Source organism: Dermacentor silvarum, chromosome 3 (genome assembly GCF_013339745.2).
Source record: "Dermacentor silvarum isolate Dsil-2018 chromosome 3, BIME_Dsil_1.4, whole genome shotgun sequence".
In the NCBI taxonomy this organism is placed as follows: domain Eukaryota; kingdom Metazoa; phylum Arthropoda; class Arachnida; order Ixodida; family Ixodidae; genus Dermacentor; species Dermacentor silvarum.
Genome location: NC_051156.1, coordinates 127646465 through 127718553, shown reverse-complemented (window position 1 = coordinate 127718553; position 72089 = coordinate 127646465). Strand labels below are relative to the sequence as shown.

General features: G+C 48.9%; 1 protein-coding gene across 1 annotated transcript; it reads right to left on the bottom strand.

Moving 5' to 3' along the window:
- Positions 1-31652: 31652 nt before the first annotated feature.
- LOC119444768 (uncharacterized) lies at positions 31653-68914 on the bottom strand. The gene is made up of 7 exons (XM_037709117.1): positions 68802-68914; positions 62133-62359; positions 51748-51908; positions 51585-51671; positions 48781-48951; positions 45910-46344; positions 31653-31940 (listed from the first exon to the last, which is right to left on the bottom strand). Exons 1-7 carry the CDS (start codon positions 68912-68914, stop codon positions 31653-31655), a joined length of 1482 nt encoding a protein of 493 aa, XP_037565045.1.
- Between the last annotated feature and the right edge of the window lie 3175 nt (positions 68915-72089).

The window sequence follows — 72089 nt, the reverse complement described above, 5'->3', positions numbered from 1 at the left end:
CACGCTGGCGGCCTCTAGGTTGGCCAAACAACTCCCGAAGTTGAGTCTTACATAAGCACCAGATCGTGATGACCTCTTCGTTGTTATCAAAAGATAAAATAAGACGTTCGCCAGCATCAAGGTCGGGTCCCACCTGTAATGTGTGCTGAAGCATTCATAGAGGCGAATACACTCGTTTACGTCCTCGCCATCAGTGCCAGAAAAGGTTCCAGGGTCACGGGGTGGAGCCAGGATGACGGCTGGCATGGCAGCTGCCGGTGACGCAGTTTCACCGCCAGTAGACATGCCGAGTGGGGCGACTTGGCGGCTGCTGCGGAGCTCCGTCTTGCGTTGCACCCAGCACATCCACCAAGATGTTACAGGGAGGCAGACACAACAGTAAAACGTACTTACAATATATTTACAAGGCGATGAAGTGCTGAACCGTATGGGCGAGAGCGCGCCAGATCAAAAACGTCTTCTTCATCGACGCTCCTCTTGAGGAATAGTTCCGTGACATTATGAACGGAGCGTGCCAAACAGCACGAGACCTCGAGGTACGTGAAGCGAGCCGTAATCGAGGTAGAAACGGCACTGTTCGAGCATTATCGGCGTGGCTCTGGGCCGGGAAGGTCGCATCGTCAGCTACGCTCTGGCGACGGGAGACTTGGAGGTTTGGCCAAGTCCTTGCCGCAGGCAGTCCGAGGTGCAGCCGTCGACCTCGGAGACGTTCGAGCGAGGCTACTTGGGCCAGCTGCAGCATCACACAGCAGGGCTGGAAACTCCAGAGAGGATCCTCCTTCATCGGCAGACCAGCGCGTTCGATAATCCCCGGAACGCCACGTTGACACTTGAGAAAGGATCGGTACGGAAGCAACGGCCGAGAAAGTCGTTAGGCCTAGTCGGTCGGGCGTCTCTTCCACGTGAGCAACAGCGACCGGGTTAAACAGGCTTCGAAGACGATCGAGTTGATGGACCGACTTCAAGGCAGCAATGATTATGCGAGGGTCGGCGAAAACAACGACAGTGAGAAAGGTCCATCGGGATCCCCGCCGGAAAAATACGTGCAAGAACATTGAACTCAGCTAAGAACGTTCCATTCTAGTAGCGTCACAACAGTAGGCTAGAGTTGCCTCACTTTCGTGGAGGAAACGCCCAGAACTATCGTAGACAGAATTAAGGGCATGTTTATTGATTCATTAGGTTGTATTTTCGTTAACATTTATTTATTCATTGCGTTTTAGTTCAGTGTCTGCTATTTTAGTGAGTTCTTATTTTGAGTTTGAGTGCTACTAAAATCTGCTTACTGTGTTGCCATGCGTCTTTCAATCTCATCTCCTTTAACACCCGCACGCCCCCGAGATCAGTCCCCGAGGATAATCCATGGATCAGGAGGTGTTGACAGGATGTATCGTAATCTTTTGGAGTCATATCTCGAAATAAAAAAACGCCCGCGTGCTTGCGTTGTAGTGCATGTTAAAGAACCCCAGGTGGTCGAAATTATTCCGGATCCCTCCACTATGGCGTGCCTCATAATCAGAACTGGTTTTGGCACGTAATACCCTAGAAGGAATGGAGTAAATCTACTTGATGGTGATAGGTACGCACCCACAACAGTGACGGTAGGTGTTTTCTTCTTTACTGTTAAGCATACGTATTGGTCATCGTCAAGAGGCGGCACAGGCTGATGAATGGAAGTGAAGTCACGGCAAATAAACACCATAACCTTGCTTTTTCACCACTAGTTGATGACATAAATGATTCATAGCCGGATAGCCTGATTGAGTTCGATAAGTTCGGCTCGCAGATGATTATGATGGGAAACCTTTTGGCGTACACGAACCATCGGAAATCAGCGATGCGCGATCGGAGTCCCCGGACATTCCATTGGAAAATAGCTGCTTTTCGGACCTCCTGCCTAAAAGACATCAAAGGTGCTGGCCGCCCTTCAGTAAATCATGGCTCACCAGTGGTTGGAGCTTTGAAGGTATTACTGGACAGCGACATATTGAGTAAATCAAAAAACAGTGGCGTAGTTATAATTCAGGGAGCAATTTTCAACGGTTTATTTTACTTGCAGCTTATGCTAATGCAACGGAAGGCCGCCGTGTAGGGTAGCGTAAACCATATGTACTTGTTACATGCCTTTCTTTAATTGTGCCAGCTACCGTGTCCATTTCGCTTCGAAGCTATATAGTTGATGGCGCTACAGAACGAACCTTTGATGTTCATAAGCTTCCATGTTTTGTTGCCGTCGTTGCCGCTTTACCTTCTCCTAACAAATATTTAACACAAATAAAGTAGTAGGCTGATATTCATGGCGCCATTGTGTGCGATGCAGCCAAGCATGGACTAAGCGGTTCCTGGTCAAATGACGGGCACTGCATCTGAACTTGTTCCGCAGCTTTCTTTCGCGGCAAGCGTTCTAAAATCTGCATTGGTGTTATTTTCCTAGAAAATGTGCTTTCCACAATAAATGATTCTTGCATTACTTTTCCTGGAAACGATGCGGTAGCTGATATGTTTTCCTAGTGGCGCGCCGGCCTTGCGAGAGCACGCGCTGACGCCTTTAAACTGAGCGGCGGCGATTTCGCACGTCAGTCGTGCGGTGCGCCGGCACAACTGACGTTCACTTTGACATTAAACCCATCAATTTGGAAACCTCTCGCGCCGCCAGCTTCCTACGTTTCACTACTTTGCGGCAACGTCATGTTTGCCGCTCGCCAGGATGTGCAGCCTGCATGAGTTAGCAGTAGAATAACGTCTGCGTGATTAAGGCGTTTTCCCCCGTTACATGACTACATATTTCTATTCGCAGAAATATTTTGCACCGTCTTAGCAGCGTCTCCACAATACACAGGTGACTACCGTAGCTGCTTTGGTGTAAACACAGCCGAGAAACTTTGACCTTTGCGTTCGTTATTGGCTATCCATTCATTCATTTGGCGAGGGGGCGCTTTATACATTATTGTGGGCTTTATTTATTCTTCTCCCTCGTTGTTATTGCACAGAACACAATTTTATTTAATGATGTATTTTGGGGATCAATTATTTAACCCTCTCCGGGTTTCTTTTCTGATAAAATCAGACTTTGCTAGAATTTGCAGTTATCATTCTCGGATAATTGATGCTCCCATGCCCGGTCATTGACACATCTTCCCGTTTGGCCCACGTAAGGCTTCCCAAATTTCAGCGGTCTCTCAAATATAACGCCAGTCACACATTTCACGTAAAGCCTGGTGTGGTTTATATGGCATCCTAACTTTTTGTCAACGCGGCTGATACGCGGACACAGTCCAGCCAAATCACGTGGCGCCGAGAAGACAACAGGAACACCAACCTATTTGCGACTTTCTTCAAATTATGAGAAATTTGTGGACATATGGCCCCGCTGCGGACATGCATCTTTTTTGGTTAGGGTAGGCATATTCTTTTTGCCCTTCATCTTTCGGGTAGCTCGGGTAGCCGGCTCTCTGTAGCCTCACCAATTCGTTGTCAAAGCTAGCCTGCACCGCGTGTGGGCACGACTTCATGAGAGCAGACTCAAGGCAAAGAGTGGCTTTTGCTCTTTTAACTAACTTTGAATGTGCTGAATCGTACGGCACGAATTTTTTCTGTGCGAGCAGGCTATACTGCCAACAGACGTGGTTTTTGTAAGAAACTAAAGTCAGATCTAAAAACTGTAGATTACCATGGGAAGAGATTTCATGTGTAAATAGCACGCCTTTCGCATGCAGCCTAAAATCGCCTAAGACCTCGTTAATGCACTGGTCAATGGTAAAATCATGGTTACTTTTTAAACAAATATAAAAATCATCAACGTATCTAAAAACCATAAGGTAGCACATATCTTCAAGGAACAGTACAGGTCGCGCTCAATTGACGGCAGGAAAATGTCAGAGGAACAAATACACAATACTTTCCATTGAACATACAAGTCGTCGTTAAATTAAATAAAAGTAGACTTTAAATACAATTACAACAAAGTCATAAAATTGTCAGTAGACATGCCCACTGGATTCTGAAAAGCTACTGCGCCGTTACGGTCAATGCAATCTCAAACAGAGGCACACATTTCCTTTTGAGGCAATGAGTAAAACAAATCAACTACGTCTACAGAAAAAAAAACGTATGCAATCGAGGCATTTCATCTCAGGAATTGAATTACATCTCTATGTCTTCTAGTCGTGAAAAGATCATCCACTTGCAATGATTTCAAAAAATTTGAAAGAAGCTGGCTAACTGCTGCCAAGCACCTTTCTCGCTTACGACAGCAGGGAACGAAATTCCTTCCTTGTGCGATTTGGCTGTAAAAAACGCTCTTAATGAAACACCTTTACAATCAGTTAAATGGAAAATGAAACATCAACCCATGGTAGCCATTCCTACAAAGGAAACCCATACGGGTTCCACTAAAGAAAACCCTCGCAGCTAAATAAAAATTGTTCTGGTCCGGCAGTCAAACCCCGGACCACCGCCTTTCCAGGGCAGCCGCTCTACCATCTTAGCTAACCAGACGGCGAGCAGACGGAAGTCGAATTTATCAACAACCCGAAGCAATGGCGAGTTTTTCACGTAGTAGTTCAGCGGAAACCAGCTCGGTGGACGCAAGTAATTACAATCACTCATTGGCTTGACTAACTTCAAAAGGTGAAGTGCTTTGCAAAGTGCTATTGCTTGTTTCTTGACTCTTGTTCCCTTTTCTTTGACTTGGACAAAGTTCTTTGCTACCGCTTGTTGTGCATTGCCCTTAAACACACCTACTGAGAAAACCACAAAGCGTCCTTCTTTGTCAGACTGAATAACTTGAAGGTCATTTTCTTTTAGAAAGGTTACGACGGCCCTTGTAGGGTCTCCGGACTCGCCGGTCTTGCCGTTCCCCAACTTGTTCGCAGCCCTACCAAGGGCATCAACTCCTAAAATGCATCTGGCTCTCTTTGACAGACGCCTATTTAAGGCCAAAAGTCAATAGGCTGGTATACTTCGCTCTTGGCTATACTTCGGCCCTTTGTCTAGGACATGGGTGACGCTTTCGGGGATTGCGATATGGTCTTCAGAAAGTCAGGATCGCCGAAAAACCACACCAGATCTTACGTGAAATGTGCTACTGGCGTTATATATGACATACCGCTGAAACGTGGAAACTCATACGTGGGCCAAACGGGGAGATGTGTCAATGACCGGACATGGGAGCATCAATTGTCCATCATAAAAAACCTAATGCGCAATTAACTGCGCACTGCATGGTTTGCTTGGCCGGCAGATGTGAGCCACTACTGCGTTACATTAAGGTAATTGACAGGAGTGGTGATACGTTATCATGATAATTTTATAGCGATAACAATTATATGGACACTGAAAGAGGATTTCTTCCGTTGGCGTCGCCGTCGCCGTGAGGTTCCGTATGACGTCAACGGCGATGAAATCGTCGCCGTTCGTCGGATGCTGTATGTGCGAGTGAAAGGGCGCGAGGGACGCGCGCTTTCACGGGGATCGAACGCACGACGGAGAACAAACGCGCGGTCTGCGCCGTGCTCCCTGAAAGGCTGCAGAATTTCCTCCTCTACAATCACTATATATAGAGAGCAAACGTGACTTCTTCCGTCGCGTGAAAGGCCGTGGGGGGAGGGGAAGAGAGGGGAGGCGACGTTTAGCTGTGGCACCAAATGTGTATTTATATAAAAAACACCGCATATCCACAAAGTGAATGATGATGAGTGGGCGAAGTACCGGGGGATCATTCGGGTAACCGTGAATCCCCCGTATATCGCCCACTCGAACATGAAAATGAGTGACAACATATGTGTACAGTATATACAATGTTGTTTTATTGATCGTATATGGTATTGAGGTGCGGACTTCGTTTTCCCTTCATTAAGACTGCCTTGTGATCAGTGCAGCAGCACGGCGACGCCGGCAAGCGGACCCAGAGGCGGCGAGAGCGCGGGAAGCGGCGGCAAAACGCCGGAAGCGTTCTCTACCTGAGGTTGGTGGCGCCGATGCTCGGTTCAAGCGCGACGCCGGCAAGCGCACCCAGAGGCGGCGAGAGCGCGGGAAGCAGCGGCAAAACGCCGGAAGCGTTCTCTACCTGAGGTTGGTAGCGACGATGCTCGGTTCAAGCGCGAACTTCGCGAGCCCTCGGCTCCGTGTCCGCTTGCCGGCGTTGCCGTACTGCTGCAGCTCTGCGAGCCCTCAGGTCCGGGTCCGCATGCCGGCGTTGTCGTGCTGCTGCAGCTTCGCGAGCCCTAAGCTCCGGGTCCGCTTGCCTGCGTTGCCGTTTTGCTGCAGCTTCCCGCGCCCTAGACTGCGGGTCCACTTCTTGTCTGCATCGCGGTGCTGCAGCAGCTTTGCGAGCCCTCGACGCCGCTTGCAGTTGAGCCGCCACTCTCGCCTTTTCATCCGTAACCGGAGCGCCGTTATCAGAAGCGACCGTTATAATCCATGGCTGAATTAAGAAAGAGAGCGCGCGTCGGGAACGAACGCCCCTGTGCACCGCAGCGCCTCTCGCGGACTCCATGCAAACCAGAGCTATGGACGACGGCCGACGACGAGGGAGGGACAGGGGCTCAGCCCTAAGGTGCTTCGCCCCTAAAACGTTGCGAGGTGAGACGGTGGTAAAGACTTCCGTTGCTGTTCGACGAGTTTCCCGTTCTGATCTCGTCGAAAAGCTCCGAGCCACCCCCAGAGGCCCTGGCAACAGTCACCAACGCCACGCGCGTTCGGTGCGAACGCGGGCAGAACGGCGACTGCGTCGACAACAGTTCTGCGCGTTGCTGGTGCTGCTGCATGTCCAAGTTTATACAGCTGATAAAACTATCCTTACTCCGTATAGCTCTCTACTAAGTTGCTATCACAATTGATGCTTCGCCTTCGGGTGAAACTGCGACATTATTGGGAGGCTTATCACATAAAAGAGAGAGGCACGAGTTTTATTAGTGATACATCTGTTTATCTGTTTGACAATGAGATTCAGTGCTTAAAAACGTCACTGTAATCGATTTAGGCAACACTGATACACGGATGCGCATTTGTTGATGATCCCTCCTGATCTGCTGTAAGAATAAAGCAGTTGAAGTTCAGAGCCCGACCTATCGTTTCCTACTTTTCTAAGTCTTTGTATGCCTGTTAGCGCAACCATGTATTCCCCAGTTCTCAACCAACTCGCCCAGCAACAAGTTCACTGCCTGAATTAGCTGAAATAGAGCAAAATCAACACCACTGCACTTCCTCTAATGAGCTGCAATGGTTCTACAGCACTTATTCCAACTAGCTCCAATAGAGTAAAAGCAGGTGTACTCCAGCTACTCCCAGGAGTTTCGACGAATGAAGGCGATCCCGCGTTCGATGGATGGCTTCGCCAAGGAGTTCCAAGCATGAGGCAATCCTACTCAGCACCTCCACCAGTGTCACGACCTAGTAGGAGACTTGAAAGCCGGCGTACAGCACGTATAAAAGCACTTTATGATGATGATGATAAAGTGCTTTTATACGTGCTGTACGCCGGCTTTATATGAACAGCCAACGCAACGTCGTTCTCGTCTCTACCCGCGTTTCTCTACCCGCTCGCTACTTCAGCGTAGTTTTCATGGCCGGGCACATACCCGCGACGATATAGGATGTGGCAAAATGTTACATGCAACTACACCGATAAATAGCCCTTAGAACTTCTTGACCCCTTTTCGTTTTAGAGTGTGGTTTCAGAGCGCAGGCGCCTGCTTTTAACGATGCGGAATTTGTGACAATATATGGTAAACGCTTGCACCCTGACATTGGTATTATGTCGTCTTGTGCATGCGGAGATCGTACAGCGGAACACGGCAGATACACCCCCTGTTTCTCCCACTGAGTACTCAATACTTGGCGGGAGGCGATGGGCGCGCGCCGTGCCTGCTTATGGTTAGGCTAAGCGGTCGTGTCGGCGTGGCGCTTCAGAAAAGTGGTCGGTGTGCCGAATATAATCGGTCCACCTACTTGAAATGGGTGTCCTGGTGATCCCTGGAACTTCCCTTTTCTTCTCGATAAACGATCCTGCAGAGTAGAGCTAAAAGATGCCACGGCTACTATCCTGTCGAGAAATGCCATAGTACACCTTCTCTAACCGTGGTAGAGTACATTTACTCTAGTAAAAGCGCATATGTGACATGCTACTACACCGATAGAGTAGCCCTTAGAACTTCTTGACTCCTTTTCGTTTCGGAGTGTGGTTTCAGAGTGCCGGTGCCTGCTTTTAACGATGCGGCACTTGTGACAATAGACGGCAAACCCGTGTACCCTGCCATTGATGTTTTCGTAATGTGCATGCGGTGATCGCATGCCGGAAGACGGAAGATACACCCCGGTTTCTCCCATTGAGTACTGTATAAAAGCACTCTGTTTCTCAAACCCTCAAAACGGATATGACATCATCTTCAAATGGCGTGCGGGGCTTCGACCTTGCTGATGATGCCGCCCCGTCATCCCATAATAAAGCCCTGGTCATTCCTATACCATTATTAAGGACAGACGCTGCGCGGGGTCTTCGTTTATTTGCTCGAACCAAGACTGAAACGTCACGGAACACCCCGATTTTCTCGAACGGCCGAGACCACCGACTGGATCCTACACTGAAGCTGCACATTGCATCGAACTTCTCCCGCCATAATGCAATTTTACTTTGCCGCCTCAGGTTAGAGGTGGGTTTTACGAAAGCCTACTCATTCCTTATTGGAATGTCCGACACACCGATGTGGGATTCATGCAACTGTGAAGAGGCGATCGAGCATGTGTTGTGTTTTTGTAACTTTTATGACATCGAACGCGACGTTCTTCGGAGTGTGTTGGGCTGATTGGACAGCAGACCATTCTCAGCGACAAAGATTCTTGGATCGTCGCCCACGCGTCGCAGGCTAACAAAGCGACGTGGGCATTGCTGCGATTCATGAACAGGACTGGTCCCAGTGACCAATTGTGAAGTGTTCGACAACCGCACGTATGCACACTAAGAATGCCTTCTTCCCTCTCTCTCCTTCTGTCTTTTCACCCCTTTAAACGCCTTCCCCCGTGTAGGGTAGCAAACCGGACGTGCGTCTGGTTGACCTCCCCGCCTTTTCTTCCTTCTTTTTCCTCCTGCTCCTGCTTCACACTATAAGTGCACGCATACTTCAGTGGTTTCTGGTACTCTTGGCCACCACCTGCGATTTCTGTTGCGTACCTCAGTGAACTTCAGCTCTCGTTCCGATGTCGCGTGCCATTTTGTGCGTGTTTTGAATGAATGACAATATATAGTTTTGAGATTATTTTTGGGGCTCTCGAGGAATAGACTCCTGATATCGTAACTATAGAATCCACAGCTATTTATTCAAAATATATACATAGGCAAAAACTTTATTCCTGTACATTTTTACATATTCCGGTAAGTGGTTGCTTTATTGCCCTCTTAGCTAAAGTAGACAAATTCCAGTCGACCATTGGGGACCTTTTAAGCTGAAATAACCGCTTGCCGAGCATCAGTCACCAGCGATAGGAAATTTTTCGCACCGGCGCTGTGCCTGGTCGCTGGCGCCGAAGTAGTGCGGCACTTGGCAAGCACTGGATTACGCTATGTCAAGCCTGCTACAAACAATGTAGCAGGCTTGACTCCCTCTCATTGTGTGCCGAACCCATGACCTTTCTGTAATACCTCCATCCACGCTCACGTCAGCGTCTTCAAAAGGTTTCGAAAGGAATGAAGAAAAATAAGCATACAGGCACGACGCACGCATATTTAAATCCACGAGACAAGAACGAATGACACTGCATTTCTAGCATTATATATTTCTGAAAGCGAAATTGACGCAAACAGAAAGCGCCTGCGACGTCATTTCTGCTGCCTTTGATCGTCACCACCCCGTGAGAAGCTCCTAAACGGTTCACCTTCGTAATCTTTCTTCCGTCAGCGACAGCGCTGTGTCATGATGGCAATCACGTGCTAAATCTGAATCATCATTGAGTCGTGTATCGTTTCTGTGACTAAGCAAGCTTTCGGCAGCGCATTTTACTGCTATATTGACATTTGAACGTTAAACTGCTTGTCTTCGAAAAAAAAACGTTAATAATAACCGAGAGCGCCCTGGCCGCAAGCAACATGCTTCCGGAGCCGTGCCCTTGATGTCAATATCACAAGAGGCAGGGCCTGGTCAGGTCAACATGAACGACAATCATTTTTCCGCGTCAGTTACGCTTTCATATAGCGTTTAATTCCAAAATATTTGTTCTAAATTATTCTAAATTCCAAAGGCATGTTCAATAAACATTTATTTGCTCAGCCACACTATCTCGTGGACGGGCTCCAAACTACTCATTCGCTTTAGCCAATCAAGGTCAATCATTTAAAAGGCGATTAACGTAGCTTCGTTAATTACGCACACAACTGCTCAACTGGCTCCATATTCAGAGGATACCATCTGAACTCTCCAACGACAACAATATTTTCATCAAGATTTACATTGTGCCATTTCATAAAATTCGATGCAGTTAAAAAATACCACCGGCATTTTCATGGTGGAGTACGCATCTGATGAAGCAGGTGCAATTGATCTGACACGTTTCCTTGACGCAAGACAACTTCATGAAGTTAGAACGCATGTGCTGAACCGTGCACCTCTGCCTTTACAATACACTCTCCAACATTATACAAGAAACAGCTCAGCGCTACGGTACGTCACAAGGTGTGCGAGAACATTGTCGGCGATCCCGATTAGATTTTTGAGCGTTAGTGGCATCAGGCTTGGTTTGCTGGCGACATCAGGAACGAAAGAAGTACATACCTAGTGGCTAAAGTTGGTATACTGCTTGGGTCACTGGGTCGGCCTAAGAAGATAGATAGATAGATAGATAGATAGATAGATAGATAGATAGATAGATAGATAGATAGATAGGTTCAAAACAGCTGAAGCAGGCAAAGAATTATAATCGCGCTAATACTTTGTTTTCAAGCAGCTAATCGGTACGACGGCCGTACACTCACTAAAACACGAGCCTTATGACGATGGTAAACAAATTTGGGAGATCGCGTATTACAATCTATGTTCCATGCATATATTGCGCAAAAGAAATTTACCGTAGTCGATTTCCTCTTGAAGGGAATGACCAATTTAGAAGCCAACATAAGCATTAACTATCGGCGCCAACACCGGCAAAATGTCTAACGCACCGTGTAGAGAATCTCAACACGAATTCTGTTTCCTCACAGCGCCCTGTGTAAGCACACTAGCGCTGACACCCATATCACATCCCACCACATGCAAAATTGGAGAGAGAGAGGATAAACTTTATTCAAAAAGCACACGAGCGTATACGTAGCTTCGCCGCTCTGCAATGGGTGGTCCCATCAGTCCAGGAGTCCAGCGGCCTTAGCTGCCCTTCTCGCTCGGTTGACCAGGTTGAGCTGGTCCGTCGAGTCGGAGCTGAACAGCGCTACCTCCCATTGCCGTGGTGTGGGGTGTGTTATGGGCGCGAGCTGTGGTGTTTGTGCGAGCCCATACCATGTGGCAAAGCGTTGCGCATTGATCGCAGTGTGGGCATTTATAGGAATACAGCGCAGGGTGTATGGCGTGGTAGAGAGTCAAATGTGGATATGTGTTTGTTTGGAGTTCTCGCCATATTACGGCTTCCTCTCGCGTCAGAGCATTATGAGGTGGGGGTAGTGTTCTTCGTGTAAGGTGATAGTGTTTTAGGATGTGCGTGTAGGTTAATGGTATGGGCTCGGGATGAAACTGCTCGGCGAGGCCCCTCACGGCTCCCGGTGTGCATGCGCTCAGGCGTTGATTGCCGGGTCGATTGCATACAATCGTGTCGACGCATGCCCCGGAGTAGACACTATTTGTATGCATGGTGGGAGCTGGTGCGCTCCACTCATCATGTGATGTGCGGCCCTGAAAATTTGGGCTCTGGAAAATTTTCTGCATGCCGTCCGAGAGTCCATCAAAATTATGACGCACGCCCAGTGCGATCTCGTCGTAATGGCTAATGGTATCACTATAGTTTCTCTGCCTCCACAGCGCTCGCTCTGGAAACCGACGACGCACATATTTCGGTCCCGTGATTGTCGACTGATTGGTGACGAATGCAGTGCTTCTTGCTATGCTTGCCGCGTCTGCCAACAAGGCATTGGGGTGGTTCTTATACTTTCTCGCGTGCGCCTGCGCTCGGGCTTGTCGCCGTCCGATGTGGAAGTTTGAGCGCATGTTTCTGGGAATCGGTGAGACGTCCATAGTTTCTGGTATTCGTGTTGCGATTTTCGTCAGTACGCTGGTCTTCCATACGAAATATCCAAGACGTTCCAACACGCAGCGTCCCGTTATTGTCTGTAATAGACTTTACTTCAGGCTTACCAAGTGGGCCTCTATGATTTCCCGTGCGTTGTTGTACACCTCTGTCATCTCGAGGCGAAAAATAGCCCTTCCTGGTGGGAGTCGGAGCGCTTGCTTATACGCCTTGCGTACCAGCCGGTGGACTACCTCCACCTCCGCATCGCTGAAATTTAAATATGGCACCGAGTCTGCAATGCGGCTCACAGAGCCTGTACTAGTCGGATCAGGTCCTGTTCCTTGAGTCCCCTCTTCCTGCTGGTAATTCTTTGCAGCATGCGCAAGGTCTGCGTGGTCATGTGTTGTAACTTCTGTATGGCGCGTCCTTCGCCCCCGTCTTTTTTAAATGTAAGCCGAGGATACGAAGTCTGTCCATCTTGGTCCATCTCTAGGACCTATTCTCTAGGACCGGTACATCTCTAGGACCTATTCGCAGGTGGGATTGGTGCCTGCGCTGTTGATCGTCCTGGTGAGCGCTTCTCGATTATGAAGAGCTCCGACTACTGCGGCGCGCATTGCAGTCTGCATGTCTCCGCGTATCTTGCTATGACGTCTACTGACTGCTGTTATGCCTCTTGTTGTTCTCCTATGGACCCTCGGACCGCCCATATCGTGATGTCATCTGCATACAAGGCATGTCTGATCCCCGGTATTACCTCGAGTTGGGCTGGGAGTTTCATCATGGCCACGTTGAAAAGTGTCGGCGACAGCACTGCTCCTTGTGGCATTCCTCGGTTAGGAGCGTCTGCTCGATGTGACCTCCCATTCCCAAGTCCTATTGTAGCTGTACGATCTGTGAGAAAGGTCCTCACGTATTTGTAAGTTCGTCGGCCGCAATTCGTGTCACTGAGATTGGCTAGTATGGCTTCGTGCCCCACGTTGTCAAAGAGGACTAGTGCAAGAATTGCTTTTGAGCTGCACGGCGTTACTGCATTCAGTACTTCCTCTTTGAGCTGCAGAAGCATGTCTTGCGTTGACAAGTTAGGCCGAAGACCAAACATCTTGTTCGGCATCAGTTGACGTTCTTCGAGAAGCATCTGTAGCCTCTCTAAGATCCCGCGTTCTATCAATTTACCAGGACAAGACGTGAGCGAAATGGGTCTTAGTTACTCCAGACGTGGCCTTTTCACGTGCTTTGGTATCAGCGTAAATCTCCACATGCTTGAATTCCGGGGGTAAGGTCCCTCTGCTCTAGTGTGCAGTGAAGAGTTCCAGTATTGCCTGCACCGTTGCAACATCCAGGTTACGTAGCAACTTGCTGGTGATTCCGTGCATGCCCGGGGTGGTGTTTCGAGTGAGTCTTGCAATCGCTGGTGTCAGCTCGGAACGCGTTATGTCCCGGTCAAACTTGCTGTTTTACAGTCCAGCCTAGTCAGCCACGGGCTGTGCACCGAGTATCGGCTGGCCAATGTATCTTCTTTGTAGGACACACAATAGCCGATCGTCTGTGCCTCCGAAGTTGTGTAGTACCCGCTCCATTGTGTGCTTGCTTTCTCTCTTGCTCTGGGTCAGATCTAGTACATTTCTTAGTATCATCCACGTCTTCGCAGTTTCCAGCGTTGCTTAGGAGTGAGTTACTTAATTGGTCCGAGTTCTGTCGTGCAAGTTTCTCTGCGAAGCGCTCTCCCTCGTGCGTTAGCTTCGCGATGCGAATTTTCAGCTTACGGTTGTGACGTTGCCTTCGCCGTCTTCTCAGCAGAGTGTGGCGCGCTTCCTACATGTGTAAGAGGCGCGCGTCTGCTGCCAGATTGTTCGTGGTGAGTGCAACCTCCTTTGGCCACTGATTCCTGCAGTTCTCTAACCCAGCCCTCAAGGTCGCTTATCGCTTGGGCTTCTTCCGTTTCTCTTTCGCTCAGGAACTTTGCCCGGTCCGTGATTTTGGTAGAGCGTATCTTTCTTCTTGTACCGAGATGTCGAGTATAATGTGATCACTCCTAGTGTCTCGTTAGTGTTCTCCCACTCAACGTTCCGAAGTCTGGACGTGAGCGCAAGATCGGGACAAGTGTCGTGGGCCGTGCTGTTGATTTCTCTCGTTGGATATGCCGGATCCGTCACTATCGTTAGTCGGTGGTGTTGTATGACGTTGTACAAGGTTGTTCCCTTTTTGATATATTTGACACACCCCCCGCGTTGAAATCGCTAATATGAGGAGGCCGTTTCGTCCAGCAAGGAATGGGACGCAGCGCTGTCGAACTCCGACTAAAACAGTCCTATGACGGACTTTCAGCTCCATTTTCTGGCTCTTCATTTGGGCTAAAGGAATCACTGTAGTTACTGTATGACAACATATTGTCTGGCCACTTGTTTCCGCTAGCCAATACATTATGAATAAAGCATACAGGAAACATGATGAGCAGCAGCTATGCCTAATTTGAAGAAACACTCAGTCATGTGCGCTAGTATTCTATAACAATATTACGCCCAGATAGAGAGGCTGGCGAAAGGTTTTCAAATCTAGGGCGCTATAACGTTAAATTATTCCAAACTGTTTTGAATCCAAACTCCTGACGTCAAATTTACGTAACCACCATCGGGCGGTGGCCCGCAGCGTCGTTTGAACAACCCAACCAAACACTCTCCTCGTCTATGGGAGGTCACCTTTGTTCGCTTTCAAAAGCAATAACATTGTCTACACTCAGCGCTTTTTCTTGTCTAATTGGCTGACAAGAAGCGAGGAGCACGCTTTAGTGGAGAGGGTTTCGATGGGGCCGAGCCAGCACAGTGAAAATAGATAACCGCATCAAGAGGGTGGTGCCGGCTTCTCCGATTGGTCCGCTTCGCCTTACGTAGCTTGTGTTGGCTGGTCGAAAATCGCGGCGGCGTGCAACGAAAGGATAAGAATGCCGCTAAAACGGACCTTCAGCAAGGAAGAGTTGGCCGAGCGATGTCGTATGCATGCCGAAAGGGCTAGATAACGTTTTGCTGCCACGCAAAAAGGTTTGTCATGCGCAAATAAATACATGCTCACCGGCAGTTGTGAGTAGCGAGGGCCTGAGCGATCGGCGGGCAGCCATCTTCTATTCCCTTCGGAACGGGGCAGTCTCTGGCTATTCAGAAAAATTTGCAGTTTTGTTCGGCATATTAATGCATTTTTTTTCGCAACCACGTCACTTTGACGTGTGAGTTTTCGCGGTTTTGTGAGGTCGCGTGACAGACAGGCGAAGTGGGCGTAGCCAGAAAACATTGGACTAATAGCAGAGGGCTAATGGTGAAAATGCGTCGCGTCAGCAATGGTTATTTTTCTTTTGTGCGGTTTAATCATGCATAATCAGTGTGTACACGTTATATCAGATGGGGAGCTATCGCTGTTTTCGTGACGTCGCGTGACAGACAGGCGAAGTTGAGAGTGGCCCAAAAATGTTTTGGCCAATCGTGGAGGCTGATTGGAAATTGATGAAATTGGAATCAAAACAGTCTGGAATCATTTTACGTTATAGCGCCCCTAGTCTATGCAACTCAACGATATCTTCCACTCAGGTGTACCTGAAGCCATATAAGAATACGTGGATAGGTGTATGTAGAGGGCAAATGTTTTTAATAGACGCCCTACAGCTCTAGCAGGTGCCGACACTCATATATCCACCTGAAAGGTCGGCACATATGTCATGTGGGTGATGGTGCAATTTTTTAACGGGGGCCGCTATTTGAGGTGCGGTGACGTGCGGCTTTGGACACAGCTCAGAAACGTCATCCCTATCTTTCGCTGCCGTTACCCAGGTTTCTCATGTTCGCATACTGTTTGAGCCCTTTACGTACAACTTCCTCAAACGCGTTTAAGCCTCTGCGATAGCCATTGCAATACGCCAAGACAATAAGAATATACATCTCCGTTTGTGGTCTATCAGTACACGAGTACGTTTCTACACCCGCTTGGTTTTGGGCTTGGCAATGAAAATTACTCGTGCAATGATGGGACTGAACCAAGCCCCTAATACATGGAACATCGATGTACTACCTACTGCATAATTTTGATACATAATTCATAATTACATAATCATTTCATGTAACCTTTCCGCTGCAGTACAAGGGAAACGTTTCAGGCCTGGTTCAAATATTGTGCAGACCAAGAAAAGAAAAAGCGTTGAAACCGCTTTTGGACGGTTTATGGCCACCTACATAAGCGAAAAGTATAGACGGGAAAAGAACTTGCTTTTATTATTTGAAAGAACTAATATATGTGAAACAACATGGTGAAGAATCAGCAAAGTTGAGAATCCTCACAGTGACCTCACCTTTCTACACTTATAATGAAGAAATGAAGAGAATAACATCCCGGGCTGAGCAATCATCATCACGAAGAGAAGGCACGAGATCGGTGTTCGAACACCCCCATCTTGTTCTCCCTGCCTACTGTTCCTAGCTACCGCCTGTTTGTTGGACTCGCCCAATAAACCTCCTTATACACGGTACATTGTCCGGACTAGCAAGCGCTGCCTAACAATTATAGAGCGCGAAGTGTAGCTCAAAGTTTGCCTGTAACCATCTTGCAAGTGTCAACTTAGCATGTTTGGTGTTTGATTATCTTTCTTTAGTCATTACTTCAATTGTGCTAGAGCTGTAGGTAGATCATGACAACACGTGCATGACATTCGAGCTGCTTGGCGCAGTCGTTCGTTGGGAGCTGCGGACTGTACTTACAGAGTCCTTGCTATTTGTGTCACCTTTACACGGCTAACCGAATTTAGCATTACAATAGCAGTGCTGCGTTGGCGATGCCGCAAGGTGCACTAAGGCTACAAGAAAAACAAAATAAATTTGTTTCTGGGAATACACGCTTGCCACCTGCGCACATGATAATTCGTAAATATCACTCTGGCAGGAGACCAGGCCAGAGGTGGGTGGTTGGTGGTAGCATGTATTCATTTAAAGCTTCCCTTGAGCACGCACAATTTCTGCGATGCGTACTCGCCGTATTAACGTTGGCTATGGTGGTTTATGCATGGTTAGTTGAACGATCGTTGGCGGATTGTTTATGGTTTAGATGGTTGATTAGCGATTGTTTAGCACAACACACAAGAAGCAGCAGCAAAGTTGGAAGAGCCGAAACTGACAAGCAACGTTATTGCCTTTTATTTCACAACAAGTCTTTCAGCCACTTGGCTGTCGCAGATTTCTCCTTCTTCGAATTGCCTGCATCAACTTTCCCCGAGCAAGCGCTTCTCTTGCAACCTTTCGTATAGAAAAACGCCAAACGGAAGGTTTAAATTTCGCTCCCATCTCAATGCAAAAACCGATGATCTTAAACTGCGGCGGCGGTACCAGAAAGCCTCTGCTCAATTTATGGAGCTTACATTTGAATTGTAGATTCAGCTGCAGATGAAAATGTTATCGCTTTACTCGACCCTACTTTTGCCGAATGCTGCACATGTTGTAAGGCTTTTCTTAGGAAGCGAACTTGAAGTGCTAGGCGCGTAGGAACAATGCTCGCTGCTATACAGTACCTCTCTTGAATCACGTAGATACGTCACCGCGAAATCTTCCACTTGCTACGCCATGGCACGTCGAGAAGGTCGGCTTTGGAGATATGAAAGCCTAAAGGAAGAACAAAGGCAGGCGTTTGATGCGGGCGTAAGCACCAATGCGACGGCATCCCGTTTGACAGCAGATTTGTTTCGCAAACGAAGCAACCTCGATGCTGAGGGGGTGAGACAAGGCGCACATGTACTCTCTTTTGCACATATACTATCTATACTCTCTTTTGGCTAGCCACGCAATGCCTGTTTTTCGCCAATGGCAATTTAATGCGTCTCCGACGTCATATTCTCCGTTAAACAATGTTGTTCTTAAATTAGCAGATAATTCGTATGAGTATTTGGTACAAAAGGTTTACTAATTTAAGATCACCACGCTCTAACGCTGACTATGGCGTCAACCCCAGACCTATTTCAACCGGACAAGTCAATTCTAAAAAAGGAATGAGCTATAGATGGGCAGGTTTTTTATCGTAGTTTGTTTTAAATGCTTCAGCCGCTTTAAAAGAGAGAGGGAAAGCGAAGAGAGGAAAGGCAGGGAGGTCAACTAGATGAACGTCCGGTTTGATACCCTACACAAGGGGTAAGAAAAAAGGGGACTAAAAGAGGAAAAGAGGAAGAGAGTGAGCATTGTGTGTGCAGCGAAGCACCATGACACCAAAGTCAAGTCCCATAGCTGGTGATGTGCGTTGAAGACATCGGACATGAACCAAGGGCCAATGGTGGTTGCGGGAATAGGAGACTGCGGGGAAGCATCGGGAGACTGCGGGAGACTGGGCGGGGGGGGGGGGGGGGGGGGCTGTGGCATCGGTTGTGGCTCCAGCTGTGGCCTCGGCTGTGGCTTCAACAATGGCTCCAACTGCGGCGTCGGCTGTGGCGTCGGCTGTGGCATCGGCTGTGTCGTCGGCTGTGGCCATGGATGTGGCTTCGGCTGTGGCCTCATCTGGGGTATTCGCTGTGGCTTCGGCTGTGGCTTCTGCTGTGGCGACGGCTGTAGCTTTGGTAGCGCGGGCCAGGCTTCAGTATTGGTGTTCTCCTGCATGACCTTGTCGGAGTTAGACTCGACTCCGCCAGGCCTAGGGGGCAGAGGAGGAGGAGGAATTGTCGGATGTGCCGCGCTCTTCCTAGAGGAATCTTCGTTCTTTGAAGTCCGATGTCGTCGGGACCGTCGCTTTCCAATGGCCGCAACAGCTTCCCAACGAGACGAACGGCCTCTTGCCATCTGCTTCAAAACCGCCCTTTCTTTCCTCATTTTAGGGCAGTCCTTTGAGGTAGCACCATAGGACCCAATGCAATTGAGGCTTTTGAGAACCGTGGCTACACAGGAGTCTGCAGCGTGGGCCTGTGCACAGCGCGAGCAAACTCTCGTGTTCTCGCACACAGCGCTCACGTGTCCCAGCCTCAGGCAGTTGCGGCACCGGAGTGGTCTTTGGATAAATGGACGCACGGGGTGCCTAAAGTGGCCCATCTTGACGTGTGAGGGAAGAAACTCGCCCTGGAAACCCACCTCCACACAGCTGGATGTGCCGAGTCGAGACACATGAGTGATGGCGCAGCCATCGACGGCTGGCTTAATTTAAATCGGTAAGTCGGCGCTGGAGATGGATACGTCCACATCGTTGATACACCAGTAGTGGTATCACTGTCGAGAGGAATGTACGAGCGGACCTTCATGCCGCCAAGTTCCGTAAGTTTGCTCAAAGTGATCCGTGCCATATCATGTACGACGTCAATAGCCAAGACATTTTTTCGTGTGTTGACTCTGACATCCATGACTTCATTTGGTGCCACCGATTCCAGAAACACCGAGACAGACTGTCTGTTAAATCGCCTCAGGTTGTCGGTAGCGAGTTCTGGTATAAATAGAATTGTACTGACTGCGCTATTCCGAGTTGGTCCTGCAGTCGACGTGCTTGATGAAAGGTAAGCCCTGGTGTTTCTTCGTTTCGCCTTGCAGCTCCTCACAAGCCGACAGTCGTCATCGGAGAAGTCCTCACTGCTGAGCGAGTAGACACTGGTATCGTCGTTGTCGGTGTCGCTCTGGAGGCCGGTCCGCTTTCTAGACGCAGCCGCCGCTGAAGTCGCCATCACCAGCAGAGGCGCGGGGACGTCAACTTGCATCCGTGCAACAATCTATGACGGCGGAAATGGAAGTACGAGCTAGACTAGAGCCAGAAAACGAGGAGCTATAATGCAATTCTAAGTTTTGATGAGCTAGACGGGAGAACGGGTAGCACGGCGTCTGAGCAGCTAACAAAGGTACGTCCACAAACGCAGCCCAGAGCTGCTTTGCCCACACAAACTTATTCGAACATTTTACGAAGGATGCGATAAGGTAGTTGCGTATGTTCAACGGTTCGTGTGCGTCACTACAAGAAAAGGGTGGCCACAAGGAAAATTGGCCCAATTTTTAAGCGTCTCTATGACCAGGAAAGCCTCAAACGTGCTTGGGAGGATGGCATCTGACCGTGCTACGGACTTTTACAGTGAAGAAAACAATTTTGAAAGGCTTCAGGTTCACGGAGAAAGGCACCCGAAGTCAGTGTTCAGGTTGGCGACACCAGGTAACTCCCAAACCGGTAGGGAGCTTGCAGGTTGTCTGCAGGGTTACTTTACCACTTGGAAGAAATGGGCAAGGCGAACCGAACTTACGATGCTCTGCAAAAGAAGATCGTCTCTAAACATTTCCTCATTAGATACCATGGGAAAGAGGCAGTATCCTTAAACGAAAGAAATTGTCAAGGACTTGACAAGCTAGCTGAAGCTCTGATCTGTACCTGGAGGAACAGGGGTTGGCTAGCCTTAGTAGTTGTAAGGAAGAGAGAGAGCTCAGCGAAGAACTCCACTAGCGAAACACCCACGCGTAGATACTGTTGCTGCAACATTCTTGAAACCCAGTTGTTTTGAGACATGAGTCGAAGGCTGACTCAAGGAGGCCGATTGGATAATTGCGATACATCGAAGCTTTCGCGTAGTTTCAGCACTACTTTTACGTAGGCACAAAACTGGGCGATACAGGGGCCCTATATGGTAAAACTATTCCAATCTGTTTTATTCCAATCTCCTAACGTCAAAATGACCTAATCGCCGACGCAACCATTGGGCGGTGAGCCGCTGCGTTGTCTGAACATCCCCGTCAAATCATCTCCTCGTTTATAGGCGATCACCTTGTTCGCTCCGAAACGAATAACATTGCCTACACCGAGCGGTTTTTATTGTATAATTGGCTGACAAGAGGTAAGCAGCACGCTAAAGAGGAGAGGATTTCGATGGGGCCGAGGCATCGCAGTAAAAATATATAACCGGATGAAGGGGGTTGTGCTGGCGTCTGCAAATGGTCCGCTTTCCCTTACTTAGTTTGCAGTGCCTGGTCTAATATCGCGGCGGCGTGCAATGGAAGGTTAGGAATGCCACTTAAACGGATCCTCAGCACGGGAGAGTTGGCATAGCGATGTCGTATACGGGCCGAAACGGCTCGATAACGTTTTACTTCCCCGCAAAAAGATTTATTGTTTCTCCATTGGCTAAGGCGCTGCGCTGCTGAGCACGAGGTTGCGCAATCGCATCCCGGCGGCGGCAAGCGCATTTTGATGGAGGCTCTAATGCAAAAAACAGCCGTGTTGTTGCGTTGTAGTTCACGTTAAAGAACCTCAGTTGGTCAAAATTAATTTGGAGCCCCCTCCACTACGGCGTGCCTCATAATGACCACAGGTTTCGGCACGTAAAACCCCAGAAAGAAGAAGAAGGTTTATTAACGCAAGGAAATACATGCTCACCGGCAGGTGCGAGTAGCGAGTGCCTGAGCGATAGGCGGGCCGCCATCTCCTATTCCTTTTGGAACGAGGCAGTATCTGGTTATTAAGAAAAAAAAAACAGTTTTGTATGGCATATTAATGCATCTTTGACGTCGGTATTGCATCACACTTCACTTTGACGCGGTGATTTTTTGCGGTTTTGTGACGTCGGATGGCAGACAGGGGAAGTGGGCGTAGCCCCAAAACTTTTGACCAATAACAGAGGGCTTGTGGCGAAAAGGTGTCAAATTAGGAATATTTTTTAATCATGCAAAGAGACTGCGTACACATCATATCAGATGGGAAACTACGCGATTTTCGTGCCGTCGTGAGACAGACAGGCAAAGTTCATTCGAGGTTACCCGAAAATTTTTTGACCAATCGTGGAGGGCTGATTGCAGAATAGGAATGGAAAAGTTAGCAAATCTTTGTGATATAGCGCCCCAGGATCGAGTTGCCTATGAGGGCATTCCCGCTTAATGAACGGTGTTTGTAAAGCAAATGAGCCAGCTTCATCGATTAGTAAATTATCTGTATGCCTCGTGCGACCATTCGCTCCGGAGGCAGGCGGTGGTAGTTGTCACATCGTCATGGGTCCCTTGCAGGCGCCCGTACTTTTTATATGTGAGGAAACACGACATGGTACCGTCGCCAGACGAAACCTGCGAGCTACCGGTGCTGTCTCGTCGGGTGCCTCACACCGAACTCAAGAGAGCGACACCAGCGGTGGTCATTTCCATACGTGGACGATGTAGAGGAGACGAGAGGCGAGAGGTGACGCCGCGGCCCCGTCCAGAGCTTGTGGCCGACCGCTGCGTTGCTTCCAGGATGAGGCAGTGAGGCGACTACTCATAGTAACGTCCAACTAAGTGGCGTTGCCATCGTCACAACGCAGGCAAGGCAGCAAAACGGCAACAATGGTTCGGCGATGGCTTGTGAACCGGCACTATTAGGAGAGATTCACGGGGGGATCGAAACAAGTAGGCTCATATCAGCAGCTGGAGAGCGAAAAATCCCCCAGCAGTGCTCAATCGCTGCATGAGCAAGCTGGTAGCGAACATACCACAAATATGCTACTACATCCTTGCTAGTACTTGTTGCTACTGCTATTACTACTACTACTACCAGAAATAAACTGATACTTGTAGCTGAAACCGGAGTGCTTTCCCATGCTAGTTCACGAATCTGGGCTGACAGTCCGGCCAACAAAGAGTGAAGTCGGCCATAGGTCAGTGAAATCCCTCCGCCATATCGCCACACACGGTATCGTCCAACCGCAGGTTGAAACACTTGAAGATATACAGGCTGCGAAGCGACCCATGACAAATAAAAATGATAAATAAATGGTCGCTCTTTCTTAGGCCTTACAGGATTTCATAGAAATCCCATGCCTACTTACGCTGATGTATTTTACCGTATGCAGGTTGCGGCTTCAACCACGAGAAGCTGAATACTGGATCGTTCAGCGAAGTAGCATTGGCTCTCACGTGGGCCGTGCATGCGGAAGTGTGGGAGGAACTATTTAGCATCACTCCTGATGTCAACACGCGATTGTCGTGACAAATTCTCGAAATGCACTTGATGAGAAGCGAAAGGAACGTAACATGCGAAATTCGTACTTACATAGTGCAGGAACAAAACTGTATGTGCAGAAAGCATATTCTGTACGCAATAGATAGGGAAGATTCGCTATGTAATGAATTACCCTCTTTACAATTGTCAAAATCTTGGTGATGTTGGTAGTAGTAATCACTGCCCATACTAAACTGCAGTATGATGTTATTCAAACAGTGCACGGTATAATGAAGTCTAATGCAAACAAGAAGAAAAGCGCGATAGCGTGATATCAGTCCTTATGCAGATGAAAGGTTCTTCCAACTTTACTAACGTGAGTGTCCCAGCTAATGTTCAAGCAAAATGTTACACCAAGTGACTTATGTTCGTCAACTAACTCTATTTCTTTCCCACCATTGATGATATCGCTCTTTGAATTGGGAATCTTGTTTTTCGTTAATTTGTACCCATTAGAAGGAACCAAAAGTGCAGCCGGTTAAGTAGGTTATTGCATCATGGACTACATGGTAGAGTCCTAACGGTATTCACTGCTGTTAAACTCTGTAAGGTCGCGCTCTTGATTTGTATGTGTGACCACAGTCGAAATTTCAAGTTGGATGCTCCTAGACGAAAAAATAATCTGTTGTTATTGAATAAACATATTTTATTCACTCCTTATATAACTGATGTTACAAATATCGCCTGCATTTTGGGAATCAGCCTGGGAAACGACGGCAACACAATAACGAAGGGCACAGGATGAGCGCAGACTAACAAATTAAGTTTACTAAGAAAAAACGCAATAACACCACCTGCGTGCTCATTACATTACGTCACATACAACAAATTACATCAATTCCAACTAACCCAGCTCTACACCTTATTGCAAACATTACGCCTCTCCTCCCAGTCCAATTCCTCGTTATTACTATGTTCATAAACGCAAGTAAGAGGAAGACGAGGCTGAATAAAGTAAAAATGTTCAAAATTTACTATCATTGGGGACCTCGACCCTTGAGCACATCTACTGGAAGTTTGGCGATGCCATCGAGGATTTCATTGCAGGGTCAGAAAGATTTGCACTATAAAATCAGAGCTTAAATGTTCTGTTATATTACGCATGAAATTATTGTAGCTCCCGTTTTCCGTGACCTTCAAGTGACCTTCAGCCGGAAGCCAGAGCCGTTATCCGGGCCCTCAAACGAGAACATCCTGGCAGACTTGCGAGAACAAAACGAGATCATGTGGCATCCCGTCAAAAGTTAAGAAACTGCGCTGTATGGCCCCCAACCCATTGTACAGGACCGCATTACGTACGCTCGTGACTCCCGAAACAACTTACAAAATATATTGCTTACAAGTTCTTCCTAATGTTTCCTCACAATGTAACTGAAGCTGTCACTTCTAGTACGCTGAAGTTTGATTTGTCATACGAAGCACTATAAACTTGATTTTCATCTTTTGGAGCTGAGGCAGGGTTGCCTGTGGTCCTTTGAAAGCCAGCGACCCTTGAGTTCCGCGGCGCGGGTTTTGCGTCGTCTCCAGAGATGGCGCCGCCCTTGGTGGTGCCTCCTTTAGGCGCTTTTCTTCTAGCTGGGCGGTGCACTCTGTCTCCCTGGCGTCTTTCGCTGCGGGTCGTGCCGCGTTCAGCCGGTTTTCTTCGGCCTGGGCAGCGTCTATTCGGACCAGTGCACACGATAGCGTGCTGCGGTGTAGTGCGGTGTGGTATGGTGGGGTATGCCGTTGTGAACATGCACTACACCCTTATTAATATTGCGGCTAGTATCACCTCCAACCAGTCTGCTTTGTCGGTAGCCATTTCACGCTTACATCTACTCTCGATTACGGGAGAGTCACCAATTTTTTCTCGCAAGAACGATTTGATTAGCCGTTTTTTTAGTTTTCATTTATTCCTTCATTCTATTAAAATCACAAGCTAAATAATTAGCGTAGTTTGCACTAGTAGCGCAAGGCTAAAGAAACAGAGGAGCTGATCGACACCCAGCTGGTCCTGGCTCTACGGGTTATGCTTTTCCGGATTTTATTGATTATTGATCGATTTATTGATTATTAGCTATTTATTGGCTTTCGATTGGCTTTCGCAACGCATTGGCCACCTATTTAGCTAGGCTAAGCTCTATCAAGTCATCCACAGCATTTTTTGAAATATATTGATTATATATCGATTATTGAGCTTTGCGCCGGTCCTCACTGTCTTGCATGCGTAATCATGCAAATGGAAAACAAACATGGCTGTTTGATATCTCGGAGCACGGATGGGCTAGAAGAATTCTACCAAATAAAACTGTAGAAACACGATTGCGTCTAACTCTTCAATGCAAACATGCCTGCTTACTGCAGACACTAAAAAATTAACTATTAAATTTAGTTAATTAAGCCACCGATATCAATAATTACAACCTTGTTCTGTGTCTCCCTTGGCGCATAACCTTAGTGTAGAGGTGGTTTTCACGTACATCTAAGCGCCTAATTAAAAAAAGAACTGTCGACTTAACTTTCATCACCCTGACTTGCTAATATTCGAAACCTCGCCGGAAAAACCGCTGGGGTTGCCTCTTAATATTTGGACACATACTTTTATTTATTTCATAAACGTCTTTCTCCCACTCTCTCTCTCCAGAGATGCCATACCACTTAGCACTTTTGTTACCCGAGGATACACTGTCCGCATGAGTTATATGTACTGCCCAAATGGAGAAGAGAAATTACACGCCCTGAAAACGACAGGGCCGACTTTGTGCTGCCATGGCTACGTAGAACTTAATGTAAGGCATAACAGTGAGGCTTTGCTTTAAACACATAAGCAGCACAGATTATTTTTTACAATCATGTTGTATGTTCACATTTGCTTTTGAGTGCACAGCGACAGTTTCCAGTGACTCCTCAATACATGGGGGGTAAGCGCGTTTCTCTATTGTTTTTCAAGCCTGAATTCGCTTCTGAAGGTACATGTCAGCTGTACAGACGTGTTCTGACTGCAGAGAACTGCATATTGATTATTTCAAATGTATGTAGAGGGCGTCATGGGAATTTCTCAATACTGAGCATGCACAGCCTAGTGGATCTTTCGTACCTGACATCGTACTCCATAGGTATAGTCAGGAATAAAGAGCTTAGATGACACAAGAATATTAGTCGGATGGCTTCTGATGAAATGATTATTTTAGGTGCACATGAGGGAACTTTCCTTCTCAGCAAGTGATCAGTTGCTGGGCACTGGACCACCAGCTTCTGTTGCTTTCACAGCTGAAAGTGAGGCAAAGGAAATAAAATAGCGTTTGCCAATGCGCATTTTCATTGCAATTTAAAGACAGTGACATCACTAATGCAAAATTTGGCCCAAGCTACAGTGTGCATGTCAGAATTAAGCTTCTGCTGACAATTTGTATCATATGCCGTGTGTCTGTAGCGTCATTTACTGCATGCATGGTGCAACTGCTGACGTTTTAATTTTTAGGGGCGAAGCTCCTTAGGGTGTGGGTCTGTCCCTCCTCTGTAGTATGTAGTAGTAGTAGGTAGCAACGTCTACTTTTATGAAAAAAAATTCCGGAAGTTGTGCCCGTAGCGCAGAATCGAACCAGGGACCCCTCGCTTCCGAACGCGCGGCGCTAACCACTACGCCACGAAGCGCACATGGACACAAGCACCACGATGACAATAAATACCCAACATTAACGAAAGACTGCGCGTTTCTAACGCGTTTGTGCTAGCGCATTACGGCCCGTGTAAGAAGCTGGTGTAAGACGCTGTGGCCTCTCCGCCTTACCCCCGTATTCATAAACGCTCGTCGACTTGAACTTGACTTGCCACCGCCTTGGGCAGCGCGTTCGAAACGCGTTGAAGGCGGTGGCAAGTCAAGTTCAAGTCGAGGAGCGTTTATGAATACGGGGGTTATACTCTCTCAGCAGTCATGTGATGGCGTCGGCAAACGCGGTGCACGTTCCGGCATGTGTAAACGGCTGCGTAAAACGCTGTGACCTCTCCCCCTTATTAGAGACTATACTGCATGTTTCTAACGCATTTGTGCTAGCGTCCCCTTAAGCGGGAGATGGTGCAATTATAATGAAGGGCGCTGTTATAAAATAGGAATGACGTCACATATGGCGCGTGTCATTGGTGGAAGTCAATCGTTCGATTTAGTGCGGCGAGACTGGGCGAATTACACGGAAGATTCACGGTTTAGCGATGATTCCCTCCGGAGCTTCGCCCACTCATCATCATTCACCCCGTGGATATGCGGTGTTTATTCGTGCAGAAACTATGGAAAAGCCTGCGAGACAAATTTAGGAAAGTCGCCAAAGTGCAGAAGGATGCACAAAAGAGTGGCGCTGGGACAGAGGACATTGATGATTCCTCGGTGGACAAAACGTTTCTGTACAGTGATCAGCTCCACTTCCATCGACAAGCTCATAAGAATCGCATACAAAGCTGCACTCCAACTTCCGAATTGCACGAGCACAGACATGCTCATGTCGATAGGCATAAATAACACATATGAAGAACTGGCAGCCGCAACGCTAATCGCACAAAGAGAACGACTCAACACCACACACCAGGGCAGAAAACTACAGCAAAGACTGGGATACCCGCTCACCCCCCAATACTGCGGAGACGACACAGTCATCGTACCGATGCACCTACGGGCTCGCATCATCGTGGAACCGGTCCCCAAGAACATGCATCCGCTTTACAACCAAAAGCGCCGGCAAGCACGAGCACGAAAACTCCTCCAGAGAAGGAACGATCCTGATACTTACTTCACCAACGCTAGCCTTTACTCCACAACACCACAAGGCCCCAGAAAACCGGCATACGCAACGGCAGTAGCTAACCAAAAAAAAGTGGTGGCCTGCGCATCTATACGCACCTGATCAAGCGCCACCGCAGAGGCAGCAGCCATAGCCCTCGCAATCAAAGAAGCAGAACGAAGAGGTCGCTCCGCATATATTCTGACGGATTCACAGGCCGCCTGTCGGTTATATATTAGAGGCACACTTCCCAGGTGCGTCACCGATATCCTGGGCCCCACGCTGACTGAGGACCATGGGATCGTCTGGTGCCCAGGGCACACAGGCCTCGAAGGCTACGAGGAGGCGGACTGTGTAGCTCGCGGACTTGCTGGCCGAGCTACAGAAGACTCTTCGAGGCCCCTCACAAACCACCATGAAGATCCCATCACGAGCAGGCAGATTTTGGAGGACCAACGCCTGACCAGACGAAAGTACGCTCCTCCATATCCCAAGTTAAGCAGCCAACAAGCCAGGGACTGGCGCCTCCTTCCAACCAACACTTACCCGCACATGTCAAGGTTGCACGCAATGTTTCCAGAGGTATACACAACCAGTGTATGCCCCTGGTGCAACGACCACACAGCCACACTGACACGCATTACATACCAGTGTACGGAACGCCCAGCCGAGGCAGTATCCAGGCTGGTGAGCTCATCACAGACACTCACAACGTGGTCTTGGGAGGCACGACTTTCCGAGATGGCACTCGGAAGCCAACTGGCGACCCTGGACCAGGCCCGGCGAGCCGCCGCGGCCAGTGGGGCTTTACAAGAGGGCTCCACCCGAGAATAACCACACCAACCACTCTTCGTACAATAAAGTTTATTCTCTCTCTCTCTCTCTCTCTCTCTCCTTTAAGACATTGTGAAAGGAAGACAGTAAGTCCGGGGCAGACATAAGTGAAGGTTGGGGCACAGATAAAAAAAAGCTAACGATTTGTGCGGGACCAGGTCCTTGAAGTGCAGATCAGTTTGTGTTATGCACAACGAAGTTAAAGAAATGCTGTTTTTTTTTTCAGGTATTCAGACATACTTTTTTTGGTACACATGCTACCGCTCTTATTGAAATACCATGCCTCGACAATAAGATGCACTGCATTTCTATGTTTGCACAGAACTTAGCTACCTTCAAAATACAGAGTACACTTGCAACTGCAACACTGGGTCTACGGTCCAGACAGTACTACATTTTTCCAACAAATGTTTTTGCTCAATCAATCAAGAATGCAACCTGTATACCCTACATAAAAGTAGCCACAGCTAGAAGGGACTTTATACACTAGTGCAATATGTCATTCTGGAATTTTACAAACGTTAGTGCGCTGTAGGGTAAAAACACCTGTCTAATTTTTTGTTCCACTGCTTCCTTTTTTTGAGCGGTACATTAATTTGCTAACTTACAGCCAGCAGTACACAACGTTGACCATGTATGAACTTTCTTAAATATGTGACAAAGAGGTAAGGTGCATTCCATAACTGTCTTGTTACCTCTGTGTTTGTGCGAACATGTACAAAATTAAAATCGTGATTTACCCTTTGAGGCATTCTAAGACAGTGGCTATGGAAACTCACAAAAAGAACCTCCTTCTATTAGGCTCGTTATCTGCCTGCTAAAGTAGATGCTCATCGTTTGCACACGGCTTGCTGAGGAAGAGACAGTTGTAAAAAATGAATTAGGCAACTAGGGCCTCAAGTCCTGTGTGTATAAGATGATAATCAGCTTTAGTAGGCAAATGATGTCTTCAAAGAAGCAGGCTTGTTTCAAGTAGCCATACCTTTAGAATGCCGAAAAACGTACAGTCCATACATGGTTGCAGGAAGCACATTGCATTGCTATTGCACCGTGCACATGATGGATATTATAGTCACTCTGCTGAGTACTGTCAAGGTTGGTGAATGCCAGGAGGGAGTGCGGAACAGGCGGCGTTGCTGCTCACGCTCACTGGTACTTTTGCATGGCAGGCCATCTATTCGCTACGTCTGGCTCTACAGCAGGGGTCGTGGGGTTAGCACACAAGACTGTTTTGTGTATTCATATTCATTGGAAAAATAAAATTGACATTTACAGCCCGCTCCTATTAGCAAGGACTGCCATTATGCAAAGTAGCAGGAAGTAGGCGAACGCAGTGCGAAATAAATTGGGGCTCACCTCAAGGCTATCGCGAAATGATCAGCCGGGGCTATTGGCTATCCGATCACAATTCCGCGGATTAATCTTCCGTGACGTACGAGAGCAGTCGGTCAAACATTCCAGGCTTCATTCGCCAATATTTGGAAAAAATCGTGGTCCCCGTCGCGCATGCGCTGCATCTGTTCATTTCAAGAATTTGCGACAGTCGATGCGTATTAGTATAATGGAAGGTCGCTAGCTTTGAATTTCGCTGCGCAATCAAGAGATAAGTTTGCTTTGTACCGATGGTGCTTTGACAGCCTTTCTCAGAACTCCTTCCAGTTCAAATTAGTTAAAAGCAGTGTGAAGTAAAGAACTTGTCTTTACCGCTGTATGGTAGCGGCCTTAAGTTTTTCGGTGTAGGAACACAGGCCTCACCCTCCAACGGCGTTTCCGTCTCTTTTCTCGCCGATTTAACTTCAGCAACAGAAAATTCTTCTTCAAGAGAAACAATTCCTCCTTTTCTGTGTCTATTAAAAAATATTGGTCCTAACTACATTGTACGAGAAGGAAACGTTGCTTGCCAGTACTCACAGACAGGGAGATGCAACGAATGCCGGAGTACACATGTGCACACTAGCGAGCACGGCTGCTGCTGGTGATGCTATGTCACTGGGGCTGTGTGTTTCAGTAAAGACAAGCAAATTAGTTTATATGCTTGTGCTAAAGCGACAGACAATTTCGATGAAGTTTTAAATCTTCGAGAAGTGTTTATGAAGTGAGCAATAGATGTGTTACCGCAAACTTTGCAAAAAGTGCCCAGCTAAACTCGGGGCCTTTAAGAAGGGAGGATCTGGCCGCATTGCACCACGCTTGAAATACGTCGAAGCCGAGAGTATCTTGTGGTTCAGCACCGTCAATAAACCTCGCTGAATGTCGAGGCCCCGTGCCACTGGACGGCGCCGAAGCCGAAAATCCATCGAAAATCGGTTCCTTGTGGTTGGCGCTTTAGCGATTTATGTGTGTGTGTGGGGGGGGGGGGTTGGGCGCCACACAGACATGAATAATGACGACATCTGAGCTTGTATTTCGAAAACCGCAACTCGCAAGGGCGTAGCGGACGAGAATGGCGCTGGATACATCGATCAAAGTTGTCCTTGATAAGATCCCACAGTGTTGGCCGCTTTTTTATCACTAAAAACATCATGCCCTCGAATTTTCTAGTTGGGTATTTATTACGCTTGGCAATTTTACTGAGCGAGAAAATCAAAAGTGATGCAAGGGACTTTTTTTTTCATTTTAATCACAACAAGCCAAACTTGAAAAAACGATCGCCAAGCAATCATAATCCAGCGGTGTATCCAAAAAAAACATTCCCAGTGAAACAGTAGTTGCAACATTAACCAAGAAGACATTATTTCCTGCCATGTCATGAGATAATAGTCTCTCCGTAAATATATAACCACTTAAATTAGGCATCTAATAAATACATGTACAATGGGCATGTCTCTCAATGCTCACTGTGGCTTATGTCCAAGTATATACAGTCACGGATTTCTATATTTGAGGCAAGCGTCGTTCACGCGACCTCAAAACGCACATGAGCCCTCATTCACGCTGCGACGACGTCGTTTGGGTCTCCTCTTTGACGGCAGGCAGGGCGTACGTGTCGGCGAAGTCCCTCAGCGGGAATTGGCGCGTAGTCTTGGCTTGCGCAAGTTCGTGCGTCCCTCCGGCGCTCTGCGAAGCTCCGGTCGCCGCTGAGCGCACGCGAGGGTCGTCGCTGAACAGATTTGGGATGCGGTCCAGAGGCAATAGCTTCGTCTCCGGCAGTAGCCACATGAGAACCACTAGCGAGACGCCCGTCGACGCACCGGCCATGATGAAGTACCACACCTGGAAGGGGAAAAGCAGAGGACCAAGGAAAGCGATGAGTTCTGTCATAAATCGTAAAATATCGCGAAACCACGAACTGTCCCATACATGTCCCATACACCATACACTGGCGCCGCAAACACACAAGCCTGCCCACTTTTGTTTTGAAATTTCTGACAAAAGGCTTGACTTCAGCAGTGAGTACGCGGGAAAGGATGCCTTGTGCAGCTGTAAAACGCTTCAGTAGGATGGCACAGTACGCGCCAACGCGGCGACCAACAGAGTTTCGTACATTAGAGGGGATTGCAGCTGAAGTGTCTAAGGAATTATTATTATTATTTGATTTGTACACATATACACACAAGGATATTAAGGAATTCAGGAGGGATTAAGCTGACAACTGCCACCGAGAGGGGCACAACCCCTGCCTACTATTTTAGGAGGAGGGAATAGAGGAAATTAAAGTATGAGGAAAGAAAAGAGGAAATAAAGAAATGAAGGAGACACAGACAGAATGAAACAAAATACAAATAATGCCTATAAACGGGAATCCAAGTCAGTGTCCTTCAGAAAAGTTAGTAGGGCTCAATGAGCCTGGTCAAATTGAGCAGCGCACCCCCTTGGAAATAGGCAATCGTCAAGGGTCGCACATTGCAGCCCCACAATTCAATATTGTTACGCGAACGAAGGATTGAGTACTGGAGACTATTTACAAAATATATTTACACAGGATAGCTGCAGCGCTGGCCAGTTCAGCCGACAGCTCGAGAGCCAAACGCAATTCGTCTTCTTCGTCTGGGCGCCCGCGCGCATCGTCCATAAGAAAAACGCAATATGCATGTATCATTATCCCCGGCGGCAGAAGCACCGTCCCGGTGCATCTAAATGTCAGAGGGTACAGGAGGGTAATATGGTTTTAGGCGTGCGACATGCACAACGTCAGTGGAAGTCGGGGCAGATGGGGCACTGGTACTGACTGGGGCGATTTCATACGTAACTGGAGTCACGGCACGCAGCACTCGATATGGGCCTGTGTACCGAGACAGGAGTTTTTCAGACAGGCCAACGTGACGAGTCGGTGACCACAGGAGTACCAGAGATCCAGGCGAAAAGTGAACGTCTCTGTGATGTCGATCGTACAAACGCCGCTGGTTCGCTTGGGAGGTCAGGAGGCGAGCGCGGGCAATTTCGCGAGCTTGGGCAGCCCTGGTGATGGCGTCAAGTGCATATTCGCTGGTCTCTGCTGCGGCGGTTGGAAGGGATGTGTCCAGTGGCAATGTGGGTTCTCGGCCAAACAACAGAAAGAACGGGGAATAGCCGGCAGTGTCGTGGCGCGAAGAGTTATATGCAAATGTGACATACGGTAGGACGAGGTCCCAATCAGTATGGTCAGACGAGACATACTTTGCAAGCATGTCTGTCAGGGTTCGATTGAGACGCTCCGTGAGACCATTGGTCTGTGGATGGTAAGACGTAGTCAGCTTGTGCCTGGTTGAGCAGGACTGCAGTATGTCGGCGATGACTTTTGAAAGAAATGTCCGACCACGGTCAGTGAGCAGTTGGTGTGGAGCTCCATGCTGCAGAATCACGTCGCGTAAAAGAAAATCGGCGACATCTGTGGCACAGCTTGTTCGAAGCGCTCTGGTGATGGCGTAGCGCGTGGCGTAATCTGTCGCCACAGCGACCCACTTGTTGCCAGACGTTGATAGAGGGAAAGGGCCAAGTAAGTCCAAGCCAACGCGAAAGAACGGCTCCAAAGGAATGTCGAGCGGTTGAAGGCACCCGGCAGGGAGCGTCGATGGTGTTTTCCGCCGCTGGCATTTATCACACGCCGCAACGTATTTCCGTACGGAGCGGGCGAGGCCTGGCCAAAAGAAGCGTCGGCGAATCCGGTCGTAGGTGCGGGAGACGCCGAGGTGACCTGCCGTTGGAAAGTCATGAAGTTCTTGGAGAACAGCTGACCGGAGGTGCCGAGGAATGACGAGGAGTAGGGCAGGACCGTCGGGGCGGACGTTGTGGCGGTATAATACACCATCCCGGAGAACAAACAAATGAAGGGACGAATCAGAAGGCGAAGATTCCAAACGATCAATGATGGCGCGCAAGGAGGCATCACGGCGTTGCTCGTCGGCGACTTGTGGCAGCCGAGAAACCGAGAAAACGCAAGCGTCGGCATCGGTGTCAGGGTCGGCGGGTGGTTCGTCCACTGGATAGCGTGATAAGCAGTCGGCGTCTTGATGTAGGCGGCCCGACTTGTAGACTACCGCATAGGAAAATTCTTGTAGCCGCAGAGCCCAGCGACCAAGCCGGCCGGTAGGATCCTTGAGTGAGGAAAGCCAGCAGAGCGCGTGGTGGTCCGTGATTACAGAGAAATGCGTGCCATACAAGTACGGGCGGAATTTAGAAACCGCCCAGACGAGGGCCAGGCATTCACGCTCTGTAATCGAATAGTTGCGCTCCGCTGCTGTGAGGAGGTGGCTAGCGTAGGCGATAACACGATCGCGTCCCTGTTGGCGTTGGGCTAAGACGGCTCCGATACCGTGACCACTGGCATCGGTACGGACCTCTGTAGGGCAGGACGGGTCAAAGTGGGCCAGAATAGGCGGCGTGGTGAGAATGTTGGTCAGGTGGGAAAACGCGGCAGTTTGAGCGGGATCCCAGGTAAACGGCACGTCCTTCTTCAGAAGATCCGTAAGTGGTCGGGCAATCGCTGCGAAGTCTTTAATGAACCGTCGGAAGTAGGAGCAGAGTCCTACAAAACTTCGGACGTCTTTGACAGACTGAGGTACAGGAAAAGACGTGACAGCACGAATTTTCTCCGGGTCTGGTTGAATACCGGAAGCGTCGACGAGGTGGCCCAGCACTGTAATCTGCCGACGACCAAAGGGACACTTCGAGGAATTTAGTTGGAGCCCAGCCTCGCGAAAGACTTGAAGAACAGCTGATAAGCGCTCGAGGTGTGTCTCAAACGTAGGTGAAAATACGAGAACGTCGTCGAGGTAGCAAAGGCATGTTGTCCATTTGAACCCTTGAAGCAAAGAGTCCATCATACGCTCGAATGTGGCTGGGGCGTTGCACAGACCGAATGGCATAACTTTGAATTGATAAAGACCATCAGGGGTGACAAATGCGGTCTTCTCTCGGTCCCTTTCATCCACAGAAATTTGCCAATAACCAGACCGAAGGTCTATTGATGAGAAGTAGTTGGCACCGTGGAGACAATCGAGGGCGTCGTCAATGCGAGGCAAGGGATAGACGTCTTTTTTAGTCATTCGGTTTAGATGACGATAATCTACGCAGAAGCGCCACGTGCCATCTTTCTTTTTAACAAGCACAACGGGCGACGCCCAAGGGCTCGACGAGGGTTCAACAATGCCTTTGGCAAGCATCTTGTGCACTTCATCTTGAATAACCTTACGCTCTGAAAGAGAAACGCGATATGGCCGGCGATGAATAGGACTGGCATCACCAGTATTTATGTGGTGCTTAACATTTGAAGTCTGGCCGAACTGTCGATTGTTGAGGTCGAAGATGTCGTGGTACGAAACCAAAAGGCGACACAGAGCTGCTGCTTGTTCAGGCAATAGGTCCGCAGCAATCATGGGACTAAAGGTTTCGTCACGGCAAATAGCATCCTGTGGACATGGTGAAGACTCGGAGCAGCCGTCGACGGAAAACGCCGTGACGTGGTCATCTCCTATAGCGCGTAGCGTTGCAACCGATATGCCTTGGGGTAGAACTTGCTTTGTTAGTCCAAAATTGACGACGGGAAGGCATGTCCGGTTATCGGCGACGGTTACGACGGAGTGGGGCACAGTGATATCGCGCATCAAAAGGACATCAGGAACAGGAGTAGCGACGTAATCACCATCGGGCAGAGGGAAAGATGATAGCAATTCGACGAAAGTCAAGGTTTTAGGCGGCAGGCGGACGAAGGCGGTCGGACTAAAGTTGTTCGGCAGTTCAGCACGAATATGCGCGAGTAGAGGAAGTTCGAGGCAAAGGGTACCGGTAGAACAGTCGATCAAAGCTGAATGCGCCGTAAGGAAGTCTAGTCCGAAGATTAGGTCATGGGGACAATTGGTCAGCACTGTAAAAAGAACGGGAATGTGGCGGTCGGCGATACTGATCCGGGAAGTACACATTCCAGTGACGGCAACAGCGCTGCCATCGGCGACGCGTACGGCTCGTGTAGTAGCAGGCGTGAGAACCTTTTTCAATCGACGACGGAGGTTATTACTCATGATGGACACCTGGGCTCCAGTATTTATTAACGCCGTCAAAGGGACACCGTCGACGTGGACATCAAGTAAGTTCTGGTTCGTTGGGAGCGTCAATGGGGGATTTTGACACGACGAAGATAATGCAGCGCTACCCCCAGGAGCTGCATGGTCTAGTTTTCCGTCCGGGAAGACCCATAATTGGTCGGCGACGAATAGCGGCGTGGCTGGGGCGACGGGGACCGACGGCGCAGAGGTGACGGTGAGCGAGCGGGACGACTGTCATCGATGGATACGTCAGAGGTAGAAGGCATACGGCGAGGCGAGTAGCGGAGAGGGTCGGCATAAGGGCGCGGAGACGGGGAGAAGTAGCTCGAATACGGCGAGATCCAGGAGGTGCGGCAGTGGCGAGCGACGTGGCCAATGCGGTGACAACGGAAGCAAATGGGCTTGTCATCCGGAGTTCTCCACTCTGTAGGGTTGCGGTATCTGGGAGGGGAATACAGATTGGTGCTAGGCGCAGCTGTCGGCACCAGTCGGGCGTCAGGTCGCGAGACGGAGCAGGCAGCAGGAAAACCGAGGTTGGCAAATTCTTGCCGCACAACTTCCTGAATGAGGGAGATCGCCGGGGCTGGTTGGTCAAAGGTGGGGTCAACTGGGCGTGGATGGAACGGGGCAGGACTTACAGCCTCGAGCTCGCGGCGAACAATACGTGTGACGGTCTCATTGGACGGGGGTGAAGCGGTAATGGCGACGCAGGAGGACGTCGCAGCCGTGTTAGGGAGCCGGGAGAACTGCGGAATGACGCGGCGGCTTTTGGCGAGCTCAAAGCGGCGGCATTCCTTGATAATGACGTCGATGGTGGACACATTGTTGAATATCAACAAGTTGAACGCATCGTCCGCGATCCCTTTGAGAACGTGGCCTACCTTGTCAACTTCGACCATGTTCGCGTCGACTTTTCGGCAAAGAGCGAGCACGTCCTGTATGTACGAGACATACGATTCAGTAGAAGACTGCACTCGAGTAGCAAGCTCTTTCTTTGCAGCCAGCTGCCGACCGGTCGGATTGCCAAAAAGGTCGCGGAGCTTCTCCTTGAAAGCATCCCAGCTAGAGATCTCCTCCTCGTGTGTCCGGAACCAGACACGAGGTGTTCCGTCCAAGTAGAAGAGGACGTTCGCGAGCAATATGGTAGGGTCCCAGTGGTTGTTGCGGCAAACAAGCTCATACATGCCGAGCCAGTCATCAACGTCGACATTATCTTGACCGGAGAATATGCCAGGATCGCGGGGAGTGGCAACCGTGACGTACGTTGTGGTTGGAGTCGGAGTAGTAGGAGCAGACGAGGTCGCGTCAGCGGGAGCCATGGTGGAAAGCTGGACGGTGCGGCCGCTGCGGAGCTCCGTGGCGAGGACGGGGAACGGCACGCTCCACCAAAATGTTACGCGAACGAAGGATTGAGTACTGGAGACTATTTACAAAATATATTTACACAGGATAGCTGCAGCGCTGGCCAGTTCAGCCGACAGCTCGAGAGCCAAACGCAATTCGTCTTCTTCGTCTGGGCGCCCGCGCGCATCGTCCATAAGAAACACGCAATATGCATGTATCAATATTGTCACCTGTAGTAGTGGGCATAGGGCAAGCGCAGAGGCGCAAGAAGAAAGAAGTGCGCGTGCTAACGGCCCCGCTCGATAGTTGCCTCTCGCCACCGTTTTCGCCAGAGCCCAGCCGCTCCCAATAAACGTCGTCAGCCCCTTTTGAAGACGCGTGGCAAAGTGGTGGAGGTGCGGGGTATTTCTCACTCATGCCACAGACTCCTCCTGGGAGTAGAAGCACCAGCCCTGTGTTAGTCCATACTCCAGTCCATCGGACCAGCCGCAGGATCCGGGGACTGCCCCCTGAAGACACCGTAGTGCTTCAGACTACCTCAACCGGTATGGAACATGCAATGACGAACCGGCATACACTTCAGAACCCGCTGGTGCTGAAGTCGTTCCATGGCGACATCTTCGAAGACGTCGAAGACTGGATGACCGACTTCGAGCGCGTCGCCGAATACAACGAATGGGACGACGCGACTAAACGTAGGAATGTCTACTTTTGCCTCGAGGACGGCGCGCGTACATGGCTTCAAAACCGTGAGGAGCAACTGACGTCGTGGCGCAAGTTCCGCCATCATCTACTGGATACTTACGCCAGTCCTGATCGCCGCGAACGAGCCGAACGAGCAATTCAGGTCCGCGTCCAGCTTCCCAACGAAAGCGTTACCGCGTTCGTTGAAGACATGACGCGCCTCTTCAGACGAGCAGACCCTGGAATGACCGAGGACAAGAAGTTGCGTCACCTGATGCGAGGGGTGAAGGAGCAGCTCTTCGCTGGTCTGGTGCGAAATCCTCCGAAGACTGTCGCCGAATTTCTATCCGAGGCGGTCAGTATGGAGGAGATGCTTCAGTAGCGCTCTAACTTTTACGAGCGTCAAGTAAATGCGATTACGGACATGTCCACGGCCATCGGAAGCCACAATGACAACCTTCGAGACCTCATCCGCACCGTTGTGCGCGAAGAGATACTGAAGGTTTACGGCGCCCCACAAGCCACGATGAGCTCCATTGCGAGTGTCATAAGAGATGAAGTGAACCAAGCGCTCCGGTCCACCGTTCCTTTTCCTAACACCGCGCCTGCACCTTCTGTACACCACCGTGCGACCTACGCAGAAGTCTTGCGACAGTCTGCTTCGTCCCCGCCGCTGTTTGTTCAGGCCGCTCATCCGGTTGCACTCCCACCAGCCCAACCGGTGCCATACATCGAGGAACGACGCACGCCTCCACCGTTTCTCCATGCCGCTTCTCCGGTTGTGCTTCCGCAAGAGCGACCAGGGCATTACGCGGATGATCCACGCATGCCCCCTCGGAAGTCAGAGGTTTGGCGCACTCCGGATCGCCGTCCTCTGTGTTTCCACTGTGGTGAGGCAGATCATTTGTACCGCCAGTGCCCATACCGACGCCTCGGGTTGCGGGGCTTTTCCGCCTATTCGCCGCCACCCCGACTGGGCCAACGACCTCGGGACATTGAGGATTATCTGGCTCAGCAACGCATGCCACCGCCTACCGGGCGGCAGTCACGATCGCCGTCGCCAAGGCGATTTTCACCATCGCCCCAGAGGTATTCGAGCGGACGGTCGCCAAGTCCCCGCCGGGAAAACTAACTACAGCGACCTTTGGGGGCGAGGCCGCTGGCAGTCGACGCGCTGAAGACCTCCGATCGACGCGAGTAAACAAGGGTACCGGTACGCCATCAACTGAACGGAATGACCGGCTTTCGCTCGACATACCGGTGGTGATCGACGGTTACGCGGTTAGCGCTTTAGTGGATACCGGAGCGGACTATTCTATATTAAGCGGGAAGATGGCGACGTTTCTGAAGAAAGTAGTTACCCCTTGGCATGGCTCGCAGATTCGTACGGCTGGCGGTCACGTCGTTACTCCACTGGGATCCTGCACGACAAGAGTTCGAATTCGAGGATCGACATTCGTGGCGAGTTGCCTTGTCCTACGCGAATGCTCCCGCGACGTCATTCTCGGAGTTGACTTCCTGCAGGAATACGGCGCTGTTATTGACTTACGGGGCGGTGTAGTCACCTTCTCAGCCGACCAAGCAATCGACACAAACGACGACAAACGACGTGATGACGCGCTACGTGTTTCCGCCGAAAGTGTTACGCTTCCTCCACGAGCCAGTGTTCTAGTCGAAGTGATGTGCGGTGGAATGCGCGAAGGTGGAGTGGTCGCGGAAAGTAACTTAGCGCATCTACTGACACAAGGTGTTTGTGCGGCCAGGAGTGTGCTACAGCTTCGTGATGGCCGATCTAAGTTGCTAGTCACCAACTTTAGTAACGAGCATCGACACCTCTTCCGCGGTACTTCAATAGCATTTGCCGAAGAAGTGGAACACGTAGCTGAATGTTTTGCCCCCGAACCAGTGAGGCCGGCTGACAAGTCACTGGGCACCGTCGACATTAATCCCGAGTTATCTAACGACAAACAGGCAGCACTGCACGAGCTCTTGCTTGAATTCAGGGCATGCTTCGCAGGCTCGTCTAAGGTACGCCAGACTTCGGTTACAAGGCACAGGATCATCACATGCGACGACGCACGCCCGATACACCAGCAGCCTTACCGCGTGTCGGCAAAGGAACGCGCAGCGATTCGTACGCAAGTACAAGAGATGCTTGAAGACGGCGTGATCGAACCTTCCAACAGCTCATGGTCGTCTCCGGTCGTTCTTGTCAAAAAGAAAGACGGAACGCTACGCTTTTGCGTCGACTACCGGAAGCTCAACAACGTAACTAAAAAGGACGTGTACCCGCTGCCACGTATCGACGACTCGTTAGATAGACTGCGGCGTGCCCAGTACTTTTCGTCACTCGATTTGAAAAGTGGATACTGGCAGATCGAGGTAGACGAACGAGACCGCGAGAAAACGGCCTTTGTGACTCCCGACGGCCTTTACGAATTTCGAGTGCTCCCTTTCGGTTTGTGTTCAGCCCCAGCAACTTTCCAGCGAATGATGGATACTGTCCTCGCTGGATTGAAGTGGCAGACTTGCCTTGTGTATCTTGACGACGTAGTTGTCTTTTCTGAAACATTTGAGCAACATCTTCATCGCCTGCGGCATGTGCTAGAAGCGCTCCGATCGGCTGACCTCACGCTTAAACCAGAGAAGTGCCACTTCGGTTATGAACAGCTCAAGTTTCTCGGACACGTCGTCAGCGCCAAAGGAGTTCGACCCGATCCCGACAAGCTTGCCGCTGTAGCAGCTTTTCCTCTTCCTGAAGACAAGAAGGCCGTCCGACGCTTCCTGGGCTTGTGTGCGTATTATCGCCGCTTCATCGACAACTTCTCGAAGATTGCGGAACCCCTGACTCGCCTTACCAGGGATGACACGCCATTTGCCTGGACGAATGAGCAACAAGCAGCCTTCGCTGAACTACGCCAACGCATGCAGTCAGCACCCGTCCTGGCACATTTCGACGAAGAGGCTGACACCGAGGTGCATACTGACGCCAGCAACATCGGCCTTGGCGCAGTACTCGTCCAACGTCAAGACGGCATTGAACGAGTAATAGCCTATGCTAGCCGCTCGCTGTCCCGTGCCGAGGCGAACTACACTACTACAGAAAAAGAGTGTCTCGTGGTCGTCTGGGCGATCACGAAGTTTCGCCCTTATCTTTACGGCCGTCCCTTCCAAGTGGTGACAGACCACAATGCTCTATGTTGGTTTGCGAACATACGCGATCCTTCAGGACGGCTGGCACGGTGGAGCTTGCGGCTACAGGAATTCGACGTCACCATAGTTTATAAGTTTGGCCGCAGGCACGAAGACGCCGACACGTTGTCGCGTGCTCCCGCCGAATCTTTCAGTCGACAGTCAGAGGACGAGGACGGCTTCCTGGGCGCCCTTACTACGTTAGACTTGGTCAAATCGCAGCGTGACGACGCTGAAATTCGACCTCTCATCGACCACTTAGAGGGCCGTGAAACAACCATACCACGCCATCTACGTCGCGTCTTGACGTCCTTCTGTCTACGAGACAATGTGCTGTACAAGAAGAACGCCCGCCCGAATGATCGAGCCTACCTCCTAGTAGTTCCCAAAGACTTGCGGGACGATATTCTTTTCGCTTGCCACGACGAGCCTACATCTGGCCACCTCGGCTCCTCACGAACGCTTGCTAGAGTGCGCGAGATGTATTACTGGCCCGGACTTTCAGCAAGCGTCAAGCAGTATGTGAAAGGCTGCCGTGAATGTCAGCGACGAAAGTCACCACCCCTGAAGCCCGCCGGGTTATTGCAACCCATTGAACCACCTCATAAGCCATTCGACCATGTCGGCTTGGACATTCTTGGGCCTTTTCCTCTGTCAACCGACGGCAACAAGTGGGTGCTTGTCGCCACTGACGGTTTAACCCGCTATGCCGAGACAGAGGCGCTCCCACGAGCCACGGCTTCTGAGGTAGCGCAGTTCTTCATGTGTCACATTGTATTGCGCCATGGTGCCCTAGCCACTGTTATCACAGATAGAGGAACGGCGTTCACGGCACAGCTCACGGACGAAATTTTTCAACTAAGCAACACCAGGCATCGAAAGACGACCGCTTACCATCCGCAGTCCAACGGCCTTACGGAGCGATTAAACAAGACCATCACAGACATGATCTCTATGTACATCGACGTCCAGCACAAAACATGGGATCGTATCCTGCCTTATGTGACCTGCGCGTATAATACCGCCGTACAAGAAACAACGCGCTTGACACCATTTCGCCTTGTCTACGGCCGCGAAGTACAGACGATGCTGGACGCTATGCTTCCGTGCCACGACGCCGAGAACCTAACTACTGACGCCGAAGAATTTGCTCAGCGCGCTGAGGAGGCTCGCCAGCTCGCGCGGCTGCACATCGGTGAGCAGCAACACGCAGATGCACGGCGCTATAACATCCGTCACCGGCAACTGCGCTACAGTCCCGCGACAAAGTGTTGGTGTGGACCCCTGTTCGCCGCCGTGGCCTTTGTGAAAAGTTGCTCAGCCGGTATTTTGGCCCGTACAAAGTGCTGCGCCGCGTTAGTGACGTGAACTATGAAGTCGTTCCAGATAGTGCGGCGCAAACACGGCTCCGACAACCACCTAGTTCTGACGTAGTTCACGTCGTACGCATGAAGCCTTACGTTGCGCGTTAGTGATTTTTACGCGCCCATTTGCACCTAATGCACTTACCTCTTCGTTTCTAGAGAGGTAGAGAATTGTCTTTAGCTACGCCGCTGTAGCTCTCGCTGTGTTCTGTGCGTGAGCATCTTCATTGAGCGTGTGTTATTTTTTTGTTGTTGTTTTTTTTTCCTTTCCCACACCACTTCTTGAGTATCGAGCCGATGCTCTTTCCGAGGAAGGGGGGAAATGTCACCTGTAGTAGTGGGCATATGGCAAGCGCAGAGGCGCAAGAAGAAAGAAGTGCGCGTGCTAACCGCCCCGCTCGATAGTTGCCTCTCGCCGCCGTTTTCGCCAGAGCCCAGCCGCTCCCAATAAACGTCGTCAGCCCCTTTTGAAGACGCGTGGCAATATTCCTTAATGAGCAATGCGCGCTGCGCAACGAATGCGGGCCACTCTAAAACTACGGAAGCTGCAAGCATGTACTACCCATCATACCCATCATGCTGGCTGAACTACGGAAGCTGCAAGCATGGCAGTTCAGCCAGCATGATGGGCTATGATGGCCAGTACGCGGATTTGCCGAATGTTCGTTCTTCGGGCTTTAAGTGGCTTCATGGCATTACAAAGTGATCTTTTTTAAGAAACTACCGTGTTATAAATACTGAAATAAAGATAATTAAATAAACATTATTAAAATTGTCCGGTGGCACGATTGCGATAGGTCCTCTTGCAGAGAAGGCCGATATTGAAAACATTACGTCACCGACGCACAGACAAGTGGAATGACTGAAATTAGCAGCGGTTAGGCGGGAACTTTAGAGTCTTATTACTTTCTGCATTCAGAAAAGGAAAAGGATAAATTGCTTTTAAATTTAGGCCCATTTATGCCCAGATTAGATTGGAAGCCCGGTGTTCTACCTTTGCTCCACGCCAGCACGCGTGTACAATCACTGCAAAAGTATACAATCTTTGCATTCTACCGGTGCTAACATATGGGCCAGAAACTTGGAGGTTAACAAAGAAGCTCGAGAGCAAGTTAAGGACTACACAGAGAGCGGTGGAATGAAAAATGTTAGATGTAACGTTGAGAAAAAGGAAGAGAGCGGTGTGGATCAGAAAGCAAATGGGCATAGCTGATATTCTAGTTGACATTAGGAAAAAGAAATGGAGCTGGGCAGGCCACGTAATGCGTCGGGTAGATAACCGATGGCCACTAGAGTTACAGAATGGCTGCCAAGAAAAGGGAAGTCCAGCCGAGGACGCCAGATAACAAGGTGGGCTGATAAAATTAGGAAATTTGGACGTGTAAGTTGTAATCAGCTAGCGGGCCAGCGGGCAAGCGTCTCACAAACACGTACCATAAGCGGAACGGCAATGAGCGCTGACCTTTGCTGTGTGCTTGCCCATTACGCCGCCCGAATAGTACGAGAGGTTGTTTCTCATATTAGCCCGAGCGTTGTGCGCATGCTTGAGTTGCGAAAGAGACATCGGGGACCATTTTCTGGAGACTTGTAGTACCTGGGTACTTTTTGCTGGGGACTCTTGCTTCTTAAAAAAAATTATGGGGTTTTACGTGCCAAAACCACGATCTGATTATGAGGCACACCTTTAACCTGCACCTAAATCTAAGCACATGGGTGTTTTAGCATTTCGCCCCCCTCGAAATGCAGCCGCCGTGGCCGGGATACGATCCCGCGACGTCGTGCTCAGCAGCCCAACACCATAGCCACTGGGCAAACACGGCGGGTACTCTTGCTTCTAATGTGCGTTTCCCGAGGATCTACGGAGGACAGCACACTTTTCTCGCGTGTAAGCGACGCTGAAACTTTCGTCCAAAAGGGATCATAACGGCTGATAGAGAGTCTGCAATGGTGAAGCGGCAGTTTTTTGTCAGTGGTTGGCCGGTGACATTGTGGCCCAGATAGCATACGGTTTGCCGCTTCGCCATATAGATCAGGCAATATTAGATCATCTACAGTAGACAATTTTACCGTACCGCCCGGATGCGTCCGCATTCAGTCCCCTTTCGGATGTTGCACAGCATGCAGAGGGGTGTCAACTGCTGGCCCGATCGTTCACGTCCGACAGCCAATCCATACAGAAAAATCACCGCGACTACAATCAGCATGTGCAGAGTTTTGCGGTTGGATGCCTCGTCTGGTTTAGGCTACCACTCAACTCTCCTGGACTGTCTGCCAAGTTCGCTGCCAAGTACCACGGGCCATACCACGTCATCGAGTGCCAGTCCGCCGTCACTTATGTCATTGAGCCCCCTAGGACAACAAGCATGCACTGTTTTGTTCGCGACATGGTTCACGTCAGCTTTCTCAAGCCCCATCATGACCCTCTCATCCCTTTATCGCCATGGGTCGCCAGGATGGCTCCACGTTGCCGCTGGTGTTATTGTAGTGAAGAAGAACATGAACAAGCAGTAGAGGGGCGCCAGGACGCGAGCACTGATCACGAGCTGTTGGCGCCACGACTGTTGTTTCCCTGAGACTGCGTAGGTTTTTCACCTTGCGCTTGCCGTTAATAAATTCCTGTATGAAGGTACAATTTATTTCAGCTATGGAAATGGGAAAGTTAGTAATAAATTTAGGGAACTCTTGTGGAACGTAGGGAGGCTCTGCGTTTCGGTCCCGTAGCTTTCACAACACTGCCAAGAAACATCTGTAGTGTAGAGGAAGACAGATTGCGATGAGCGAAAGTTCTCCCATTTCCCACTATGAACTCATGCATGCGCATGACGCTCAGACGAATGCAAAAAAAAAAAGACCTCCACGCGAGTAGGCCGATCTAAGTATCGACATTGGTGCCACCGCTCTTGGCCTCGTCTGCTGTTACACTCCGCCGCTGCCAATGCTCACATCTTCTCTTCTAGCCACCATAGTTCAGGGTTGCGCTCAGTCCTGTGGTCCACGCTGACAACGACGGTGCTACGCGCCTTTAGTCTCTGCTTATTCGCTATCGCAATAAAGCGCAAATATTTGAGTTAGTCACTTTTAGCGTCAGGTAAGCCCCCTTGACTCCCTTGAACCAAGTAGCCTAAATCGAAACCTAACCTGATAGGAGCTAGAACGCAGGTACCAGCGGAACACGAAGAACAGGGCACGGTCGACGGCGTACGTGAGGCCTGCCAGCAGACCGTGGCGCCGCGGCGGCAGTAGCTCCATGCACACCAGGACGGAGACCGGTCCCAGTCCGAGAGAGTAGGCGACCACGGAGCACAGGGCAGCGCACATGATGGCGCGCTCGAAGGTGGCGTTCTCGGCTAGCGAATCGGCCACGGTTGTGCGCTGGACGAAGTAGGCGCTCATCAGCAGGATTCCCGTAAGCAGCATCGAAGAGGTGAACAGCAGGAAGCGACGGCCGATGGCGTCGGTCAGGAAGATGATGCCCGGCATGATGATCATTTGGAAGATGACCATGACGAGGTCCTTGCGGCCGTAGAAGACGTCCCTGCTGCCAACCAGTTGCAGGTCTTGGTATTTCTGCATCTGGATATAGTGGTATGGTAGCAAAGTGGAAGTTTGCGCAAATACTTCAAAAATCATCATCATCATCATCATCATCATCATCATCATCAGCCTACATTTATGCCCACTCCAGGACGAAGGTCTCTCCCTGCGACCTCAAATTACCGCTGTCTTGCGCTAGCTGATTCCAATTTGCGCCTGCAAATTTCCCAACTTCATAACATCACCTAGTTTTCTGCTGTCCTAGACTGCGCTTCCCTACTCTTGATATCCATTCTGTAACTCTATAGGTCCTCCGGCTATCCATCCTACGCATTACATGGCCTGCCCAGCTCCATTTTCCCCTCAAAAATATAACTTCACAATTTGACGAGCGTGCGATTTTTATTAGCTAAAAGCGGAACGACAACAAATTACGACGCAAGAATGACATCCTGAATACAGGATCGAAAGGTAAATTAGCGGTGATGCCTCAGCGGAAATCTGGAATAAATATCAAACACTGCTGGGTGAAATTGGGATTGACATTATCTCTGCAGACCCCAAACTAAGTTTCACATCGAGAAAAACTAGAAGAACTGGTTCACTTTTATTTATGGTTATTGTGAGTACAATTGTACCCAAGAAGCAATGAAATAATCTTTGAGCCTGTCAAACCGCTTTAAAAGGTTACACTTTAAAGGTACTGAGAACCAATTTTTATGGTACCCGTTTTTTTTAGTGCAAGGGAAAGCTGAGTGTTCACTCCCACGGTGGTAAAGTGGACAACGCCTTGGAACAATGTTTTATCAGAGTTTTCAGATCTGCATTGAAGAAATGTGCTGGAAACAGGGATAGGGGAGCGTGATAGCAATTATACGCAGGCCTCGATGGGAAGCAGACAAGTGCTGCTTCTAATGTGAGCAATACTTTGTTTATCAAGCAGATGTTCCTGCGGTTTATGTTTTAAGAATGGGTGAAATATTTTTGCTATAGTAGGTAGTGTCCGAATCTGCGCCCTAGCGACAGCTCCCTAAAGGTAACTCAAAACGATCTCGAAAGTCATGCGTTCCCAGGCTGCATGCGCCAGGCATTTTTTTTCGCGAATGCCAAGCTAAGCGTTAGTATACGCCTGTAATGCTAATTTTGCAGTGCCGGCACCCATTTACAGCACAATTCGTCCATCGCATTTTGCATCTCACAGAGGCCACAGAACTTGTGGCACAAACAAGGACACTCGCGCGCGTGCAACAACCCTCGCATGCGTCGAGATGCAACGAACAGTTCTGCCCGCTTTGCCGCACCACTCGTTACCACGAAGGCAGCGTCGGTCATTAGGGTGCACTTTTTTATTTACTTTTTAATACGCATAGAATAAAGCAGAAATCCTTTTATTATATGAACTCCAAATTCAAGCAATAAGCATCCCGTACTTAATAATAATCGAATTTGGCACAGCAATCTCGTACACTCCATCCTAAGTACCAAGATTTCGCCGCCAGGTCACGCCAATCACTGGTTGTTGCGACTTTTCTTGCCAATTAATTATAATTCCTACATAAATCGCGAACAGCGTGCTCGACTCTATCCGTATAAACAATGGTTATTTAATGTGCATCAAAGTCTCAAAACAAATTCTGGCAAGTTGTCAGTTCCTTTATATTTCCTAGGGCTAAATCAGTATTGCCGATATGAACCTCAATGTAGCATGTATGATACTATGGTGGCGAGTGACACTGCGGACCAGTAGGTCTTGACAGGCCTCCGACGAGAGCAGGCAGGACACGTGAGCCATGTCTCAAACTTGGATTAATCTGCCGAGCGCCGGGAGCTGGCGCGTGCGGAGCGCAACACCCGGCTCGTGAGGATGCGAGGGTCTGCGATTTAATTCATGAAATGCCCAATGCTGCTGCCGCTACATTCCATTGGGCATGACGATGATAAGAGAAAGAAGTACCCTGGGACGTGTCACGTGACGAGTAGAGAACACAACTGGCTGTCCATTTTACGAAAGTGATATGAACCTAATGCATGCCCGCGGAACGCAATCAGAGTCGGAGGTGGCGGATATTTAGATAGCGGCATGTTCAGGAAAACAGCCGATTCTAGGTGGAGCCGACTAGCGCAAGAGAAGCTGTGTGGGCTTCCCTGGAAGCAGCCCTTGCCCTATCATGGCAACTAGAAGATTCCCGCACTCGAGAAATAGCAAGTGTTTGGCGGCGTTAGCACTTTTTTAAGACAATGTACTCCTACTGGCAGGTATAATATTTAAAGCCGTCGACAGCCTACCAGAAGAAGCTTTTGTACACCTCAGCTGACTCGTACTTGGCAAAATGTTTTTTTTTAATCCCCCCTATTACTCTCTCAGTGGCCACATCTTCCTTTGGTACTGTTTAGTTCAATTGATGCAGTTCTTTAATTGTATCAAAGAATGGTCCGCATTAAAAAAGAAGTAATCCTGAACGGAAATTATCTTACGCCCATGGGTCCGCCAAGCATGCTCAGCCAAAAGACGAACACGATGCAGACCACGGCCCTCAGCGGTGTGCGGAGGCGCTGTATGCGTATGGCCAAGAGGGCGCACTCGTCGCCTGTCACAACGATGCCCAACAGCTCGTAGGCGCGCTGTGCGTCCATCGGGCGGTTGACCTGCGCCACCATGGCACGTCAGTCATTTCAATGGGTTGCAGCCGGTTGAATTTATAACTGTTTCCGTTAGCATGCTTTATTTGAACGTTAACCTCCTAAGCGTATGCCCCATATGTTAGCACCGGTTGAATGCAATCTGTTCAACGACCGTGGTAAGCTCCCAGTAAGGATTTGGTAATGCCTGCCGTACGCACTCCAACCCCTTTTTATTCTTCTGTAAGTTTCCTTCTCAGGTTCCACTGTGAGTAATTGACTTAGATAACAAAGAATCCCTCAAACAAATCAAGAACCGCGGAATGGTCGATGGAACGACAAATATTACGAATAAAGATAGGAGACAAGAAGAGATCTGTGTGGATCAGAGAGCGAACAGAGAGATAGTCGATATTATACAAGGTTTACCGCTCAATTTAATCCAAGCGCCAGTCAAGTTATTACGTGCGCCAGTCAGTTTAATCCAAGCGCCATTCAAATTAATCTAACTACCGTTCATTTTAATCCCAGCACCACTTTATTTGATCCAACCCCCACTGAATTTAATCCAAACGCCAGCCAAGTTATTCCAAACACTTGTGAATTTAATCCAAGCAAAACGCACTTCATAAACCTTTGAATTTCGAAGCAACTGAAATTTTGGGAAAATGTTAGGAGTTAAATGTTTCAATACCAAATAAACGGGCAAAGTGGGGGTCCAATAGCGTTCCTCCCACGTGTCTAATGACAACTTTTGGACACTTTATTTTTGTGTTTTCAGAGCAACTCATAATACAGAAATTCTGGCATACAAGCGTGAGGAAATGTCAGCATTGGATGGTGAAGAGGGTTCTTGATGCAAGTACTAAGTCGTCATGTGTGTCAACTGAAGCACCAATAAGTGACTAAATGGTAATGACAAGGCCTTGGTCTCTAATGAATGTGGATCACTTTTGCTACGGCCGCTTTCAGCAGCCTTCAGTGGAATACTTCTTCATTTGGGACCATGCAAATTCCAATGAAATTAGCAATTAACTGCATGGTAGACCTAACTGATCGGGCCTAGTCACTAGTGAGCGCTAGTTACTATGCTCACTTCAGTGTTGTCGCTGCTTTAAACAACATAACGTGAAAGGCATCCAATGAAATGTAATAAAATGAGCGATTCAACCACGCCGATTAGGAAGTGATTTACTTAAATCAATGGTGATTTTGAGTCGCATATTTCCTCTGAGAGTTGCAGCTTTTATTCCTGCATGTCGTCATTGGTATCAATCAAACTGTGATAAAACGAGCTTTTTTGTTATCATTGCCAAATGATAACGTTGAGTCATTAGTGATCACTAGTAATGTGCTCGGTTTGGTGCTCTTCTACTTTCACGCCACATAGTGGGGTGGATATCAAATTAAAATTCATTTAAACGACGATTCAATTATGATCACTCATAGATGCTGGGATTGAGTCCCTAGTGATCGTGAATCACTATTTTCAGAATGACACTAGTAGCTTTGATTCGTGCATGTCGTCATTGGTATCAATCAAACATTCATAAAATGCAGCATCTTGGTATCCTTATTAAACGATAACACTGAATCGATTAGGGATCACTTATGATGCACTCTATCGGGTATTCATGTACCTTTATGCAGCATAGGATCACGGATGTCAAATAAAAACTCGTTTAAACAGGGATTCAATAGTGATAACCAAGAGTTGCTACGGGTGTAGTCACTAGTTATCATGGATCCCTTTGCTCTATTACAGTAATAGTATTACACTAATGTTCTGTACAACAGTAACTGTATTAACGCGATAGCGTTTAGGGCCTCATGTCGCAGAAAATCCGGCGTCGGCGTCGACATTGGCGCCCGCGGCCGAGAATATCATCCCCGACCACGTTTAGGTTTGCCACACCATTCTATCATTAATGTTGCTCATACCTTGTCTTGCATTCTTGGCGAAGCTATTCCTCGCAATTTTGAGAGTGACAATCCACAAATAAATGTCATGAAACAAAACACCAACAACGCATGCCTTTTATGTTAAATCTTCTCAGACTGAAATATTAAAAGTGCAAAACAAATACGGAAGCCTGAAAATGATGTTATTTATTTGGTGTGGTTGCGCACCATCTCCGGGATCGGCCCACGCAGGAGGCCGCGTTTCCACCAGAAAGATCGCCTACGTGCATGGCGTTCGCCGCCAGTGTTTGCCAGTAACCACTAAGGTTGCATAAGCTGGAGTCGTCGGCAACCATGAGTAGCAGTCAGGGACCTTTGAATGCTATCGCCTTCCACTCTTGAAAGCGAAGCTTAAGCGATCTCCCAATTTTACAGTAATGAGAACAAAGATTCCACACAAGAACAAAGTGCAAAGGCCCTTTATATGGCAGACAGTAGCTGATGCTAGAGTCATTATATGTTTATATACACTGACGCTGGCCCCACTTGTTCAGAGTGGGTGTTAAAACCGACTCCGGAACAAGCAAATGATTGTCGGTGCACAAATTTTCGAGGCTGCGATGGTCATGAGCGGCTAAAACAATGTCATTTTTTTGTAGGGTAATGTGGGGTGTGCGAGCATTAGGCGAGTAAAAATGGGGTAGACTTTAGCATACCCTTGCGCGGTCTGAACATTGCGTCAGTAATAGCCCACTGACCTGCAGCAACCAACGCGGGGACTCGACCACCCAGCTCATGAGGAATACGAAGAGCACGTATGGCGCCAGGGAGAGGACGGCCAGCCACTGCCAGGGCAGCGCGTGCGGGAAAACGACGGCGGCCAAGGCGGCCGAGCAGGTAGCAGCAGTGCTGGATGCCCACCACAGCGCCCCGGTCGTCGTCGGGCGCCACCTCGGTCAGGTAGACGTGTGCGCTCAGGTTGCCCACGGCGATGAACACGCCCGACACGGCCTGGAACACGCAGATCAGGAATCCCGTCGGCAGCGCGGGCAGCAGTGTTGACAGCACGGTCGCCAATGTACCTGTGTCCAAGGGGCATACCGTCGAAGTAGTAGACCAATGAGGACAGCTCTTTCAACGTGTGATGATTTGGTCTTCCTAAGTCAACGAGGGGATATTTACCCGGGAGTGTATTTGCACTTGCATGGTTCGAATTATTGTGGCCACCAATGAGACTAATTCGCAGTGGGGAAAAGGAACAACGAAGCCGATTAATAACATAACATGAACATATAATTAACACAAACTGTCACGCACACATACTAGCTAACCAAGATATTATGACTAATAGAAATGTTCATGCACTTCCAAATGTTCTCACACACTAAATAATTATATATAACGGTAAAGTTCGTGACCGGTCACAATTACTTGGCATGCGTTGGTGCGGCTGAACGAGGCGGCGTTACGATGGCCAGTCAGTTGCAGGGCGTTGGTCGCGTGAGGATAAGACGATAAGACACTACTTGCGTCTTGACGATCGTCCGCAGCAAGGACAAGGAGTCGCAGGAGGGCTTGCCTTCAGCACCATGTTACTGCAGGACCCACGAACACCAAAGGCTGGAGGTAGGACAGAGGCCGGATCGTCGCTGAAGTCATGAAACGCGGGCCCGCAGCATGACAGCTTCGCTTCTCCGCCCGGCGCTTTCAGACTCGGACCTACAGTCTGACAGCCTCGCTTCTCCGCCCGGTGCTCTTGAAGTCTTGAGGATCGGACCCGGAGACCGACAACCTCGCTTCGTCCACTCCGCGCACCGGCGTTTTCTCTTTTCGAACGCCGCCTTCCTTCTTCTGTCTTGCTCCCTCTTCCAGCACCCGTGTATCTTCGTGATTCGCTGTTGGCCGAGATTGTTGTTGTTGTGGCCGAGGTGCCGCGTCAAGCGAGCTCGTGCCGAATCCCGTCATTCTTTTTCTTCTTTTATGGTCACTGGTCGTCCGCCGCACCAGACACGCGCACATAAGTCTTTTGTACATGACACAAGGTAAGCGCGACTTGGACCCTTTACAAGCTAACCCAAATCAATGAAGAGTATTTAGCAAGGGCTCCGGAACAAGTAGTAGGGAGAACGTCTTTATAGAAATAGCGATAACTTCAAGGCTTACAAATACAAGAAGCACCCCCTTTCTCGTATTCTATGCGGTAGTCTAAATTGGCTTCCGGGATGTTGGGGAGCAGAATGTTGTGATTTAGCCATTACTGCAGGTCATTTTCGCCTCGCCTGCATGCTTAACCGGGCTTCGGCGATAGTGACACCCCGAGTAATTGCTTTTCCTTGACAATACCACCGCTTAATCTCCATGATGGCAATAAAGACCAGAGCTTCTCGGTTGGTTTTGATACTCATACAAAATGCAGGGGATGCGGGAATCTCCAGCATATTGTTGTCTATGTGCTGTCTCGCAACAGCATGCACCTGTTACGACTGGCCTGTGTGATGAATAATTTGTGTCCCGCCACCGAAGCCATGGCGAATGCCCGAACGTTTCAAATACTCCGAGCCAGCCGCATTCGTTGAAAAAGCACCTAAGAAGCCGCAACGGCAACAACGGCCGCCGGCGATATCTGGGTTTACGTGTTTGCAGGTCAGTGCCTTTCCCTATGCTACGCCAGTAGCGGTTAGAAAATCCCTTGAATTGACGAGCGGCGGCCGCAAGCGCGGGCAGCGTTCGCTTCATCCTACTCTGGAGCGCTGGCGTTCCTAAGACACTCCATAAGACGCCTCACCAACGAACTTCAGTGTTCAGCATAAGTTAGAGCACTTGTGTGTCTCGCTGGCACGAATATTCAGAGCTGACCGCTCCGTACCACCCTTATCAAACGTTACGCGTTATTCGTTACGTAGATTGTCTCGAGTCTCTGGCTGTGCCCCTACCTGCTAGTCAAGCTCAAGACCGCTGGGCCGACACTACTTCCACAGTACTGGGTTCACGTTTGCAACAACCCCCAAATTAATAAATGCGAATGCAACCTTGCAGCGTGCAGGAAGTCCAGCAAGATTCCCTGCACAATGTATTTTACACTCAGTTCGCACTTAGTCTGCGCTATATATTCCATGTCCACCACGTTTCCCAGTTCTTGGTGTGGTGAAGAAGGAATTCACTAAACAGCAACATTGCAAATGTTATACAGGAGACACTGGCGTTGAAGCTGCGACACAACGTACTGCAATTTTGTGCATTTCGGGCATGCTGTATATAAGGCAACAAATTTGAGCTAATGATGGTGCCTTTAGGTAGAGCACTCCTGATAAGGAGAGGGCACGAGCGAATTCTCTTGTGTGATCAGCCAGTACGACACCACCTCGAGGTTATTTAGCGGTCGCATCTTAAGCCGCCGTACTAAAATCAACGCTTCGCTCGGCCAATAATGATATCATTTAAAATCATATTTCAATATACATTTTTGTAGTATAATTATATGGTTATTGTGGATGAGCTCTACATTAGGTTGCTTCGCTATACTCAAAAACGTATTCAGTATACTCGAAAGAGAGGCTTCTGGAATAATGACGCACAAATAAAACATCCGGCAAAGTTCTACTCAAGTGATTTGCCGTGGTGAAAAAGCATACACACACGGAATAACGAATGTGTTACTGGGTCCTAAGTGCATATCAGTCTATGAGTTTGAAAGGTGGATTTCTGCCTATTTGTTGCAATATGTTAGAGCGTAGATGTCGGCGACTGAGAAGTGCTAAGCAACAAAAGGACAAATAAATCATGCACTGCCTTGGTTGGATCGAGGGTAAAGTACATTAATAAGGCCCCAGGCTCGCAACATCGATGTAGGTGCTGGGTGCAACGAGGGCAACTGACAATCACACGCGGATCTGGCAACGGGTGGTCGGTCCACGTGCGGCTATTGCATAAAGATCTTTGGTGCTCCTGATAAGGAGTGGGCACGAGCGAATTCTCTTGTGTGATCAGCCAGTACGACACCACGTCGAGGTTATTTATCGGTCGCATCTTAAGCCGAAAGTATATTCAGAGGCCACGCAATACGGCCCCGTTGGCAAAAATAAACGTGAAGGCTAACAGTGCGGTAGGGCGAGGAAATTGCTGACACGCGATTTCATCAAATTCAGGATCACGTACCTATAGCTGGTGATCAGCAGAAATGTGCATCGACAGCATGTCGGATAGTGTGCGTTTGAGACTGCATTAGGGGCGTTGCGTATTTGTGTTGTGTCTAGAACGTGCGAGTAGAGTAAGTGATGACATTGGAGAGAAAGAGGTGAGTTCAGTCTGCGATAAGTGTTCGACGATCGCCATATTGAATACCGACTTCGTGTAAAAGAAATCGGTCGGCACCAGTAGCGCAGGCGTCCCGGAAGGTTTGAGTATTAGCGTACTGTTAGGCGTGTTCGAAAGCCACACCAATGGACATGCAATTTGGGAAAATGAACAGAGGGAAAGGGCAGAGTGAGCGGTAAAATAACTCAATGAAAGGGCTCGTATGGCATCTCAAGAAACTTAAGAAGAAAGGCAGATTAGCTGGGCATCTCAAGAAACTTAAGAAGAAAGGCAGATTAGCTGGTCGGCTTTTTTCAAGCTATATCAGAGTTCGCATTTGGAGACGTAACGACGCCCAGAGCCGTATATATACCAAGGAAAAAAAAGAATGAGCGTGGTGACACGTGCTGATATGCCATGGTCACCTGCCACCAGGATGTCATCAAATTGCGCTACGACGGTTTATCTTAGGTGCTCAAGGATAACAACTAGCGGATGAGACACACCAGGAGGATATTTCTATGGTACAAGATCAAACTCTGAAGAATAGAAAAATTTGTGAATAGAGGCTTGAGCAGATTAAGGACTACGGCCCTTGTTCATTGTGTTGAGTATGACGTCAACTTTTTATTCCTCACTGATTCTGAGAAAATGAGTTCAAGTTATGTTTATTGGCATGACGATTTGGGCGTGCTCAGGCAAGAAGTGCTAACATTTCACTTGGAGACGCCCGAGTACACTATATACATGACATACGACAATGATAGCAAGAGTACGACAGTGTTTAATGAATAGAATTTGAGAACAACTTCACTTAATAGTACAGTGTAGCAAAAAAGAATAAACTTCAGAACGTAGATGTGGAGGACACAACAAATCAACAGGCTGAAAAAAAAATAGATTTGTAAGAGTGTAGTATGAGTATGAGTGTAGTATGAGTATGAGGACAAACGGCGTCTTAGCAACAGTGTAAGGTAATTTTTGAAGGCAGAAAACCGAGCAGTCCAGCTGGGCAGTTGAGTCTCTCAATGATGAAATTCCGCAAAAGTCGTGATGATATATGCCGACAAGGGATTGCAGGCCACGATATAAAGACAAGTTTAGGAGTGCGCTAATTTATGATCTTGACAATCGCGCTCATTTTGAAATAGTTTCATTCGAAGTCAGAAAAAACATCAGTCGTGTCCACGATAAAGTTTACCTTAAATAGCTTCAATCCCATGGCCGTTGCGTCATGACGGACTTTCGTGACCGCGTAGTCGTCAAAATCGGCTAGAATGGACACTTATTTCAGGAGGCTAATGAACGGCCAAACGGTAGAAGCTTGAAGAAGGCCGCAGGAAAGTGAACTTATGTTTTGAGCAAGCTTGTATGGTGGCATGCTACGGTCACATGTTTCACAAATCCCCCCAAAATATGAACTGAGGCCGGCAAAAATTCGGATATCGTGGAAAAAGTACTACAAATATCAGGACAGCACCAACTTTGTCGGGTTAAAGATAAAAACCCATAGGATTGACAGGGTGTCAATTTTCCCGACAAATAAATTAGTAGTAGAAGGATCGCTCTGTTGACGGCGCTACTGTTTTGCAAAGGACGAAAAATAAAAGGTCTGACACACATGTCCGCAAATTTTCAGCTATTTAGTATTCGTTAGCGCACGTAAAATATTACATGAATGGTGACGGCAAGAGAAGAGAAAACCCATGAAATGAAAGGCGAAAAATGAAGCTAATCTTGGCACATCTCATTTCACAATGACACGTATTGCTTAATCTAAGATTCACTTATGAATTTAAAATCTTTTTCTCCCAGCGCCACAGAAGGTGTGCTCACGTGTTTGTCTTGTTGATTTTTAGCATGAAATAGGCTTCTAAGATTTGACATGCTTGTTTAAAGCTGCAGCGTGCCAAAGCCTTGGTTTTCTTGAAGATAGGCTTCCAGCCGTGTCGTGTGTAGTGTGTCGCCAAGTGTCCTGGTGATTGGAGCATTTCTGTCGCATACCTGTGCTCTCTTAACCTAATATTAATACAGCGGCCAGTCTGCTCTATGTATGATGTGCCGCACGAGAAATGTATCTTGCTGACAAGGTTGTCTGCACAATCCAAAAATCTGTCTACGAGGTTTATTTCTCATTTGTTTTTGGTTGATTTGTTTACGTCGTTATTTACTTTTTTTTACACTGGCCTCTCATTTTTTAGAAAAGCGAAAAAAAAAACACTCTCACGCCGTGCATTTCGCCAATCTTTTGACGTCATGTGAAATTTTATGCCTATAAGGTATCGCAGTTAGCTTCTTATGTCCGCCGTCCTTTGTAGCTGCTTTCTGTTTGTTACTTAAACCTCTCAACACTTTTTCGGCGATGAACGTTATAAGTGTGATAGGATAACCACTACTTCTAAGCTTCGTAACCTGCCGCTGAATACTATCGTTGATCCTATGATCACATGATTTTCTGATGGCTTGGTTCATGCTCGAGGTGGCAGTTGCTCTTTTTATTAGCTTAGAATAGCCTGAATTGTAAGGGAGCAGATTTTTTTCACTCCCCGCGTTGTACTCCCAACAAGTGTCAGTTGCAGAGAGTGTCAAGTTCAAGTCAAAGAATTGGAAGCAATCTTTATCAAGAGTTTCCACCGAAACCTCCAGCCTATGGTAGGCCTGTCTGAACATTTCCACACTTTGTTTCCCTAGTACGTGCGCACTGGTCATATGGAAAACAAAGAAAATCATCGACGTAACGGAAGCACCTTACAGCTCCAAGGGTTTGTAGCTTTTTGTGTATAATTAATCCTGTCCCCCTTAGCTAGGATTATGTCACAAAGTACTGGAGCTAATCATGACCCTATACAGATCCCGGCATTCTGCAAAAACGCTTGTCCTTGAAACAAAACGAACAGCGAGTCGAGGTATATCCTCAATATATTCAAAAAGGAATCAACACTCATTCCACTATGATTTTGGAACTGCACTGCCCCGTAGGTATCAATGCATTCTTCAACAGCTTGCAAAGCTGCTTATTGTGGGACATTGTAAAAAAGTTCCTTTGCAACTATGGAAAGGCACTTAACTCGCTGTGCTATACTGATGAAGTCGACAACTTCTTCCGAGTTGCGCACGTGGAAGGGGTCATCCAAATAATAACACGGACAGTTGCTGCTTCAGAATTGTTGCCAAAACACGTTGTCATGTGCTCCTATCTTCAACGATCGCACGAAAAGGGTTTCTTGCCTTATAAGTCTTCACGAAGAATTGATTTAGTGTTAGCTTTGTAGTGGTTTTCATTTCCTTGGTAAATTTTTCCAACCCTGCTTCTTCACAATGCCTCACAGCTTCTTTCTTCGTTGCTACAAGTCTTTTTTGGTCAGGGTGGAATTCATCTTGCCAATTTTTATTTGTTGCTTCTTGAGCTTTGCTTTTGCATTCTGCATCATCAAATATGACAAATATGCCAGCTTTGTCAGTGGTTTTAATTTCTTTGGCAAATTTTTCCAACCCTGCTTCTTCACATTGCCTCACAGCTTTTGTCTTCGCTGCTACAAGGCTCAGGGTGGAATACACATTGAAAATTTTTATTCATTGCTTTTTCAGCTTTGCTTTTGTATTCTGCATCATCAAATATAACAAATGTGCCGGTTTTGCCAGACATCATCAGTCTCAGGTTTTGTTATCTTAGAAGTTTAACAGCTGATGCGATGTGATTTATTATTTTCTTAGCCGTGTCATTCTTTACGCACGTAATGCCTTCCGAGATGCAAGCTTCCTTCCGGTTATCTGGCACCCTGTTTGCAATGTTGTATACGAGTTCCATCCGTTCTGCAGGCTTGGGTTGCGGTTGGACTGCAAACTAAGACCCCTTGTCTCAAACCGCGCGCACAAATTCCGGAACATTCACACTAGTTAAGTTCACCATTTGGTTGTTCAGTTCTTTCCTTTCTCTCCTTGGTAAAGTTTAAAACATCACGTTCCACGTGCCCTCGCTCCTCGCGTCCGCAAATGTCTCAAAGTGCCAGCACATATACTGTACGGCGTTTTCTGGCAACGCCGTTGCCCATACTGCCCAGATATAAAGCCGGGAATTTCGTACTTGCCTCCAAGCTTCAGCACGCAGGAGCTTGCACAAGCGCCTTGAAGTTGATTACGAAGGAGCAAAGGAGCTAAACATGAGGGTGATAATACTTGAGGCCAAGCCATGTGTCAGTGCACGTGGCTAAAAGAACAAGATTTGAGGCTGATGATGTCTGACAAATCTGAGGCCAATCTCGCTTACATCGTGCGCAAGGAATCTTGTGAAGAAGGTGGTGCAAATGCGCTTATCGGCATATCTAGAAGATCAAGACCTTCTGCCTCGCACGATGTTCGGGTTTGGGGCACACTTGTCAACCTAGGACGTATTACTACAGTTGAAGATAGAAGTGATCGATTCCCCGCGCAAGAGCAGCAGTAAGACCATGCTGGCGCTGGATCTTAAGGGGGCTTTCGACAGCGTGAAACACTCCAAGATTCTGGAAAATCTACAGGATACTCATTGCCGAAATCGTACCTTTTATTACATCAAGGAATTCTTGGAAGATAGCTCAGGCTTGGTGACACGAGGTCCGAGCCTATACTCATGGGCTCCAGGGGTATGCGTCAGGGAGCAGTCCATTCTCCACTGCTCTTCAACGTGGCCCTCATCCACCTGTCGGAAAAACTGAATGCCGTAAAAGAAAATCGTTACGCCTTTTACGCGGACGGTATAACCGTATGGACAACGGAGGGCAGCTTGGGACAGATGGAGGGGGTCCTCCAGGAGGCTGCCACCACAGTTGAAAACTATGCACCAGAATGCGGACTACGCTGTTCCCCGGACAAGTCGGAGCTCCTGATGTTGCACCGGAAGGGGGATACTGCAACGCTGGAAATCTCGGTGCAGGACGCACGTATTCCCGAGGTGGAGACACTACGAATTTTCGGGCTGCTCATTAACAACAAGGGAGTGAACGCAGCCGCAATCACTAAGCTCAAACGGTGTGTGAGCAAGTCATCCGTATGATATCTCGGATCACAACCAAGAAGAGGGGTATGCAAGAAAAGGACACCCTTATGCTAGTACAAGCGTTTATCCTCTGCAGAATATATATAGTGTACGTGGCCCCATACCTTCAGATAAGGAAGAGCGATCTAAACCACATAGAAATTATCATTTGAACGGCTTATAAGAAGGCGCTCGGTCTTCCCATGAAAACATCCACGGAGCGTCTGCTACAACTGGGAGTACACAATAAGGCTGATGAATTGATTAGCGTCCATCTCACAAGCCAGGTAATGCAATTGGCCACAACCAAGACGGGCCGCAGCGTCTTGGAGGACTTGAACATCTGCTTTCCGCAACAAGTGGCTGGATGGCATGATATTGATCGGGGGAACAAATTATTACGCTCCCGTGCACCGGAGCACTATCAAACTATAAGAGCGGCAAGGAGCAAAATGATGAACAAGTGCTATTCAAGAACAGAAGGAGCCTTCTTCGTGGAGGCTGGAGGCCTTTTAAAGGGGATATCGACAATCTCAGTGGTGCACCAAATGCAGGTTATAGGTGTTGTAGACGGGCTTTCAGTTCGCAACGGCTGTGGAGGAAGCGGCGATAGCCCTAGCCGCGACACACTCCGCGTCAGAATACATTATTACAGATTCGCAGGTGGCTTATAGAAACTATATAGGCGCGGTAGAATCACGCCGCTGGCATGCAAAATTCTTAGTCAATCTAAGACTCGAGCTGCAGGAAAGCAGCTAATATGGGTACCAGGTCACGAGGGGGTTGTGGGAAATCAACGTGTACATGCTTCAGCCCGAACTTTTCTTCCCTGCAATCCTTCTACGCCCACCTTTGCTGACTTGGGCTCCCCCTCTCCGTTAACAACATACTCAGAGATATTGCAGCATCTGCGTCTGGTGATGCAGACACTGCCGGGGCCCGCTAGGGGTCTTAATAAATTCGAAGAGTCTCAGCTCGATCGGCTACAAACTACGTCATTTAATAATCCATCTAGGCTGCATGCCATAGAGCTCTAGTCTTTTCGGCGCAGTGCAAATTTTGTGGCCATAAGACAGACTTATACCATACGGTATGAGCTTGTCAGGAAAATAGCGGTATTGTCATAATAAATCAGCCAACGTGGGAGGGCTCGGAGGCGGCCCTGCTAACTCGGGCCTCGACGAGCAACGAGCCGTCATAGAAAGAGCACGGGCAGCGGCTTTTGCCAACGGTGTTCCGGAGTAGAGACCTGACCATGTCTTCCCGTAACCCAAGGCTTTCTTTCTTATTTTCAGTAAAAGTTTTTCCATCATCATGCTAAAAGTTAACCAGGAAACCACGTGAGTGCACCTTTTGTTGCGCTGAGAGAAAATGATTTGAAATTCCTGTTAGATTCGGCCATACTTGTTATGGTGAAATCATATGTGCGTAGATCAGCGTCATTTTTCGTCTTTCATTTTATAGTTTTTCTCTTCTCTTGCAGTCTCCTTTCATGTATATATTTGTCGTGCGCTAGCGAATAATAAACAGTTTAAGGTTTGCGCACGTGTGTGTCAGTTTTTTTTTTCCGTCCTTTGTAAAACAGTATAGAGCAGTCAACAGAAGGATGCCATACCAACTAGCCTCAGTAGTAGAAGGTGTTCAGCTGAAGCCCCATGGTGTGAAATAAGGTTAGAATATCGTCCGACATTGAAGGATTTCTACTACCACTCATTATGTAATTTCCTTTATGGGGTCATTGAGGCATATTTAAAAACCAAAAGCCTCAATCTGCGTGACTGGGAATTGCTATTGAGCTGAGGTCGTTTTAAACGGGCATCGGCTGTTTAAGGGTGCCGCGGTAGTATCAGATAGCGACAAAATTGTGGTGTCTATACTCTAGTTGGCTACGTCGAAACAGCAGCGCCCATAAGTCCCCTTCCCCGCAGAGAAATAATAACGTAAATGGTCGTCGTACAATGCAGCGTGTAGTAGGTTACACAGCAAGCGTGAGGCGTACCGAAGATGACGCCTACACCGTAGTAGTAGAGTCCCGTGGCACGACCAGCCGCCTGCACGAGAACGCTTGCGAGCACCAATCCCATGATGCTGCCCACTTCCTTGACGTCACCGACGGCTTCGGCTATGGCGTGGCCGTAGCGCGAGTCCTCCTCCAGCTTCTTGCGAAGCACGATGTCGAGCGTGATAGTGAAGCCGTAGCAGAATGTGGCCAGCCACGCCACGCGCCTCGAATATGGAAATGAGTGAACGAAGTTATTCATAAGAGATAGCTCTGTGGCCTATTATGGGGTGCGGGAAGTTGGGTAGGATGCAGAGAAGGGGGTGCGGGGGTGAACACCACCACCGCCGCCGAAAACTAGACGTCTTTAGGAACGTCAACGTCATCGGAGGCCTCGAAGGGTTCCTCCCCGCCCCCGAAAGCGTGGAATAAAAAAATTCAAAACGAAGCAACGCAAATGTAGAATATTTGAAGTACCATTACATAGGAAACAGAAACCCGAAACAACGAAAAATAAGCATCCTCTATTCAAGAACCCGGTGTTATAAATATACAGGAGTCGCCCCGTATATACGACGTGCTTGGCGAGCAATGCTTAATTTTTTGTGCCTAGTTCAGATATGGTCACTCTTGTCTGTAGTTTCGTGGAGCGCTGGCTCCGCACTGCTACTGCGACGCCTAGCAGTTGCTGCTGAGTGCGAGATCTATCGTCCCAGGAGCGCTAAGAGGACATTTGCGAATACTTGTGTGGACCGCTGCTAATCGAGGTGCAAGCGTTTACGCTGTGTTGCTCTAAAGCGGCGGGTGTTTGATGCACGATCACGCGATACGCGTTTGTCAGGATGTCGATGGTTGCGCGGACAGAGGAGTCACACGTGCAATAAAATTTGGAGGTGGAGGACTCCTCGTTGGTAATTGTGCCTGCTCGCTACAACATGTCGTTAAAAAAACATCAAATTGCCCACAAGTCCTTCTGCAGCATATTCCTCGTTGGTGCGTTCCTGCACATATCGGCCCCTCTCGTGCCCTCTTGCGCAAGTAACCAGCAACCCTTACTCTGACTCCCCCTATCCGATGCTTTCAGTTGTCAACGACAAAGCATTGTATAGCCGACGCTGCGATGAAACTGCGCCTTGTAGGGCAGTGAACATACATTCTAGCAATTTCCGCACACACAGCTCTTCTCTAGCACTGTGCGAACGGCCGCCGCTAATGTCATGCTGTTTTTCTTCAGCAGCAGTACAACACAGCCACTCAGTCACTGCTTTCTGCAACTGACACTGTTTGCTACTGTATGTTGTGAGGACTGGACAACGCGGACACGGCGCTTAAAAGAATAAATGTGGTTTTATGACAACAGTACACGGCAGAGTTACACTGATGGTGCACGCGCACCAAACGCGGCTGTGAAAACTGACCCACTGCGCGCGCAACACGCGACGCAAGGTTGCCAGAATACGTGAAGGCTCGCAATGTAGTGACGTGACTACGTGACTGTTACAAGTGATCTGCCGCAAAAACCTTCTTATGCTGTTTGTTGTTCTTTCTTTAAAAGCGAAGGTTTGCTTTTTTTTAGTTTCTTAACCTCTGCCGGCCTTGGTTTACCAAGGCTGCTAATGCTGCCCAAACAGCCTGATACAACACGTCGCATAGCATCTGCGAGAAAATGTACGCGCTAAGCAGTTATCGTTAGGACAGAAACACATGAATCGGGCTATTTCGAAACTTACAACTGCCTTTTGCGTCGTAATTTTCTCTGCATACACCTGTACACACCATTCCTGGCTCGACAAACATCGCCTTCATTTTCGTGAAATCGCTGCATCAAAGTCTCACAGTGTGCATTCGCATGAACTGTCGTTCGCATTTCGCCGTAGCTTGGGTACGGCGTTGTGCATATTCATAAACAATGTACGACATGAAACTTGGGGCCTAGGTGCGGCATAATGAAATACTGCATGAGATTAGACCTTGTACGAGGGCAATTTTACCGATCGCATTTAGTTATTTGGAATTTACATAATTTTCCGTACTGTTCTATACTAACACAGTATAGGGGCGCTTTAACGTAAAATGATTACAAACTGTTTTGATTCCAAACTCCTGACGTCAAATTTACGTAACCACCAACGCAAGCTATGGGCGGTGACCCGCAGCGTTTCTGAATAACCCAATCACTCTCCTCGTTTGTAGGAGGTCACCTTTGTTCGCTTTCAAAACCAATAACATTATCAACACTTAGCGGTTTTTCTTATCTAAGTGGCTGACAAGAGGCGAGGAGCACGCTCTAGGGGACAGGGTTTCAATGGGGCGCATAGTGAAAATAGATAACCGCATGAAGAGGGTGGTTCCAGCTTCTCCGATTGGTCTACTTCGCCTTACTTAGCTTGCGGTGGCTGGTCGAAAATCGCGGCGGCGTGCAACGGAAGGATAAGAATGCCGCTAAAACGGATACTCAGCAAGGAACAGTTGGCAGAGCGATGTCGTATGTATGACGAAAGGGCTCGATAACAGGTTTATCATGCGCAAATAAATACATGCTCACCAGCAGATGCAAGTAGTGCGGGCCTTAGCGATCGTCGGGCAGCCATCTTCTATGCCTTTCAGAATGAGGCAGTCTCTGGCTATTCAGAAAAAATTGCAGTTTTGTTCGGCATATTAATGAATTTTTTTCGCTTTCACGTCACTTTGGCGTGGGGAGTTTTCGCGGTTTTGTGACGTCGCGTGAAAGACAAGCGCTGTAAGTGGGCGTAGCCAGAAAACATTGGACCAATAGCAGAGGACAAATGGTGAAAAGGCGTCGACCCAGGAATGATTCTTTTTCTTTTGTGCGGTTTAATCATGCATAATCAGTGGGCGTCTGATTATTCGTCTTTGACACTCCCGGACTGTCCGAAAGACTGCATACGCAACGCCCATCGGCTGAAAGCACCGTCTCGGGCAGTCTGGGACTGTCAGGATCGGATAATCGAAGAGGCCCAGTGTGTACACGTTATATAAGATGGGGAGCTATCGCGGTTTCGTGATGTCGCTTGAAATACAGGTGAAGCTGCGTGTGGCCCGAAAATGTTATGACCAATCGTGGAAGCGGATTGCAGAAATTGGAATCAAAACAGTTTGCAATTATTTTAACACGAAAGTGTTTTATTCCGGGGTCCACCAAGACTTCACTGACGTATTTCCGTCACGGAAATACGTCATAGAACATAATACAAAGAAAGAAACCAGAAGAAAAAATGTGGTTGATCCCTCTTATATAGGAATCGGTATAGAACACGAAAGTGAAACGTGTCTTCACAGAAGTAGTGTAATGTTTATTGCACATTGATATATAATGTCTATTGGTGTTTTGTGGCTAAAGCGCCCTTAGGCGTTGATGCACCCACGCTGACGCCTGGTGGCACGTCTCCTCCATCACGACTACCAACGTCGATGACCATGAGCAACCGTCGTGCATATGGAAGCTGCACTACGCTGCACACGCTAGCACAACGCGAAAGACGAAGCACGTAACTGACACACTAATACAACGCGCAAGACAAAGCACGTAACTGAATCGTCACCGAGTCAAATCAGCGCGTACAGCGCGTCGTAATTGCAGCCTCCGCGATCAACTTCAGAAACATTTTCAGAGCTAATTGCGGAGGCCACGCTCCGCTGTGCTGAGTACGGTGAACGCCACCTAGGTGGCGTTGGTAGTGCTTCTTGATGCCAGCGTCCCTTCGAATGCTGGCATCGAGGCGTCGTAGTGCTGAGACCACCGAAGCGTTCACTGTCGGTGCGCGTTAAGGCCGGAATACATGGAGCGAATAACCGGCGTCCGAGCGAAGAACTTCGTCGGGCGGCGAACGTCCGACGGCCGGCGTCAAGAAATTTGCCGTCCGCAGCCGATCTGCCTGTCCAAACATTTTCGTCGGGCGAACGCCGCCGCCGGAAGCGTCTAGCGCGCAGCGGTGGACGACAGCCAATCAGGAGGCACTAGTTCCGGTCGCAATGCATGCTGGTGTTTCGCGCGCGCGCGCCTTTTCGCGTCGTCTGCAATCGCGTTGGTGTTGCCGTGTCTGCATGTCTCTGCACCGATTGAGTAGTTCCTAGTATGATCTCTCAGGAATCGCGTTGTATTTGTACATCCCATATCCGCTGATCTGCGAGGAAACAGACAAGCAGTGCAAGCTCTCTACAACAACCTTCAACAGAAATCTTCTGATCTCAGAGGCCACATGCTGTCGTCATGCCTATCTCCCGACTTCCCCGATAGATGACGTTGGCATCGGATATTTCTTTCGCTAGGCTTAGACGCGTTCGAAACGAGAAGCGATCTCGAAAACTACTCAAGGTTATCCATAATACTCTGTCGTCGAAGCGGCCTGAGACTAAGCGAAAGCCGTTTACGCAGTCATTTGCTTCCAACTAAGTGAATTCTACAAGGACAACGCCAAATTCAGTTCGAAGCGGGCGGCCGGGACCGCCGCCAACACGGCGGCCAACGCGCGGCGGCGTTCGCCGCATGTATTGCAACACAGCAAACATCCTGCGTCGTGTCGCCGCGTCGTTACTTGACGCGTGAAGTTCGTCGAGAAAGTTCGCTCCATGTATCCCGGGCTTTAGTGTCATAATGCAGTACTTCTCTTTTCTGCTCGTAGGCGGCGGCACCGCCCCGAGCAAGAGCGCGGGTACACGGAGGAGTGTTAGATATATAAGGCGCGTCTGTGTAGCTCTCTGCGAATGCGTTTGTGGCGCAATGGGTTAAACGCTCGGCGATCTATCGTCGCGGACCGAGAGGTCATGGGTTCGATTCCCAAATTTTGCATGTTTGTGGAACTTTTTCTTCTGGTTTCTTTCTTTGTATTATGTTCTATGACGTATTTCCGTGACGGAAATACGTCAGTGAAGTCTTGGTGGACCCCGGAATAAAACACTTTCGTGTTAAAAAGTTCCACAAACATGCAAAATTTGGGAATCGAACCCACGACCTCTCGGTCCGCGACGATAGATCGCCGAGCGTTTAACCCATTGCGCCACAAACGCATTCGCAGAGAGCTACACAGACGCGCCTTATATATATCTAACACTCCTCCGTGTACCCGCGCTCTTGCTCGGGGCGGTGCCGCCGCCTACGAGCAGAAAAGAGAAGTACTGCATTATGACACTAAAGCCCGGGATACATGGAGCGAACTTTCTCGACGAACTTCACGCGTCAAGTAACGACGCGGCGACACGACGCAGGATGTTTGCTGTGTTGCAATACATGCGGCGAACGCCGCCGCGCGTTGGCCGCCGTGTTGGCGGCGGTCCCGGCCGCCCGCTTCGAACTGAATTTGGCGTTGTCCTTGTAGAATTCACTTACTTGGAAGCAAATGACTGCGTAAACGGCTTTCGCTTAGTCTCAGGCCGCTTCGACGACAGAGTATTATGGATAACCTTGAGTAGTTTTCGAGATCGCTTCTCGTTTCGAACGCGTCTAAGCCTAGCGAAAGAAATATCCGATGCCAACGTCATCTATCGGGGAAGTCGGGAGATAGGCATGACGACAGCATGTGGCCTCTGAGATCAGAAGATTACTGTTGAAGGTTGTTGTAGAGAGCTTGCACTGCTTGTCTGTTTCCTCGCAGATCAGCGGATATGGGATGTACAAATACAACGCGATTCCTGAGAGATCATACTAGGAACTACTCAATCGGTGCAGAGACATGCAGACACGGCAACACCAACGCGATTGCAGACGACGCGAAAAGGCGCGCGCGCGCGAAACACCAGCATGCATTGCGACCGGAACTAGTGCCTCCTGATTGGCTGTCGTCCACCGCTGCGCGCTAGACGCTTCCGGCGGCGGCGTTCGCCCGACGAAAATGTTTGGACAGGCAGATCGGCTGCGGACGGCAAATTTCTTGACGCCGGCCGTCGGACGTTCGCCGCCCGACGAAGTTCTTCGCTCGGACGCCGGTTATTCGCTCCATGTATTCCGGCCTTAACGCGCACCGACAGTGAACGCTTCGGTGGTCTCAGCACTACGACGCCTCGATGCCAGCATTCGAAGGGACGCTGGCATCAAGAAGCACTACCAACGCCACCTAGGTGGCGTTCACCGTACTCAGCACAGCGGAGCGTGGCCTCCGCAATTAGCTCTGAAAATGTTTCTGAAGTTGATCGCGGAGGCTGCAATTACGACGCGCTGTACGCGCTGATTTGACTCGGTGACGATTCAGTTACGTGCTTTGTCTTGCGCGTTGTATTAGTGTGTCAGTTACGTGCTTCGTCTTTCGCGTTGTGCTAGCGTGTGCAGCGTAGTGCAGCTTCCATATGCACGACGGTTGCTCATGGTCATCGACGTTGGTAGTCGTGATGGAGGAGACGTGCCACCAGGCGTCAGCGTGGGTGCATCAACGCCTAAGGGCGCTTTAGCCACAAAACACCAATAGACATTATATATCAATGTGCAATAAACATTACACTACTTCTGTGAAGACACGTTTCACTTTCGTGTTCTATACCGATTCCTATATAAGAGGGATCAACCACATTTTTTTATGTTATAGCGCCCTAGGTTAGCCAACTGTCCATACTCGGGTTACCTTCACTGTATTTTCTTTAGTTTTGTCTCTTTCTCTTTGTGTGTGATGAGCCCTTGTAAGGGATCACGGGAGACGCCCAGGGACCCGCTAAACTCACCAGGATGGCGGAAACCGATGTTCTTTCAGGATACGGCGCCTTTGCTGGGCGATGTGTCCTTCCAAGTCGACCTTTTCGTCCTGTCGCTCCTCGCCTTCCACGTCCGCCTGCATTCTCGTTGTTCCTCTGCGGCGATTCAGCACTGCTAGTCGCACGAGAGCACTTCTTCTTCTGCTTCAGCCGCTGTCCAAACATTTCTTACGGAATCCAACCGAATGCCGTACTAAACTCTTTTCTTGTTTTCGTACTTTTAAATTAATTATTACTCATTCAATATGGCTTTCTTGTTGTTGTTGTTTAACAGATATTTCTACACTATTCATTGCTAATTCCATAGATATTTGGTAATTTATGTCTCATAATAAATTGGAATATTCCACCCATTTTTTGTTCAATCCCCCATCATGGGTAGGAGCCACAGACGTGATAGGCAACAACAACAAAGAGAGCACGGTTTCTCAGAGTTCATCGCTCAGCTCAAGGCTGTCCAGAGGGCCCGGACCGTCGCTGAAGGACTCTGTCTACCGGCCCCGACTTGGGTGGAGCCACCGGATAGATTGGCGCGGCCTCCAGCCACGCATTAATTCTTTCTTCTCACAGCCAGCCACACTTACACACATGCTTTGGGACTCCACACAACAATACCCCGACATTAACCCCACGACCCTCTCGTCGAGATGGCACGCTGCCCTGCGTAGCTCCAACCTCGACGACCAACTCTGGGCGACCCAGCAAGCCTGCGAGGCGGCCACGTGGGAGGCCTAGGCCCAGCCACCACCTCTTGCTGGCTTTAATAAAGTTTATTCAGTCAGTCAGGACCTAAATAAAGTTCGTACTCACTCACGGTTTCTCCATTTTGTTTTGTTTGGTTTGGTGCCTATGGCTATTGCTCAACCCACTACTGGGGTAGGCCATGGCAGTAGATAAAAAGGGTAGAAAACGTAAATGGAATGTTGCAAAACATAAATTACATAATAAATGAATACTAACCGGTAGTGCAAATTTGCCGGCTATATTATTTTAAAACTGGAAAAGGGTTTTTTTCATGTTGCGTAATATAAAATGAGAACATTAACATGGCAGCCTGTGTGTTTCATTTACAAAATGAAATATGGCGTCAGAACATTCCCATTGCTGCATCCTAGTGCCTACGCCATGAGAGGCAGCATCACAGTAAGCGTAACGACCAATCCAGGTTGGCGAAGGGGTCCTTCTATATATGTACCACAATGGCGACTCAGGGAAGGCAGCGGACGGCCATGGTGTTTGCTTCGCGGCCAGGTTGCGAGGCGAGATAACTGGCCAAATATGCTTACGCACGCCAAAGAGCTTGTCGGTTGCGTGCTAGTTCAAGGACCGGCAGTTGCATCCCTCTGAGCGCGGAATCAACCTGAAAAAAGCCCAAATTCTTCCGCTTTCTGTGTGACCCGCACCAGAGAGATAAGTGGGAGGCCCAGGTGAAGCGGGACCACTCAAGGGCGACCGACACATCTATTCACTGCATGGAGAGATGATAAAGCATGTTTCTGTTCTGGCCTGTTCGTGACGCCTGCTACGAAAGTGTTTATTATATATAACAGTAGTAGTAGTAGTAGTAGTAGAAAACTTTATTTGATGTTTGAAACCAAGTCCCAGAGGGTGGAGCCCTCAGTCCAGGGCCCCATTTGCTGCTGCTATCCGGCTGGCCCAGTCGATCAGGCATCGCTGGTCGTCGAAGGCTGTGCTGGAAAGAGCGGCTTCCCACTGGGATGGGGAGGGGTTGGGTATTCTAGGTAAGCCGGGTGGTTTGGAGCATTCCCACGTAGAATGGTAGAGGGGTGACTATCATAGAAAGGACATTTGTCGGGGTACTGGCTAGGGTAAAAAGTGTGGCGGAGAGAAAGGCTGGGGAAGGTATTAGTTTGGAGCTGGCGCCAAGCGGCTGCATCTGCACGGTTTAGCTTCACGTGTGGTGGAGGGAATGTTCTACGGGATAGTCTGTGGTGTTGTAGTATATGCGTGTATGTAAGCGGTATCGTTTACACCTTGTCTCGGTTGGACTGGTCTTCCACCGGTGCCTGGAGGGTTACGCCTCGGGCTGTCGCATGAACGCGCTCATTGCCAGGGAAATATGCATGCCCTGGTGTCCAGACTAGGAGAACTAGCGGAATGTTTTGTATTTTGTGTAGATTTTTATGAGCGATCGGTGAAATCCGTCCTTGTGCGTAGTTTCGACATGCTTGCTGGGAATCTGTAAGAATATGTATGATCTTATCTGGGGGTTGAGCGCTGATGGCGAGGGCTATGGCACATTCTTCCGCTTCCGCGCAGTTGTCAGTGCGTATTGTGGCTGATAATAGTGCTTCGCCCCTCCAGTCCGCCACCGCTACCACTTTGGCTGTAATGTCGGGGTAGCACGCGGCGACTGTATGGAAGGTGTCGAGGTCGTTGCCGTATGCTCGGTGCAGTGCCATTGCACGTGCAGCGCGCCTGCCTTTATGGTGTTCTGGGTGCATATTCCGAGGTATGGGGGCCACTGTAATGTTTTCTTTGGTGTTTGGGGCGATTGACAGGGGCTCTCGTTGGGCAAACTCTGATGATGGGTAACGTAATTGTCTGAGCACGTGCCTTCCTGTCGATGTACGTTTCAGTCGTTCGATCTGACCGACTTTCTGTGCTTCGATTAATTCGGCCATGGTGTTATGCAAACCAAGCTGTAATAGTCTGGCTGGTGAAGTAAGTGTAGATAGGAAGGCCTGTCGCCGTTTTCACCGCTGTTCGTATAAGTGTTTCTAGCTGGTTTGTTTGGTTTTGGGTGTGTCGGTGGTAAGGTACGTGATAGGTAATGCGGCTTACGATTACAGCGTGTATGATGCACATGACGTCGGATTCCTTTAGGCCGTGGCGGCGGTTCGTGACCCGCCGGATCATGTGCACTACTTGATTAATCTGTTTCTTTAGTAGCGTCAAGGTATATGTCGCTTTCGCATTAGACACAACGGGCACTTAAAGGTCCTTGAAACAAAAAGACAACTACCGGAAAAGCGTTCACACGAAGTGACACACTACAAAGGTGTATCTCCTTTCTGGTAAATGTCCCTTGCGGAACGGAATATATCCGAACTACTTTAAGGGACCGATCCATGCGTCATAAAGAACGCATCTGCCAGAGACGCCATGGCGCAGTCAGCCGCCACAGCCAAACGAACGCACCGTCACAAAAATGCGGGTGGGCGGGCGGGCAGGTAAGGCTGACCTACATGGAGCGAACTTTCCTGACAATTTGTCGGCGACGAATTGCGTTCGTCG

Coding starts and splice junctions, on each gene's coding strand:
- LOC119444768 (XM_037709117.1), bottom strand. CDS start 68,914: ATGCAGGCGGACGTGGAAGGCGAGGAGCGACAGGACGAAAAGGTCGAC. Junction 51,672..51,747: donor ACGACGACCGGGGCGCTGTG/GTGGGCATCCAG, acceptor CTGCCCTGGCAG/TGGCTGGCCGTCCTCTCCCT. Junction 46,345..48,780: donor TGCTTGGCGGACCCATGGGC/GTAAGATAATTT, acceptor CACTATATCCAG/ATGCAGAAATACCAAGACCT.